General features: G+C 43.2%; 1 protein-coding gene and 1 pseudogene across 1 annotated transcript; one reads left to right on the top strand and one right to left on the bottom strand.

Annotated features, from left to right (window-relative positions):
- Positions 1-20,551: 20,551 nt before the first annotated feature.
- TNFSF11 (TNF superfamily member 11) lies at positions 20,552-58,738 on the bottom strand. The gene is made up of 5 exons (XM_083168937.1): positions 58,379-58,738; positions 38,300-38,452; positions 37,256-37,301; positions 37,084-37,176; positions 20,552-23,346 (listed from the first exon to the last, which is right to left on the bottom strand). The coding sequence occupies exons 1-5, from the start codon at positions 58,535-58,537 to the stop codon at positions 22,919-22,921; spliced, it is 879 nt and encodes a 292-aa protein (XP_083025063.1). The 5' UTR covers positions 58,538-58,738; the 3' UTR covers positions 20,552-22,918.
- A 4,910-nt stretch (positions 58,739-63,648) lies between these two features.
- On the top strand, positions 63,649-63,857 carry LOC146060844 (U2 spliceosomal RNA; annotated as a pseudogene).
- The last annotated feature ends 8,232 nt before the right edge of the window (positions 63,858-72,089 follow it).

Here is a 72,089-nt window from a genome sequence, read left to right as displayed (position 1 = left end):
CTTTCCTCTCAATGAGCATGTTGTATCCATCTATGTATCTATCTATCATGCAGTTTAGCTATTAAGCAGTGACATGCAGGTATATATGTATGGCAAAATGTGGCATGTTGTATTGGATGTAGCTTTCTAGTAGATTGGTAAGTGTTAAAGCAGGAGAATTTTATCAGTGACATATTCAGTAGTGTAAGCCACTGTGTGTGTGTGGGCCCATTTTTATTTTTACCATTACAAACAGTATTGGCTATGTAATTGTTTGTATGTATGAATTCTCATGCTGTAGGTACTTAGGATTGACTGTACAAGGTCAACCTGAATAGCATAATTAATGTTGTTCCCCCTTTAACATGCCCACAGATCACCAGAGGCAAGAAGGCGAGGGGTTAAGAGGGGCCCTACTCAGGCTGCGGCAGCACCTTCTGGAGATGGCCGCAGAGGTGCAGACTGTTTGTGACCTCCTGCTTTAAATTTTTTATTTGGTTCATATTTTGTTATTTATTGAAAGTTCGAAGTGGTCTGTGTGTTATTGTTTTATTTTACAGTATAAGTATAACTATAAGTATATAAGTATAAATAATGGTGTTTATTTATGTAAGGTGCAAAAGGTATATACATATGCATACATAACACATGGGCGTAAAGGGGCAAGAAAAAATGTTGTGAACTTAGCATGATGAAAGGGTTAATCTAAAGTGGTAGTAAAGTGTTTAATTAACAATTAGATAAATAATAGATGACCATTACAAACAATCCCTTTTTAATGAGGTTGCCTAATTGCATAAGCGGGTCATGGTACAGATTTGGGTCTTATGAGAATAGTGGTGATTTGTGCATAAATACACCGCATCGGTGCGTACGGCCAGGTTCCCGTACGTTCTGACGCGGTAAGACCTTGCTTACGCTGTAAGACCGTGCAGAATCTGTTCATGTCCACCGCACACGCAAGGTTTGTATGTCGTCCGTACACACGCCCTCTTCTTAAAGAGTGAGTCCGTCCGAATGCGGAGGCTCGGTGGGCGTTTCTACGGACGATGTGCGCACAGCGTGGCGTGCGGACCGCTATGTAAGAATTCGGGAAAGTACGCACCGACCAGAATAAGGGCCTATGTACTAAGCTTGAAAAGTGATAAAATGGTAAATTATGTCAATTTAGTCTGAATGAAACTCCCTCTATTTAGCTATTGTCGTTAATGCCCATTTTTACACGTTAAATTGTCTTTATCTCTATACCAGTCAATGTATTTTTCTGCTATTGTTACTATAAGCTTGATTAATTGTTGTACCACTTTTGTATTTTATTTTGACTGTTTATGTAATTTTGTAAATAAGACTGCAATTTTCTATTTTTTTCCCTGCAATCTGGATGTAACTCTCATTTCTTATAGTACCATGCCCCCCTTCCCTCTTTTATTTCTCTCCGGCCCCGTTCACTAAATTCTTTGTTTTACAATAAAAACTATTCATGAGAAAAGTGATAAAATGGAGAGTGATATAACATCAGCCAATCCCCTCCTACCTGCCATGTCACAGGCTGTGTTTGAAAAATGACAGGTAGGAGCTGATTGGTTGGTGGTTTATCCCTCTCCATTTCATCACTTTTCATGGCTTAGTACACCTCGAGGGACAGATGTACTAAAGAAAAAATGTGGTAAAACCCCTGTTTCTGAGTTTTTACCACAATTTCAAATGTAGTAAACCCCCTTCCGGTGGGGCTTTGCTGTGGAGGGTAATGGCAGCTCTAGCTGTTGTAACCCCAGAGAAGCCTATGGGCTCCTCTTCCACACGGATCCCTCCCAGCATGCCCAGCGGCCACCAGGATGCAACTCCAAACACATCTGAATTAGGCCCTGAGTGTGTGTCACTGTGGGCCAGAGGATTATTTTCCATAGGCACCTGCCTAGGGGCCAAATAAAGATATCCTGGCCATCCAAAACTTTCCCATTGCGGGACTACCACATGATGTCATAACTTCACATGGACCTGCCCACACACCCAAAAACCCATTGATGTTCTTTGATAGGATAAAAAAATATGAAGACACAAAATGGTTTCCTCCACTGTATGTGAGCAGTCCCTCTACTTTCAATGAGACACAGGTATTAAGCCTACAGTACTTCCAAAAGACCTAGAGCCTGATTCAGATTTGTATGCAATGACGATGTTCACGCAGCTGAGCATTTATCGGTAGACTGTACATGTACCAAGGTGCTCTATCTATGCTGCCTGCAATCAGCAGCAAAAATAGTAATATGGATTGTTGGAAGGAGGAGGGCCCCAAATGAGTATCTTGCCTAGGGCCCCAATGAGGTTTAAGCCTGCCTCTGCAGTGGGCCGGATGTATCAAGCATCGCATCCCACCACTCTATGCAAGCGCCTTAAGCTTTAAGAAAATCCCCAAAAACAGTCCTGCAATCTTTTTTTTTTTTTTTCAGTGAAAGGAGTTCTGGATGTACTCTACAACTTGGAGTCCTACCTGAATATGGATGGGCTATTGAGGAGAGGTAAAACAGGTTAAAAGACCCAGCTGGCCACCTCCTGCCTCCCGCAGTGGTGTTGTGGAGTACGATAAAAGTATTTTCACATGACTCATTTATTATATACGGTCCTTTTATTGATCTCAACAGAACATGCTGTTTTTATTGATTTAAATGGAAGCCTCCGAATGATTTTTTGAAAATTCTTTTGAACTTATGGTTATTGTAAAATTTTTAAATTGGAAAATTTTCAGTAAATAATGAATTTCTTTAAAACAAACTGTGGCCTTTTATATACATACCAGTCTTGCTCTTTAAAAAAAAAATGAGTGCAGTGTTTAATGTTGTTTTATATTTATTTATTTTATTTATTTATTAGCAGTTTCTTACATAGCACACACAGATTCCGCAGCGCTTAACTTAAGGCCCCCATACACTATCCGATTTTGTGACGATTTCATCCGATTACGGCACTTTGTGCCGATAATCGGGTGAAATCGGCCCAAAATCGCAGGTCCTGTGCGCATCGGACCGGATCAGGGAGGTCGAACGGTCAGTACATACGATCACGTCCGACCTCCCTGTATGCATATGCCTGCCCACCTGACAGGCATATGCATGCAGACACCGGGGGAGCAGTGGGGCGGGCAGCGGGTCCCTGAGCGCCGGGGAGTGCTGACCTGGCCGGGCATGCGCTGCGGGAGTCAGGAGGGGACGTGGTGCCGGGTGCGGCGAGTGCTGCTGGCTGACCTGGCCGGGCATGTGATAACAAATAGCAGCAGCAGGGACGGGACGCGCAGTGGCGGCTATTAGATTTTTAAAATACCTGTCAAATGACCGGCCGTTCTCTGATTGGCTGAGAGAGCTCTCAGCCAATCAGAGAACGGCCGGTCATTTGACAGAAATGCATCCAAATGCATTGAAATTAGTATCAAACATGTTCAATGGCCTTCAAAGGGGCGGCGGTACGCGTCCTACGACCTTTTAATACCCCCACTATCCAGGAGGCTGCTTATAAGAAAAGTGACTTTCGGAATGTGGCTACCCCCACACGAAAGACAGTAGTTTTAAAATGGATTTTCCTATGGGGCAGACATTTTCCGAAAGTCACTTTTTTTTATAAGCGCATCGGTCCTTACTACTGCCGGGATCTGCAACCGAACTCACGGCTGCACGGAGGGGAGGGGGGGACGGAGGGAGGCGGCGCTGAAGGCTGCACTGGCTTTGACCCTGTATTTGGAAAGTTTCCAAAAACGGGTCTGCCAGTGTCAAAAAATCGGCACTTAAACAGTAATATACCGTTTAAGAGGTGCGGTGTGAAAGGGGTTTTACCTGGCAGACCCGTTTTTGGAAACGTTTTCAAATACAGGGTCAAAGCCAGTTATGCGGTCTGAAAGCAGCATAACTGCATGGGTCAACCTGAATAAAATCGCTAGGCCAATTTTTTCTTAATATCCATTGATAGCGGAGAGGGCATTTTTAAAGGAGAATAAATGAATGAATTGATTAACAGAGCTATTTCTTTCTGCTGGTAATCAGATTTGATCTTTTATACTGTATTTTCAATGTAGATAATTACATAGGGTATATACAGTAATTCAGATACTGTATATATAGACATGTAGTAAAATGTAAGATGTAATGTATGTAATAAAGACGGACCATTACCTTCTATACAAGATGTGGGGTGGTTCTAAAGTCATAAGCAGCTGGACTCTGAAGCATGGTTTTCCTCTATCCACTTCCCATCTGAGCCACCACCCCATATGGGATACGAGAGTGCTTTTGTGGGGTATTGACTGAAATACAGGAATGGTATCTTTATTCGGATGTATATGGGACAATATTAATTTCGGACACGATTGTTGATGGTTGACATTGAACATTTCCCTTAATATCTGTATAATCATGTCAGATAGACAATAGGTTTCCCTGTAAACATGAAATCCAATGTCCCTGTTGTTATCTTTGTTATATTTGCATTGTCTGCTTTCCCACGCCTACATTTCAGCTTCTTACTAACTAACTACTATCCACACGACTTAAACTCTACAATATAATTGGCTAATGTATTGATTTATGTTTTTTTGTGGTTTCCTGTTAAGCTATGAACATGTTTTTGGCTAGAGGTCAACCACAATTGCTTGCACACCCACGTACCCAAACTACACGGAGCAGGATGCACACGTGATTACCCAAGATGTGAACTTAAAAATAGGAAATGTACCAACCTATAAGATGTTTCTCATATCTACAGTACCAAGAATTTACAAAGTTTTATTGCTTAAACGTATAACTAATAAAGAACCCAACAATACTCACTACTCATTATATCTGTGTTCAGCAGGAGTCTGTGGCTGCAGGAGAGGTGGAGACAGCCAAGATTGGCAACCATAGCCTCAGGGAGGGGAAAAAACAGGGATTACTGTCTGAGTATAACTATATAGCCATCATGGGATTAGCCAGGATGGCCTGCAAGAAAACACTGTACGAAGACAACCTGTGATTAATGTGTGTAATGTATAGCTACCTGAACATTAGGCATTCCTACAAAACTTTAATAGCTCTTGCCATTGTGAGTCCTGGCTGGGGAAGCAGATTGCTTCTGGGCAACCAGTATGTCTTTTCTGCCCATACAGTAAATGGGGCTGGCAGAGGTCATGCAGAGTCATCAAATCATAGCGGTTTAAATAAATCTTCTGTATGACTGTAAGATGTGTGGAGGCTGCACGGGTGCAGGGGGGGGGGGGGTGTCTGGCACTTACCTCACTCCACACACTCTCAACTTTAGGCTGTCAAAATGATGCAGATGGTCATGGAATGTATTGTAGCCAAATCATGCTATATACTTTATATCTAAGTAACATATTCAGAGTATGCCCATGCTGAAAAATGTTAATTAATGCACATATCTCCGTCATTGGTTATTACCAGGGGAGGTTCCAGAGAGGGGCTGCAGCCATAGGTGACGATTTATCGTTTTGCTGGTGGGGTGCTCAAGCCAAAACTATAGGGGAGTGGCTTCATGGGGAAGGGGCGTGGCCACAAAATAATACCAATTTATATTATGCAGCACAGTTGTCTCCAATATTCAAATTACGGCAGCAGCGTTCCCCTTTTACACATTTCAGCAGCAGAGTCCCCCTTTTTACACATTACAATCTGGCTGTATAATATATAAATTATTTTACCACATTTTGTGCCTCCACAATGCTTCCATCCAATATGTGACATGTGTAGTCAGCAGACAGCACATGCATGGATGGCAGCATTGTGGAGGCACATAAATAATTTATATATATACAGTCTGATTGCATAGAACAAAAATATCTTTATCAACAGTTATCTGTGCATCATTTCTCATCCTGAGGCCCAGAACAAGCAGTTTGCCGCACCCGCTCGCACCAAGCATCTGCACATTCCACATTGTATCCCTGTGCTAATGCGCAAGGGAGTGAACCAACCACAATAATCCCCAGTGTCTCATAACACGGCATTAGATGCACTTTAAAATATGCACCCACGACTTGAGAGGCAACACAGAGCCAATGGGTAAAATTACATTAGTGCTTTCAGGAGACATTCTCCAGACACTTCCAGTTGCTCCACAAGGCACAGAAGCAGATGAGATTAAACAACCTTATCTATTGCCATAGGTGAAAATAATAAGTCTTTCAGAAAACATGCAAGTTAGGCTGATTGGTGATATCAGCGCTGGTACATTTTTTTAATGTCTGTTACACTTAAGTGAGGTCGGACTGTGTACTCTCTCCCCTGGCAGCATACGGCATCTGGTGTTTGGCCGAAGGGTTCGGACAGCGGCAGCAGGGCTGTCTGCCGGGTGCCACCATCTTGGTGAAGTCCAACCAATAGACTTTCGCCTAGGGCAGCGGTCAACTGCCTATCAGCAAAGCCAGTTTAAAGCTGGGGCTCTGACTCTATACAGACACCAGTACAATGTTTATTTCCTCCTGGAAGTTTCAGCGCACTGAGGGGCGGATTTATTAAGCTCTGTGAAGTGATAAAGTGTCTGGTTTTTATCACCAGCCAATCAGCTCCTAACTGTGAAGTTACAGGCTTAGTTTAAAAAATGACAGGTAGGAGCTGATTGGCCAGTGATAAAACACCAGACACTTTATCACTTCACTGAGATTAATACATCTACCCTTGAGCTCCTACATGATCTCTTGAAACAGCTTTGCAGCCATTCTGGTTTCTTCAGCTTTGGTCCAGTTTCCAGGTAATTCTCTGGATCAATTCTATCTTCATTCTTCAGTTCTTCAGCCCCGGTCCAGTTTCCTGGTTATTCTCCTGATCAAGTGTTTCTTCATTCTTCAGTTTCGGTCCAGTGTCCTGGTACTCCTGCGGATCAAGTATGTTTTTTATTTTTCATTTATTCAGTTCCAGTCCAGTTTCCTGGTAATTCTCTGGATCTAGTATTTCTTCAATTACTCGTCTTCACTTTTCAGCTCTGAATGTTCTTTGCCTCCTGCTTTTGTCTAACAATGTGTAATCCATCTGCTTCAAGCTTCTCCTGTCACCAACGTCAGTCAGTAAGGATATCTAGGCAGGGGTCTGCGACCTGCACGGTAAGGCCACCAAAGGCCACACCTTCTTACGGTGGTTCTTGGTGAAGACAATTTGCTGTGTTAGACTCCGCGCCCCTGTATTGGGTCACACTCTCCTTCCCGAATTGTTTGGTGAATTATAGTATATGCTTAAGAGCTACATTCGACTTGCAAGACTTCAGTTACCATATACTGTACCCCCAGCTTCTCAAGACCTACAGCAGGATTCACAAAACCCCACAGGTCTAACACAGACATCATGTGGACAGGTTACCATTCCTGCAGACTTACTGTAGGAAAAGTTGTGAAAACAGAACAAAAACTGCAACTTTGTATCCAAACATAGGTCAACACTTCATAGATCACAAATGGCTATAGTATGTGAGCGTGCTATTCTTGCATCAAAGAATGATATACTGCAGTAAACAAAATCAGTGACATGATATTAAAGGAACGGCAAAGCTAATTTGTCAGTTATTGGTCACTGACCCTATCCAAACTGTACATTATTCAACTGAATTTCTGTACTGCCAGGAACCACCAGGGATGCCTCTACACAAAATATTTGTGCAAGCTGGTGCACCAATCATGTTGCATAGAACAAGTGGAACAAGACATTGTATAACAACTTTCATGTAATTGAAGCCACTATCATGACAGGAAGTGTTATAGGAGAGGATGTGTTCATTCCTTACATCCCTCTCATACCAACAGACATGCTATTTGAATTCAAATGAATTCCAATTAAACTCTGTTTTGCATTGACCATTAATAAGGCCTCAGGTCAATTTAGTAAGGTAGCAGATCGTGGGCCAGATGCCTCAAGCTTCGAAAAGGGATAAACAACCAGCCATTCAGCTACTGCCACCTTTCAAACCCAGCCTGTAACATGGCAGTCAGGAGCTGATTGGCTGGTTGTTTATGAATCTCCACTTTATCACGTTTTGAAACTTGGTGCATCTGGCACCTTGTAAATTCCTTGCTTTTCCCAAGTGCATGTGTGTATGTGGAATGTTCAAAAGTGGGGGCCTAAAAAGCCTTATCATTGTGGCTCCTAATAGGAAAAATAAACGGTACTTGTTTCCTAGTATGGCGCCCGTTGTGGGTAATTATGCGATGGACCCGACCGACGCGATTTTGAGCTATTTTTAGCCTTTTTCCGACAATTAAAAAATCGGGTCCATTGCATGCCATTATAATGGCATGCGATACGACTGACGCAATTTAACATTGAATGCATTGTACTCAATGTTAAATTCCTATGTAAAATCGGGTCCATTGTATGCCATTATAATGGTATACAATGCGACCAATGTGATGGACCCGATTTTACATAGGGAACAATGTTAAATGGGCCAATGTACCCGATGGGTAATTTGTATGTGAAATGCCCCCCCATTGTTAACACCACTCCACAATGAACGCCAACCCGAAGCGCGGTGAGCGTAGCGACGGTACGCGTCCTCTGACCTTTTCATACCCCCACTATCCACGTCGGCGTGGAGTTGACCTTATATAGTGTGGCGAGTGCAGCGAGCCACCGAGCCCGAAGCATGACGATCGCAGCGATGTGAAGTAATGTGCGTCCCCTCGCGGGGCTCGCTGCGCTCGCCATGCTTCGGGCTCGGTGGCACGCTGCGCTCGCCACACTACATAAAATTAACTCCATGCCGACGTGGATAATGGGGGTATGAAAAGGTCGGAGGACGCGTACCGCCGCCCCTCGCGGCCTCGCTGCGCTCGCCACGCTTCGGGTTGGCATTCATCGTGGGGTGGCGTTAACAATAGGGGGGGGGATTTGACCCATCAGGGTGGGTATACAATGAAAATTGGGGTCTGGGGGGGCATTAAACATTGGGTCTCAGGGACCATTTTACATTGGTTCCAATTTAAAAATCGCATCGATCGCGTCAATCGCATCGCATGCGATTTGGTTGCATGGCTAAAACCTTTTCATGATCAATGGAATAGGTTTATAGGAGAGGACAATAGGAGAGGACAATGTAAAAAAAATGAAGACTGCAGTTGTACTTCAAGGTCCATTCTTCATGCAGCACAATGCCAGGTATCACAGCTAGTATTTACCCTGTAGGTTTGGAGCAAAGAGTTGACAGAGTTAAGAAATAAATATAAACAGGTCATCATTTCCTACTAAACACTATTGTGCAAACACAGACATATTCCACCACACCAGCCAACTAGGTCAGTTCCAGTGTTTATTTCCCAATCAATGGGAGGCCAATATGTTCTTACTTCCAGGCAGCTATTTGCTTCTGCTGATGTGGGGTCAGACAGTTTACGCTAACAATAGATCTCATGTGCTTGTCCTATGTATAACAGCAATGTTAACAGGTTAAAGACACAGTTTTATCAGCATAACATTGCGTTGTGTCATAATGCACAATATCTCAAAATACATCCATACACAAGACTGGCAGCCGTTGCGGTCTGACCGATTATTATTCTCAGAGGTCAGCATGTTAGGAAATAATTCTGAGCACCACATAGTAAACACTGATCGGCATGGTGCAATTACAGTACAGGTGACTGGAGCCAGGCCAGCGTGTGACTGACTTGTGGCAAGGCAATCAAATCAAATGTGAACCAACAGACTTTGGCCCTTATTCTGGTTCACTCACAAAGGCAAAATCCTTCTCAAATAGACAAAACCATGTGCACTGCAGGTGGGGCAGATGTATCTTGTGCAGAGAGAGTTAGATTTGGGTGGGGTTTTACTTCAAAGTGAGATCTATATTGCAGTGTTAAAATAAAGCAATAAATATTCTCCCTTCACAGAAAGAAAAAACCCCACCCAAATCTAAATCTTTCTGCACATGTTACATCTGCCCCCCTGCAGTACACATGGTTTTGTCCATTTGAGAAGGAATTTGGCTTTGAGAGTGATCCAGAATAAACCCCTCAAGGTCATCAATTTATTCATACGTACCTATTTTTAGCATACTGTATCTAATAAAAGTTATGTTTTAAATTTTCTCATTATCATTATCAAAGTGTCCCCCAAAAAGCCTTGTTGTTCTTAGTTTTTCTTGGTCGCATCGTGACCTTCTCCATTTTAAATTTGCAGCGTTGCCTGTGTATAAAACGCTGACTACACCGAACCCCCCCCCCTACTCGAACAATTACCCCGCACGACTGCGAATGGATGTTTTGCATAAATATCCAATCTCAGCCGTGGGTGCGGGGGCTAAATCATGGGGCCTAATTTTTATGGGAATGCCCAGTGTTGTCATGGGAACACCCATGAAATGCTGGGCATTTCCATGGACGCAGCCAGTTGCCGCCACCCCACACCTGCACTGCTAGGTGCGAATGGGGCGGCGAACTAGCAGTTCGCCATGCCCGCTCGCACCCAGCATCTGCCCATGCACAGATGTGAAACATCGCTCCCCCATGCGAACGAGCGGGGGATCGATGGAACCAGAAAAAGGCCCTAAAGGTCCATACACACTAGGTGATTTTGAGCTCAAAGTAGCTCACTTTTCCCATTACCAGGGTCCTTGTATGTTTTCAACAACCCTGGGAAGGGGTGGGATGGGATTGGGGGAAATGAGTATTTGCCTGTTGGCTGTGATAACCTATCTGCTGTCATACAGTTCATGGATGAGAAATAATCCTCCATCTGCTTCTTTACTGCCTGTAAGGCCACAGGATTACCCAGCAGATGTCTCCACCACTCCATCATCTTATGGAGGTACAGTGTCATATATTAGTGGAGGTGGTGCAATGGGGTGGCATAAGCCATGTGCGGCTGTGGTCAGAGATTGGTGGTTACCTGTTGATGGTTAGAAACTATCAACCAACCATTGATAACATACCTCTGATTGGCAGCCTATACTAAGTGTTGGATGGCGTTGGCCTAATATACATAAGGTACATTGGCTGCATAGCAAAGATAATCAGGAAATACATGGGAGTCAATTTACTAAAGCTTTCACTGCGACCATATTCTCACCCCTTAGGCTGCATGTGAGAGGATGTGTTCTTATACACATCTCCTCGGCCAGCAGCGAGGGCGTTCAGCAGGCGGCGCTGACCAGTTAGGCTGCGAGTAACAGGTACTTAGCAAACAGGTCTGAGTCAGGCCTGAAGTGTACAGAGGAATTATGAATGGACCAGACAGATACATTTAAACATTTTCTATGGTAGCAATGGCTGATTTTATACTAGTAACTTCTGCTCAGTAACTTTGGTAAGTTAAGTTTGGTTGTGTTTAGGCGCTTTGCATGCCTAAACCCGACCTTAATTGGTGACAAATGCAGCAAGATAAAATTCACCATTTGAATATCGCCCAGTGGTCTCCATTCAGTTTAGACGATATAACATTTGAATTCCCCCTATAATGTAAGTTAAATGTAAAAAAATGCTAAATTGTATACTTGGTATTCAAACAGTCAATGTCTGGTTTTTCCTTTTATGGGTACTCTTTACCTAGCACGGCGCCCACGATTTTGATCGTGGTCATCGCAGGTAAAAAAATCGCGGCCATCGCGGGCATTGAATGCCCTAAAAAATAGGGTGCAATGCGACCGACGCGATGCCCGCGATTTCCCATAGGGAACAATGTTAAATTTCTCAATTGACCCGATTTTCCTGTTCAATGCCTCAATTAACCCGATTTTTCCATAGGAAACAATGTTAAATGGCCCACAGAGGCCAAATAGGCACCCTGAAGTGTGAAATGGCCCCCACAATTGTTAACGCCACCCCACAATCAACGTGAACCCGAAGCGTGGCGAGCGGCGGCGGTACGCGTCCTACGACCTTTTCATACCCCCACTATCCACGTCGGCGTGGAGTTGAGAATAGAATAGTGTGGCGAGCGCAGCGAGCCACCGAGCCCGAAGCGTGGCGAGCGCAGCGAGCCCTGCGAGGGGACGCAGATACCTTCACAGGTAAATGCGTCCCTTCGCGGGCTTCACAGGTATCCGCGTCCCCTCGATGGCCGCGATGGGCGCCCTTCTAGGTAAAGAGTACCTTTTAATGTTATACCTACAGGAAGGGAAAGTGTGGTAGGTAGATAGGGGGCGTGGCTGGATGGTAAAGTGGGAAGTCCCAGGGCATGGCTCAATGATTGCATCAAAACCAGGCACTGTATAGCAGGGGACAGGGCTACAATGACGCGATTCAGAGTACAAGTGGGTGGTCCCCTCGAACCACCCACTTGTACTCTGTTGTAGGTGGCCGGGGAAGAGTGGGGTGCAGGATCCTTGCCCACTTTTCCTTTCTGGGTTTCCAGGAGCATCACACAAATTTCGGGAGCCATCTCGTCTTTCTGGGCCAGAAGGCTAAACAAGTAGTAAGGGAACATGAACCCCAGGGAGCCTGAATAACCTAATGCAGTGGGGGGATGCATGCACCGCACAGGCACATGTCTATCTGGAAAGATGAGGAACAAATACAGTATAACAATAGCAGGTGGGGAAAAAAAAGTTTTTTTTTTATCTGTCATCAAATTCTTTAAATTATATATAAAATAATAAGCACATTTTTTTAAGTTAAACTAATTCTGTGACAGGTTTTTAATTCCCTGTGAGACATTACTAAGGGATGCGCAGTGCTTGATGTCCCAGCAGTAAATGCGGTTATGCGCCTCTTACACAAGCAGCTGTTCTAGCAATACATTCACATCTAGTTTTAAATCCATTACTGATTGTATTCTAAGGATGCATCGCATTACAAGACAATACCTGGCAAATGACTACAGATGGTTAATGCTTGCATAATGGACAGCATATATAGTCAATTACTTTAGATTGGTGACAAATCATCCTTAAGTATATTTTTTCAGATCATGGTTTGCCTGCTCACTGTGACCCATGGGAACGTGTGGGAGTCAGGACTGTGGTTCCTCGAGTGCATTCCCTTGTGCTGTAGCCAGAAACACCCAAACCTCCAGACAAAGCAAGAAACTGCGGTTGAAAGGTCTACATCAGCCAGAAATACAACTCAATCCAGATACACAACAAAACCATGTATCCCGGCCTGACCGACCCTGGTCACTCTGTCCAAGGACCGATGGAAAAAAGGACTCTGGGCCAGATGTATCAAACTTCAAAAGGTGATAAAGTGGAGAGTGATAAACAATTAGCTAATCAGCTCCAAACTGCCATTTTTCAATCCCAGTCTGTAACATGGCATTTAGGAGATGATTGGCTGGCTGTTTATCACTCTCCATTTTATAACTCTTTCAAGCTTGATACATCTGGCCCATTATATTTGCCTTCATAACATGAGAATGTCGCACTGGTATGGTATAGTTAGGAAATTTCCCAACAAATACCACTTGTGCACTAGTGATGAGTATTATCAGTGGCGTATCTATACTTTGAGCAGAGTATGCAGTGCATACAGGGCTTTGGGTCCAGGGGGTCCATACTACACATGCCGCACCCATGCATTATATGTATCTCTTCATGTCAGGGTTGGTGCTGAGCAAATCACCAGGAAGATAGCCCAATGGCCATTTTGCTGGAGATTTGAGCTGGGGCACTAGAAAAGGCACCAGGAACATGGGCACTGTGTTTTCAGAGACTTGCACATGTGCGGTAGACTCCACTTTACATAAACAATGGAGACAGACAGTGTTGGACTTGGGCCTGAAGGATCACCAGGCAAATACAGTGGTAGGTGCCCATGTGTAGGGGTGTGGCCAGGGTTGCCAGATCATGCCTTTAATAAGAATTACACAGTTTCTTGACTGCTCATCAGATGTAATGACAGTTGGTATTGTTGGGAGGTGTCAGTGGTCATAGCAACTGTCATTACATTATATGAGCAGTCAAGAACCTGTGAAATTCATATGTGCACTTATTAACCCATTGAGTGCCAGTGTTGCTGCGACAGATGTGTAAAATATCTGCTAACTATGTCAGGGCCGTAGTCGAGGAATATGAATCACTTAAGTTATTGCCGGCAAATGATCTGTAGTCACATAACTGAAGTTTAGGTAAATATTGCACCCCCCAAAAAAGGCTGGCATTTTTAGCAGATGTTTTGCACATCTCTCACAGCAACCTTGGCACTCAAAGTGTTAAAGGCAAGGGCGTAACTACCATAGGTGCAAGGGGTGCAGCTGCTATGGGGCCCAGAGGTGAAGGGGCCCATCTTTGCCATCTAAGTAATACGTTTTACATACATTTATCACCATCAGTTGCTAAATAGGGGGCAGTTTAAAAACTTTTGCTATGGGGCCTACCGATATCTAGTTAAGCCCCTAGTTAAAGGGATGATCTGGCAACCCTGGGTGTGGCCAGCTTATTTAGAGGTTTTGCTAACCATTAGAAGCATGGCCTGGGCCCCATTATACTGTAAATAATTATATTTAGTAACTACTGCATGATAATGTACTAGATTAATAACAGAAATGCGCTGTAGACCTGTGCAGTATAATGTCACATTTGTATGATTTGTATCAGTCTGGAACCTGATCCCTATTGGAGAAGGTGGTCCACCAGTGCTTTCCTCTGTAACCCGGTTAGCCAGTTCAGCCCTGGAGACAGAGGTACAGAGTGTGAGGAAACTATACCCAGGAGATTGGCTATGTCATTTAGGCGGCATGCTTATACTTTGGACGACCCATAATATCCCAATGGTTCCAGAATTGGAAAACAATTAAATTGTGGATCTCCAAACGCTGGGGAGCAGGCTCTCCATAGGGTTTTAGCATGACCTGGATCACCCATTTAAACTGCAGGGTACCCGGGTTCAACAGTGGTACAGTAGATACTGAACCAGGGTTATTTTCCAGCTGCCCTTTTACACTGCGCCACAAGTTAGGTTATTGCATCAGTGGAAAAGCGATATACAGATATGTTTGGCTTCATCTTAAGGCTGTCATTGGCTAGTTGAGGTACGTTTGCTGCAAATAGTGTGCCCGCAGCTGTGTACAGGCACGTACCTACACACCTGCTTCCATAGGAATGCATGGTTCGTGCACATGCTGCAACTAGTTGTATACAAAATGCTGCAATTTTTTTTGAGATGATAAGGGACACATATTAAAGTAGGAGTTGCAATACGGAGAACAAAGGACTAAGCAGGCATGAAATATGACTTTTAAGAGATGTTCCAGAAGCCAGTGAGTTTCAGAGATGATTCCGTGTTAACACTGATAGCTTTGGTGAGCATTCAGAATGCAGACAGCCAATGGGGTGCTTTTGTAAGCACAGAGGCTGGAAGGTAAGAGACAGAGGGCCTGATTCTGGTTGGCTCAGTAAGCTGCGAAGATCACAGCTTACCGAGTGCCAGAGAGGCCGCCCTGGCGAATAGCCGCCTTCCACCGCAGTTTCCTCTTGCAACCATGGGAGAGGATGTGCCTATGCAGAAGAAATCATTTGATGGTCACCAATTATCGAATGATTTCTCCGGCCTTCACAAATAAGACAGGGAAGGTGGTTGATGTCCTGTGACGTCAGCCCCCAGCCCCCAGTAGGCATCGCCTGCCCACGTACCCATGGGAATGCCCCACATTTTCATGGGGACACCTCTTATGGGCGATCTCTGTCCATGCCGCCAACCGCCCCCGAACCTCCCTCCCCGCTGCAAATTGCCCGGCAAGAGTGTAACTCACCACAGCCATTCGCTGTCAGGGTTTGTGCATGCGCAGAAATACACATACGCAGCAAACCCCGACCATCGGGGCAGCGGCTGAATTTGGATTACTGCATGAGATCGAGAGTCGGCCTCAGAGACCATATGCAAGATTGAAGTGTCAGTTCTATAAACAAGAAATTTGATAAATTAAGGATTAAAAAAACCTCCAGAAAAGATGATATAAAGGAGACTCTTTATTTCAATGGAGAGATGGTCTTGTATGTGAGGGTTTAACAGTAAAATAAATGTCGACATAGACTAAAAGGTCGTCATCTCAATGATTGACACATGAAAAGTTGGACATGCTATTTTACAATTTTTGGGGACTTTTTTTTATACTTTACGATCCTCGTGGGCTGATTGATAAAGGTAAAGTGTGCCGAGAGTACAGTTACCATTTCCATGTTGGCCTAGTTTTTCTAGTGTTGACCTGTTGTATATGTCCACCTTGTGCATGTTGATCACCTGATATCAAACTATTGACTGTCAACGTAGACACTGTTGACTCTTTATACCATAATCCTTTGAAAAACAGGTGTAGCTTTTGTAATTGTACTTGTTTTTTACTCAGGGCCTGATTCAGACTCGCTCGCTAGGCAGCGTATATTCCCTGCCTAGCAAGGTGGTAAATGCGAACAGCCCCCCGTCGACGAGGGCATTCGATGGATTTATACGCTTGCACATACATTTGCATGTGGACAATCAGGTGAAAAATCATTAGATGGTCGCCGGCCATTGATTGTTTTTTACACATTTGCAAATAAAAGTCAGTCTAGACTTGGATATGGCTGGATTCAGGGTGGGCGCTGACATCAGCCGCCCGTCCTTAGAAGGCTTTGACATGCCTGCTTTCGCATGGGAATGCCCAGCATTTTTCTCGACGCACCCACCATTTTTGGGGGCATGCCCATGAAGCACTGGGTGTTCCCATGCGGCAGCCCCCTGCTCGCCCCTCTCTGTGCAAACTGCTCAGCGACTGTAATACTCTCCGAAGGCGTTTGCACAGCGGGACTGCACATGTTTTTTTTTGACCATACACATGCGCAGACACTCAAAATTGGTCCGCAGACCGTATACGGACAAAACCGAGTGGAATTAGGACCTTATTCTAGTTCACTCTTTCTAACAAATTCCTTCTTAGATAGACAAAACCATGTGCACTGCAGGTGGGCCAGATGTTACTTGTGCAGAGAGAATTAGATTTGGGTGGGGTTTTTCTTCAAAGTGAGATCTATATTGCAGTGTAAAAATAAAGCAGTCAGTATTTTCCCTGCACAGAAACAAAATAACTCACCCAAGTCTAATTCTCTCTGCACATGTTACATCTGCCCCCCTGCAGTGCACATGGTTTTGTCCATCTAAGAAGGATTTTGTCAGACAGAGTGAACTAGAATAAGGCCCTTGGTGTCATCTTCCCTAGGTTCTATATTTGTTATTGTGTGACTAATGTATCCCATAACACAGCACAGTATTTATAGGCCGGCCTGTCCATTATCTTTGGGAAACATGAAGTTCACAATGACTGTGCGAAAACAGGCAAACCAGAGTTTTAGACAACAATAAACTTACATTGTTGAATTAATGCCAAATAACGTAAGCAAATATTAGCTTGCATTGTGTTGAATAATAATACTGGTGTTCACATGAATGTAATGCGAATCCAGCTATTGTACATTGCTTTCCAATCAAATGTCACTTGATTTCTCCAGTATAATGTAGTAAGTCATCAACTTAACTGACATGTTAATACATTTACTTCAAGTCAATGAATATTGTATTTTTCCTGCCTGTTACACCAGAGATAAGTTATGTTCCTGTGAAGATTTTAAATGCCACTTTAAGTGAATGTATAAGTGATGACTGTCCGCGACTTTATTCAAAAACCTCCCGTGCCTATTTTTAGGCAAAACACTGAATAGTAAAAATGATACAATCTTTTTCTATTAATCAAAATGAATAAAGTATAAAGAAGAATATCAGATTTTATACAAATATAGCCAATGCTTTTACAGAAAGAACCTCATCTTGAGGAGATCGATGCCCAGCGCTGCCCAAGGGGGAATATGTCAATTAACTGAATATCTACAGTACCTGTATACAGTATGTCAAGGCAAACGTATCACAGCATGTCCACTGCAACTAAATGCATTTACAATAGTAGTACTTTAGACATGGCAAGTGTGTATGCTTTCAGAGCCATATGCAAGATAGAACAGCAGAACCATCTTATTTTGTTGGGCACGATAACAGGCACACACTAGTGGCAGAGACAATATACAGCTCACTGAAGGAGTAACAACAACAAAGTCCACATCTTACAGTAACTAGAAAGTATGAAAAGCCTAGTATGTTTGAAAAGCCTTTACTACACACTTTGTACATATAAATGTATATTGCATAAACAAACAGATGTAAAGTACCTGGTGAGACCTTTCATATTCAGACACTCTTCCCTCTACGTCTTAAGGTACCTATACACAGTACATTTTGTACTGCATGCATTCTGTAGTTTAAATCGCACGCGATACACTAAAACAGCATGCAATTTGAACTAGATGCGATCTAGTACATAAAGTACTGCCTGCACATCACTTTTGTACTCTGCAATATGCAATGTGCAGGAGCACGCATCACATCGCTGACCACGGTCTATTTGTACTACATGCGATGCGTTGCAATCATCGTACTGTGTATGGGCACCTTTAATCCTACTGCTACCCAGATGACTTTTCAGCTTTCTGCTCTTTATTGGCCTCAACGAGGATGAAACTGGGAAGATCATTATTAATATCAGTATATGACATCTGATTCTGAACACCATTATGGCGCACTGGGCTAAAATCTACAATTATACAATGTATTACACCTCTATCACCTCCTTGCGCAGATGCCCTGACAGACTCAAAACACATATGGGAGGATCACCCTCCTCCAAAACTTATGATTTACAAACACAGGTATAGGTGGAATCTGCAAGGCGCTTGTGAATGGTAAATATATAAATAGGTAACTTCCCTTATATCAATTGATGAAGCGGATCAAGTCGTTTCTGGCTGTCTCACTTGGTCCCAATAGACATATTCATACAGGTGATCATGCAAAAAATGAAACATGTATTGTGCAATACTTCAGATTGCACAGTGATTTGGGGTACTCCCATCATTTGGGGATCCATTAAAAGATACCTTTACATGAAAAACCTGCTTATGCACGCTGTGAGTGAGGGTACGACATCTCTAACATAAAAGATACCTTTACGTATGTCCTCTCACATATGTGAGTCTTGGTACGACACCGTTCATTCTCTCTGATGGTGGAAGGACGCCTTTAAAAACACTTTTCTTGGAGTGATTCACCTTGGTGCGTCATTGAACTTGTGCTATATATGATTTGCTACAATACATGTTGTTTCATTTTTTGCATGTCCACCTGTATGAATATGTCTATTGGGACCAAGGGAGACAGCCAGAAACTACTTGATCCACTTTATCAATTGATATAAGGAAAGTTCTGTATTTATATATTTAACATTCACAAGCGCCTTGCAGATTCCACTTATACCTGTGTTTGGAAATTCTACAATTGCTTTCTCCTGGTGTGCAATTACAGAGGATACCCTATTTAACCCTTTTAGTGCCAATTGATTTTGTCAAATTTGGTGTGAAAAATGGCAAGCAAACATTTTTTTTTCATCATAATGACCTGTAATGTTTACCTTTTATAGCAAATATAATCTTTTTTTATACAACATTTTTTATTTGAATCCATATACCAAATGTGAGCAACACTGGCATTTTTAGCTGATATTTTGTGCATCTCTCACAGAGATGTTGGCACTCAAAGGGTTACGCTAGAGGAAAGATCCATGGAACATTCATAAGAGCTACTACATGTGGGAAAAATGTATGGAAATAATTAACATTTGTTGAGATCAGATAATTACCACCTGTGCATCTTATCAGAAATTTTGTTTCACTCTCCTTCAAGTGAAAACGGGCTGCCCACCCCGTGCGAGCGCCACGGCAATTATGCAAGTCGCCGAAGGCGCCCACACAGAAGCCCTGTACAAGCGCATATGTGAATATGCGCATGTGCAGGGCAGAAGCATCAGTCCCCGGTGTGACCAAGCCGGGGACCAAAGGAATTAGAAAGAGGGCCAATGTGTTTTTCTTTATGGCGACCAAATTGGATAGCCAAAAGAAAATTCTGGAAATACTGCATTGCAATGTAGTTGTAAATAATATTTTAGCACACGTGAAATTAATTATTAGGCGAACATGCAAACTTTGGGGGTCATTCTTAGTCACTCGGTCTCCGACATGTTTGCACTGGGAACTGATGTTTTTGCACATGTGCAGGGCTGCTGTGCATGCACCTTCGGCGACATACATAGTCGATGTGGGCTCGCATGGGGGGGGGCAGGGGGCGTTTCCTTAGCGTTTCCACAAATATGCTGCGCCCAGGAAAATGCTGGGTGTCCTCGTGTGAACGCAGGCTGCTGATGTCACAATACGTCAGCCGTCTACCCCATTCTTGGACACCACAAGTCTAGGTCAGTCCAGACTGACTTAGATTTGCGAGCAGGGGGAAAAATAAAGTCTAGATTTTGCCCCCATACGCTACCCTGCGAATGGCTGTTTATGCAAAACATCCATTTACAAAGCAGCGGGGATGTGCATTCGCTTGTCCATCTGGCGGCGTTAGAAGGCTCGTTAAGCAGCAAATTAATCAGAATCCCCCTTCTTTATCCTTAAAAGTTTTAATTATAAATCATAAAATGTATTCAAGACTTGAAATATTGTAAAGACATTATTTTTATTTAGCAGAAATATTTAATGTTTGGATCTGCTGTAAGTTAATATGTAATACTATATAAGGATGGAAACTCACATCAACAAAATATATATTAAATTTAATGGTCAACCATTGCTTTAGCTGTAAGCACCAACATGATATGTACAAAGTGCATAAGTTAAAAATGTACAGATAAAAAAACAGCACACTATACAGAGTAAAAATTAAATATTTTCTAAGGAAAAAATAACAATACACCAAAAACAATGCTGCCTGCAAATGTAAACTAATAATTAAACCAGAGGTCTCCAAACCCAGTTCTCAAGGAACCCTAACAATCCAGGTTTTAAGTATTTCATATATGAATAGAATTAACTTAAACAGTACCTCAGTCAATTTTTATACCATCTCGACTCAACCACTCTTAAAACCTGGATTGTTAAGGGGGTGCCGGACAGTTACCCAAGAGTCGAGATCCCGACAGTCATTACCCCGACATCAGGATCCTGACAGTCAAAACCCCGACCCTCTGGGTCCCGATGATCACCGGCTATTCTCCCTCGTGGGGGTCCAACGACCCTCATAGAGGGAAAATAGAATATGAATAGAATATGCCCGTCGGGCTAATGACTGTCGGGATCCCGACTGTTGGGACCATATACCACACCCTGTTAAGGTGCCTTTAGGACAGAGTCTGGAAACCACGGAATTAAGCGGTAGGTACTGTACTGTAATATCTCAATTTAAAAAAACTATGATGCAGAAACCTATTTAATATGTTTTGAACTAAATACTGTCATTATTAAATTGCATTTGTTGTCAATAGTTATAAAGACCCTTGGGGGGAGGGGGGGCATAATAGGATGAGAGATTCAGAAAGTGAGAGATTTGTTAAGAAATCTTCAGTTTTTATAAAACGGCAATCATTTACACTGCAAAACCAGTTTGATTTTGAAGTGTAAATGATTGGCGCTTTAAAAAACTCGCGATTTCTTACCAAATCTCTCACCTTCTAAATCTCTCATGTTATTACATTTCACCCTTGATATCTTATTGCAATATCATTTCTTCTAGCATATAGATTATTAAAGATGCAAGTATGAGTGCTCCACCTAATGTATTTATGCACCAGAGTGTAAAAGAAATAAATGGTCTCACAAATGGGAAGAAAATATATACAATCTTACAATACTTTTACATTTTTAAAATTCACAGATGAATGAGTAAAATGCCAGCATTTTACTCTCATGTTAGATGGACCTCTCAATTATTACATAGAGATAATGATGGGTATTTTATAGATTATAAATTTGTTCTACATAGAATGAAGGATTCTAAAAATCTCAGAACAAAAAAAAAAACTGAATGAAAATTTCAGGTATATATAGAAAAATAAAATCCCCCAAATTGTGACCCTCAATCAGGTGTAAGGTGCAGTGTTAAACATGAGTGTGTTACTCATAAAATAAATCTTTTTTATGTGATTTGAAAATACAAGTTCAAAAACAGAGTTTATCTACAAGCTTCATCCACACACTCACAGTCACTGCATAGTCACATTGTTTGAAAATGTCTTGCAACATATCTACCACTTGCACATTTTCTACAAAGAATTAAGGAGGAGAATTAGTCTTCCTGTCAAAACTTTCATACGTAATTGAAAAGTTTATCTAGCAAATGTAATAATAGCATAGCTGAAATAGTTCGGGGAAAATGTCACCGCACACAACAAAGGGTACTGTACCTATTATTAAATACTGGAATTAAATGTTAAACATGCTCTGTAAAGGACTTCTGATACTTATTAGAAAACACAGCATTTCCCGATGTTCCCTGTGTAGATGATATCTGACAACTTCTTATTCTCTATGCTCAGCAGATGTTGGAGATGGAGGTGGGTCCATGAATTGAGCAAGACGTAGGTCATCACAAATAACATTGGCGAGATCCCGGGCTGCCTAATTCTATTGTGTTTACTCTCCCAAACTTTGGGTGTCTCTTGGACATTCCACGAGGATAGGTGGACAGATTCAGTGAGATTTGATAAAACATACAGTGTATATAGCAGGCAGCTGTGAAACTTAACAAAAGCATAATTTACCTTCTGAACTCAGCAATACAAATAAAAACCTTACAATGTTTCATATGCATTCCTTGTATAGTAATAAAAAAATAAAAAAGTCTCATGCCAGCATGAATACACTGAATGTCAGTATACTAAGGAAGAATACCCAGAATTCAGTTCTTCGAAACAAACGTTTTTAAAAAAAGTCAAAAGTTATTCACTGCCCTAGTAAAAATAAAAATGGTTCCCTACTTAAATGTGCAGGACCCATTTTACAGCACTTGTAAAAGATAATGGTTTCCTGGATTTTCTGATTAAAATATTCAATACATTGTAGCCCTAAACTTTGAAAAAAGCTAAATGTTTGAATTTTGTATCTAGAAAGAAAGAATAATGAATATACAATATTATAGGTGTATAGAAAGAATCTTAAATGCCCCAAAGTAGGTTGCTTCTTGAGCAGGGTCCAATAAGGCTGCATGTGTAGCTCTAATAAATATTTCCTCTCCGGCTCTCAGTTTGAAAACACCTCCTTGGTAGACAGAATGAAAGTTGATCGTTGCATCATTTGACCAGATTTCCGCTCTTCCTCCCTTCATTAAGGTTTCAGGAGGTCTCCCGCTTTTGTTTGTTTTAAAGACATAAACCATTAGCTGTAAGAAGCCTGAGGGAAGATCCCGTGCTTCTTTGTGGCGTCTAAAGCAAGCGTTAGCATAGACAAAATAAAATCCATCTTGTTGGACTTTCAATGTTCCATTGTTGTAGCTCATGTTTTGTTCGTTTGCCCATCCTAGCTTGTTATTCCAAGACTTCAGGTGCCCGATGGATTGGCCAGCTTAAAATAAAAATAATAAAAAGTCAGCAAAACTATTATACTGTATCAATAACCAAAGTAGTCTCACAATACGGGGACATTCTCTTATGAACTCGGTAATGCCACATGATATAAACAGGCTAAAATGTGACGCATCTAAATGAGGAATATTTATAAATCGAGTACATTCGGTCACACAGAGGGCTCTGTATTGTATTTTTCTACACAATTAGAATTTACAATAAGTTAAATGGCTAACCCTTTCATATTGATCAAAACCAGGCTTAGCAGGGACATTTCCATCAGATATTAGTATGCTCCCCACATTCTAACACCCACGTGTAACACCCACCGTCGTACTGCTCCTATGAGACCAGGACATTTAACATTTTATAGATTTATCAAAATAATATGTTCTACCAAACTTCCTCCATCTGCTGGTTACCTGTAAATGTGTTCTTACCATGTGCTTTTTTTTCTTTCTTTCAGTGTACTTCAGCCCCACCCTGTGCTATTACAGTAATTTGTGTCTCCACTAATTGCAAACCATGCCACCGGTGACCTACACAATTTGCCTTAGTTGGCTCCTTCGCATGCAGGATGTACTGCATGTGGATATTTAAGTACAGGGTATATCATACTACTACTTGTGGATGGGATTAAAACTACAGAGACATGATGGTTATGTTGGGACCCTAGTCATGTTTGGCCGGGGGAAACTTATATGATATAATTTACTCTATCCATAGACAGAAATTGCCGTCCTTGGTCCTGGCACTGGATGCCGAGAAAGCTTTTGACCGCATTTCGTCGCCCTTTGCTTTTTTAAATAACTGTTTATTAAATGATTGCAAGAATAGTACAAATTTTCATTAGTCATTGAAACATGAGTGTGCTTAGCAGTCAGAAAGAGATCAATGTAAAATAGAATTGAACAGTCTCATGACAGCAGGTAAATTGTCCATGACCTCTTCTTGTTTTTATATTACAGAACAAAATAAAGAGAGAGAGAAGAAAATATGAAAAAATGGCAGAGAAAATAAAGAGAGGGAAGGGTGAAGAGAAGAGGAAAAGGGGGGAATGGACAGAGGGGGTTGGGGGGGGGGGGTGTTAAATGTATATATGGGGCCAAATGTAATAGGGTGAGAGTTTTCCCATTTTTTTTTTAAAGCGGCAAACATTTACACTGCAAGACCAGGTTGATTTTGCCATCTAATTGATTGCTGTTTTAAAAAAAATGGGAAAATTCTCACAAAATCTCTCACTTTCTGAAATTCTCTCCATATTACATTTGGCCCATGGTTTCTCTACTAAACCTGGCCCAACATTTCCAATGGTACGGGAAGGATTTCATTGAGCGGAAGGCGATCCAAGACACCCCAAGAATATAATAAACACATATTTAAATATAAGTTTATGATGTGGATGTGATCTTATTGTATTCAGAAGTTAAGTAATTTGACGTGCCATGTACCATTGTGTGTGTTCAAAGACTTTCCAGATAGATTCCTGAGTATGGTCAGAAATGTAAGCTTCCCATTTTTTTGAGAAGTTTATGACCCCAGACTCTACATTATACACAGCTATGCGTCTCTCGTGATATAATACGTCTTGGATTGCTAGTTTCCACTCCTCCAGTGTTGGGGTTGACCTTACAATCCAGTATTTAAGAATTAAATGTTTAGCAACTGTCACCATAACAGTAAGGAGCGCTCTCCAGGAATCGGTCAAAGAATCCTGACCCCAGTCTGTGAAATATGCAAAAATCAAAGGTGCAGGGTTTTGGTCAGCCCAAGATGGAAGGTGGTATTGAGGTAAGTTATTATTTTATTCCAGAATCTGCTGATTTTACTACAATGCCACAGGTTATGGGATAGTGAAGCGTTGGATTGACCACATTTAATGCAGTCACCTGTTTATGCGAGGTTAAAGTGACGCCTCTGAGCTGGGGATATGTAGGTGTTTAAATTCTGATATTTATTTCCTGAAGTCGGGCTGATTTGAGGCAGGGAAGAATTTTGCTAAGGGGGGCTAATAAATTATTGAATTCTGGTATTTCAATTCTCCACCTCTCCACAATTCCATCCCAGTTGGATGGGGTATCCTCTAATAGGTGTTCATATAGATAACGAATCCTAAATTTTTGTGTGGAGCAGAGGGAAAGTAGAGATTTGGCATTTGTGAGAATAGGGAAGATTTGTCCAAGGATTGAATGTAGTGTCGGGACTGCAAATACATGTAAAAGTGAGAGTGGGGAAGATTATATTTTTCTTGGAGGATAGAGAATGGTAAGACCTGGGTCGAACACGTTTTTGATAGAGAGAATACTCACAAATCTTGAATTGTCTAATGAGGGTGTGAAGGAGGGGTTACCCCATAATGGAATATACCCAGAGCATAACGGGTTACGTTTCAGAGATTTATTTGTATATAGCCATGCATTGCACGTATCCCAAAATATGACATTTGAAGAGAATCTCTGTGGAAGTTCAGACTTTGGGGTATGCAACAGTGGCACAGGAGCATATGGGTGGAAGAGAGCCACCTCCAAGTCTGTTAGAATAGCAGTTTGTTCCCAAAGGCCAATCTGTCGCATAACAGAATAGGGCTGATTTGGCAAAAATCCTAATGTTAGGCATACCTAGTGAGCGCCTCTCACGTATCTCCAGTAATCGCCAGATCCCCTGCCCTGGTGGACGCCGGCGGAGAGGGGATCAGGTGGGCATCGGCGGAGAGGCGCTCCAACTGTCTGAGACACAGGTGCATCTTAGATGCTTCTGCGTCTCACCAATTATTGCGGCAGGGTACGGCAACCCTGCCAGTGTCCACTTCAGGGAGACGAGGTTAGGGGGTTCGGTAGCACGTGCATCTTGTGCACAAAGGGGGTTATGCGGGTGCAAGTGTGTCTTATGCACAATAAAGGAGACATTTGCCAGTGCTCCATGTTACATACTGGCGCAAACATCTTCTTTTCAAACCCCCACTATGCACGCTAGCCCAAAGCATGGCGAGCGCAGTTGATTTTGTAAATTGTGGCGAGCGCAGCGAGCCACCGAGCCCGAAGCGTGGCGAGGGGATGCGTAATACATGTAATTTGCCTCCCCTCGCGGGGCTCACTGCACTCCCAGGGGTACGTGGAATACATGTAAAGTAATTTGCGTCCATCCGCGGGGCTCGCTACACTCGCCATGCTTTGGGCTTGGCGGCTCGCTGCACTCGCCACACTTTATAAAATCAACTCCACGCTGACCTGGATAGTGGGGGTATGAACAGGTCGGGGGGACGCGTAACGCATCCCCTCGCAGGGCTCGCTGCGCTCGGCGCGCTTCGGGCTTGCGTGGATAGTGGGGGTCTTTCAGGAACACATTCACACCTGCCATATCATACATCTGAGACAGTAATGAAGACATGTGTTAACTGGTAACTGGATTTTAGTTAATAATAAAGAAGAAAAAAGCAACTTAACAAAAGTACAATAATATGAAAACACTATGCTGAATCTGACAGAGATACTGACTACGCTGGCCGCGGAAACACTATGCTACTTCTGGCAGGGACGCTGACTACGTTACGCAGCCGCAGGAGCACTACGCAAATTCTGACTAACTACGCTGGCCGCGCAAACACTACGCTGATTCTGACAGGGACGCTACGCTAACTACGTAATGGGCGCCGTGCTATTACACAAGTACCGATAATTTAAGATCCTTCCAGTGGTTTAATTGTGTGCGCATTTTGGTTATAATTGGAGTGTAATTAAATTAATAAAGTGAGGAAAGATTCGAGGGGCTAAGGACACCTAAATATTTAAGTTTGTGTGGCGCTAGTGTGAAAAGGGAGGCTATATGTGGGTACGAATTAAGATATGATGGGGCATTTAAGGGGAGCAGTTCAGATTTGTCTATGTTAATCTTGTAACCGGAGAAGGAATCGAACATTGAAGTAAGTCTTAATATTTCTGGTATGGAAAGAAGGGGGTTGGAGATGAATAACAACATATCGTCGGCAAATAATGATAATTTGCATTCACAGTTGCCAACTTTGATGCCACTGAACTCTTTGCCGTAATGCAACTGCTAAAGGTTCTAAGGCCGCAGCATATAGTAGAGGAGAAAGTGGGCATCCCTGCCTTGTTCCTTTCTGAACACAGAAAGTGGGGGAGAGATATTTATTAGTTAAAATTTGGGATGTGGGAGATTCATAAAGATATCGTAAAATTAAGATATATTGGTCAGGGAATCCAAAGCGTTTTAGAGTCTCCATCAGGTGATCCCAGGACACCATATCAAATGCTTTTTCAGCATCTAGTGAAAGAAGATAACTGGGATCACCCGATGGAGAGTCAGAGAGGAACTGAAGAACCGTGAGGACCTTTCTGATGTTGGATCCTGAGCTACGGCCCCAGATGAATCCAGTCTGGTCCTGATGAACAAGGGATGGTAGAATGGCCTTGAGTCTCTCTGCAAGCAAATTAGTGAATATTTTATAATCTACGTGTAATAAACAAATGGGTCTATACGAAGAAGGGAGGAGGGGGTCTCTACTAGGCTTCACTAGGACTTTTATAATATCTGAATTAAAATGTAAAGGGAGGCGATGTCCATCCATAAATGAGTTAAAAAGGTAGGTTAAGGGATCTACAATGTGAGGATTAAGAAGTTTATAAAATTCACTTCCGAAGCCTTCAGGGCCTGGGGCTTTAAGTGCTTTAAGTGATGTAATAGCTTTCTGTACTTCAAGGGTGGTGAATTTACCTAAAAGGTGATTTATATGTGCGGGAGTAATCGTGGGGAGTTGAATATCTCTCCGGAAAGAATTCTTTTCGTGTATATCAATGGGTCCCTGTGAGTATAAATTACGGTAATAGTGGTAAAATATGTCAGCTATTTCATTTCCCTGATAATGAGGTTTGCCATGTGAATCCCATAGGGCTGCGATATTGAAATGTGTTTGTTCTCCCTTCAGCATGTTAGACAATAATCTGCCTTGTTTATCACCGAACTGGAAGAACTTTGCGCTACAGAAGCTGTTAGCTCCATCGGAGAAAGCCGGTCTTTATTCTGGATATAAAATGAATACAACTAAAACCAAGTACTTGATTTTTATATCCCAAGCTCTTCAAAACTCACTTTAGAAGCAGACTTCCCCTTCCAATGACATACACGTAAAATCAAATACTTAGGAATCTAACACATGCCATCACCAAATATTTCAAGCTAATTTGCCTAAAGTACTGGATTGAGCGAAATCTGACTTACACTCCTGGTCGAGTTACTTATCTCCTGGATTGGCAGGGTAAACTTGGTAAAGATGAATGTATCTTTCAAACCCTTCCTATATTTATCTCTCCTTATGTATTTATATTTTTAAAACATCACACGGTTTATCTGACAATTTGTAGCAGAGCCTTAGGCATTGATTTTCAACAATACTATTTAGCTGCCCAATTGACCCAATGTGTGCAGTGGTATAATCCGGAGGCAAAGAGGGTCTGGACTATTATTGAGGCTGCTGAGTTGGTCCTCTTCACGATTTCATCTTCACTTTGGTTAGCAAGAGCTCACCACCCCAAAGCAGTAAGTATTGTTTCACGTTCCCTGACCATTAGGGACTATGCTACAGATGGAGCGCAGCTCATGCTTGCAGGGACTGGTGATTCTATCACCAGCCCCTGCCAGCTGTCGGTAGGGGGCTTGCGTGCACGAGGCATTCACACCCCATTATGACGGAGCTCCCCGCCGCCTCCCAGATCCCCATCGCCGGTCCCCACCGTCGCCCCGAACCCCACCCTAACCCTGCCGTCAACCTGGGCACCTGAATATTATTTTTTCGCCCCTGTATTTTTGTAACAGGACTGGTCTAAGAGCCTGGCGCTAGTTTCTTGAATACAGGAGGACCCTATTTCATTTGTCCCTGTTATTTGAGAAACCAGCACTGGTTCAAAGAGCCTGGCGCCAGTTATCAGTTATTCTCATGGGGGGAGACCCCATGCCTTTTTTAAAAATGTATTTATTTATTCATTCTATTATTTACACAGAGAAGGCTGCATGGATCTGACTGACCCGTGTAGGCTTCAGCAAAATATTGATGGAAAATTAGGAGTATTTTCTGCTGATGTAGCCGAATTCAACAGTACAAATGATAGTAAATTTGCCAAGTGATAGAAACTCTAAGGCCATATACAGCCGAGTTCTATCGATTTTGTATTCATTCATACAGGCGAATTTAGCTAAAGTTGCCATTCGTAAAAACAGCAAATCAGCCAAATTTGTCAGTTTATAAATTAGCCGGGCACCGGGCCCCGGACGTATTTTAGATCGAGGAGGAAAGAAGGGGGAGAAGAAACAAAAAAAAGTGTAGGAAAGGAGAAAATAAGACATTTAAACACTACATTTGCCCAAAGAAGCATATAAAATGTTAAACATGGTCCAGATCTGATGAACTGGCCTACCTTACTGGCAAATTAGGATATCTGGACTCAAGCCTATGGACCCATATATGATAACATTTTGATTCTGCCATATGTTGAGGGCTTTAAAAGGAATTGTTTACCTTGTGCCAATATACACATTCTTCATACCTACTGTATTCCTATCATGGACTATACAGAATATTCAAATATGCTCATCTGTGTAAAAAAAGAAGTGCATCTTTACTTCTATCCTTTTAAAAATCTTTTTGATCACTCAATTTTTATTTCCACATTTAATCATTATTACAGTCAACATTTAATTTTAGAATATAAAAATAAAGAAGGTCCTTTTCATTTATCATTGTGGTATCCACAGTACCACTACTGGATAGAGATGGGCACTTACGAGAGTGGGGATCAAATGAGCGTTCAGCCAAAAGATCCGCTTGTTTTGGGTGTCTCACTGGCTCACTTTGAAAAAAAAGTGGACTAAGTGTAGTATATGTTCATTTTATTTACATTTCAATTGATTCTAGTAATGTGAAGCGAATATCATACATTAATCTCACAGGTGGTTATTTCCACGTATTTTTCTATTTATCCTGCTGAACACCGATAAGATCCCATATGCCGCCGGACCCACTTGTCCGATAAAGCTGCTAAATTTATTATTTCCACAGCGTCAGGCCTGTTGGCATGTATTCAATGCTCCTATGTCGCCGTAAATAACGGTGAGTGTGCATGTTTTTTGGAGAGTAGTGAACTTTTCTCTCATATTTTGTGCTTCCCTGTATTCAACTCTGTTGCTTCTCCAAAAATATTTTGCGAAGCTAACTCAGTTCACCCTGCACTTCACCCCATGTCTGTTCAATGGTGATTTTAGTGTCTCTCTCAAAAAGTGTATTCAATGCAAAAATTGTGAGTCCTGCTGGTTTCTTTTTTTAGAGATGTTCTCCATTTTTCCCTCTGCATCTTTTTTAGGTAACTTTGTTAAGTTGTTATTTTTTTTGTTTTTTTATGGCTTAGAAAATTTAAAAAAAATGTACTCTAATGTATTTATTGCAAGTGCCATAATGCTGTACTTCTATATTAATTTATTTGGAATTTAATAAGTTATTTTAATGGTAACCAATAAAAAATCATTTTGGAATGCTCCTATTAATTTCCCATGCTTCCTCTCTTCTTCCTCACCTAACCCCCAAACAGGCTTTTAAACACGCTAACAATTATAAAATAAATTAAATAAAAACACAGGGCAAAGAAACAATGCCAAAATAACAACACAAGGATAAAGGCCAAACTGAACAAAATACACCCGTCTGCACAAACCCAATTAACCCCTTCCCGACATTGCCTTTTATGGTAATTTTTTTTTTTTTCCTCCTTGCGTTCAAATAAGCGTAACTTTTTTAATTTTCCGGCTATATAGACACAGGAGGGCTTTTTTTTTGCGGGACAAGTTGTACTTTTTAATGGTACCATTTACTATACCGTATAATATTCTGGGGAATCAGGAAATAATTCAATGTGGGGTAAAAAGAAAAAAAAACGCAATTCCACAATTTTGCGCTGGTTACGGTTTTTTTGGAGTTCATAGTTCGTTTAAAATGATGGGTTATCTTTATTCTATGGGTCGTTACGATTCCGGTGATACCAAACTTATATAGTTTTCGTTACATTTTACCACTAAAAAAAAAAATAGAAAATGTTACGGTTTTTCGAATTTGCGTCGCGTCGCCATGTTCTGCGGCTTATAACTTTTTTATTTTTCCACCTACGGACCTGGGTGAGGGCTCATTTTTTGCGGGCTGAAGTGTACTTTTTAATTAATACCATTATGGGATATGGGCGACTTTCTGATCTCTTTTAGCTATTTTTTTTGGGGTAGGCGATGCGACCAAAAAACGTAGTTTTGGCGTTGGGGATTATTTTCCGTTTACGCCTTTAACCGTGCGGGATAACTAATGTTATATTTTAATAGATCGGACTTTTAGGAACGCGGCGATACCAAATATGTTTATTTTTTTTATTTTTTATTTATTTTTATTTGGGAAATGGGGAAAGGGGGGTGATTTGAACTTTTAATATTTTTTTATTTTTTTTTTATTTTTAAACTTTATTTATTTTTTATTTTTTTACTTTTACTACAAGGCCCCCTAGTGTACTTGACCACTAGGGGGCGCGATCGCCTGTACTAGGTTCAGCCATAGAGCTCTATGGCTGAACGTAGTGATTTTATGCACTTCCTATTACATCCTGCCTCAGGCAGGATATGATAGGTATGCAGACACGGCCAGCACAGGGGTCTACATTAGACGCCTGGCTACCATGGCAACCGATCGGCACCCTCCGATCTCGCTGCGGGGGGCCCCGATCGGCGCCGGAGGGGGGCGCCCCCCCTCCGATCAGCTATTTAAGCACTGCGGTCGCTTTGCCCGCGGTGCTTAAAGGGTTAAACGGCCACGATCGGCGAACTCGCCGCTCGTGGCCGTGAGAGCAGGGACCTGGCTGTAATATACAGCCATTACCTGCTCTCTTTCAAGCCAGCTCACTCCGTGAGCTGGCTTGATTCCCCCGCAACCGACATATGACGTAAATGTACGTCATATGTCGGGAAGGGGTTAAAATAGTCACACAGCCATTTGTTGTAAAATAAATACTGAACAAAACATTAACCTTTCTAAAACTTTGTAAAAAAATATAAGTCCACAAATGCGAGGAACACGCTGCTGAGATGAACAACCTGCTCAGGAATATCCCAGTCTGACCAGCTCACGTGGAGAGCAGGAGAAAACAGATCTCTTCAGTTACAGCACTCCCATTTGAACTCGCATAATTATGCTAAGTTTGCAAAAGGGGCCAGTGAGCTGGCCACACGTTGAATACTGAGGAAGTCAGAAATGAGGAGATAAGAAAAAGTGCAGAGCACTTCAGCGAGATCACAGGGACACAGAACAGTGAGCGGTGAGACAGACTCTCAAAAAACATTGAATACTCCTCAATGTGTTAAACACCACACACACACACACACACACACACACACACACACAAGTGTGTAAATTAAACCAGACTGTTTGATACCTGACAATGATGTAGCACACGGCTGTTAGTGGTCACTGGTGTAATAGAGGTGTGATACACCAGGAAGTAAAGCAAGTGGGAGACACAGACAGATGGAGCCCAGCTCACTGGGGGCCAGATGCACTAAGCTTTAAAAGTAATTAAATGGAGAGTGATAAACTACCAGCCAATCAGCTCCTACCTGACTTTCCACAGATTGTTTTGAAAAATGTCAGGCAGGAGCTGATTGGCTGGTGGTTTATCATTCTCCATTTTATCACTTTTGGAACTTATTGCATTTGGCCCATGATCTTTACTTCATGAATCTGGTGCTGTAAAATTAAAGATAAAAGTAATACACAGCCCAGCAACACAGATCTAATAAATGAACAAACCATGTGCACTGCATAGTCTGTGTGTCTGTGAGTGAGAATGTGTGGTCATGCTGCACACCTTTCTGTGATACTATGCTGCTTCTGATACAGGGTACACTCTGTGAGCAGCATCAAATCTTCTGCTGGGACCTGTGGTGCTTACAGACAGTTATGCAGCAGCCCTGCCCCTGTTGTTATACAGCACTCAGCAGCTTCACCTCCAATGCAATACTCATGAGTTAGTACATCTCAGCTGCCACAGGTGGCAGTGCTGAGCTCAGACATGGTGCGGAATGGACTCTGCGGAGCTGGATGAACTACAGCAGCGGTTCCCAACCTTTTTTCTCTTCCGTACCCCTTGATTAGGCTTTTCATTTATAAGTAACCCTCCTCTCAATTTGAAATTTCCACAGTACTTCTGAGTGGAAGTGAGCAGTATGCGTGGAGGTAGCCGTGGATTAGTATATGGTCAGGAATCATACCGTCTTTGTCTGGCCGCTGGCTGTGTATTGTCTCCAGAGTTCCCGCTAACGCCTGTAGGATTAATGCTTCTTCCACCCATGTCAGTGCGGGGCAGATGTTCACTGGTAGCTCTCATTGAATTGCTGGTTGGGCAAAAGCACGAGTAGACGCTGATGACGCTGCAGATGGAACTGGAAAGGACACAACATGGCTTGTTTCCATGTCAATGGTAGACTTCTTTTGCCATTGGGAGACTTTTTCTTCTTCCGCCATTACCAATATTATTTCCAAGTAGTACCCCAGGTTGGGAACCACTGAACTACAGCCCTGAGTCAGTCAGTACAGTTCCTCTAAGCTACCATGTGTGGCATTGTTGTGCTCAGGCAAATGGATTGTATGAAAACGAAACTGAAACTAAAAGAATGACATTTCACCTTTTAGGGAGCAATGGGCTCACTGTCTCGTTCAAGTAAGCCATTCAAAAGAACCGTCTCACTCACGACTGACCCCTCTCTACTACTGGATAACATATTTTCATTTGTTTGTAAAAATACAAACAATACAGAACTTTTAAGTAACTCAGGAAACCATGTCAAAGAATACTTCTGCTCAGTGATTATTCAAGTGGGTGACCGGTAAATATTTATTTAGGACAGGAGACTGGAATCCAGAAAAAAAATCATATATTTAAAGAAAATAAAAATATCCCAGAATTATTTGGCAAGACATCGTATGGTTTGGTTAAAATCATGTAATAATTTTAGCCAAGTTCTGGTCAAGTATTACTCTGTGAACTCACAGACCTTATATCTGGGTGGTCAAACATGATTGCACAAGTGACATAAATGCCAGATTTTTGGAGAATATATTGGAAATAACTTGAGGGGAACATTTGTGAAAATACATCTGTATTGTACAGTGACTTTTGTGAAAGTCTTGTTTTTACTACTTTGATGAATGATAAGCCTAGACGGTTGTCCAGAATGTAAATATATGTGCTACTTTTTTCAGTGTTCATTTTCTTATTCTATTTTGGTAAACATATTACAGCCATAATAATTACCCAGCCCTGTTCTAGAAGGTGCTAGAGTCTAGACGAATGATAAGTAGAATTTGACGAATTGCTATGGGCGACATCTCTACTTCTAAAATCCCATCATTTATTAAATATACCCCTTGGTCTTCTTCAGTTATCTAGAACAGTGGTTCCCAACCCTGGTCCTCAAGTACCCCCAACAGTGCACGTTTTCCAGGTCACTCAACAGGTGCATTCATTATTCAGGCACATTTGAAAAGATCCACAGGTGGAGCTAATTATAGCACTTGTGATTCTGTGTGGAGACCTGCAAAACATGCACTGTTGGGGGTACTTGAGGACCAGGGTTGGGAACCACAGATCTAGAATATTAATTGTGTATAAAGAAAAGTTCATTAGGTACAAATGATAATGCTGTACAACTTGTGCAACATGCAATACATATACAGTACTCTTCTCCAGGAAAGATAACTCATATACTGAATATTGGAACCTAGACTTTAATACTTGCCAAATCTCTCAAAAACATTTCACCTTTCCGTTAGTCCATACACTCATTGCCATTTTGAATATAGATAATTTGAAACAAATAGTTTCTCTGTAGCTCTAGAAGGAATTTACCCAGACCAATGGTCCTAGATATTCCAATTTACTTTTGCCAGCTCTCCTTTGCTCCTGGTGGTGGAAACACAATCTAAAAATTCTATCTAGATGGTACTGCTTCCCCGACTATTTACACGAGATGTTTCCTAATATACTGCTGACCTGTTGGAGATGTGGACAAGCAATGATGACCCCCTCAATATATGGTGGCAACGCCCAGTCCTAGCTGTTTTTTGGCAACAGGTCCACACAATCACCTGTCATCCTATTGGTTACCCACTCCCGAGACCCCTGAATTCTGGCTTTTTACTCTAGCAGATATCCCCTTTTCCCAATATAAAAAGTCTCTACTGGTGGTCCACTTTACAACCCCCATCTCAAAACGGTGATTTACCAGTGAATAAAGCAGATGGCATGATTTACTGCAAATCACATTAGCGTGAAATTAAGCAGGATCTGGGAGGCTAGTCAATTCTCTCAGAAGTATAGGTGAAATTTTTGAATTTCCTGGTTATTCAAAGACAATAGGCAAGTATGACTTTGTGTCAACAGGGAAGGAACACAATCTGAATCTCACTGTGATAGGAGGTCCAATCAGTGTCAGACCAACAGGGCACCCAGGGCGGTTGCCCAAGGGCTATCAAACATGGTGTTTAACAAATCTGTTGTGCTGAGAATATTTATGCCAACTTTTCAATAACATCATCGGTATATCATATTGACCCTTTTATTGGTAGGGCCTTCTATCTGACTATCAAAACATATAAACTGCTATTAGTGTGGGCAAGAACAACCGAGGCAGATGCAATTCATTCGTTATTTCAAAGGGCACAATTCGCCAAGTAGTATTTCTCATTCCAAGCCCGATTCTGAGGCGAGAATGAAGCGAAAATGAGCAAGTAACTGCAATATGGAAAAACTATGTTGCACAGCAGTTGGGGAGGGGAAAATGTGCAGAGAAATTAGGGAGGAACTAAATTACCTGTGTTAATAAGGATGTTTAGCTCATTGGCTAACGGCATGCACAAAACAAATGTATATACAGTGTAAAATATGAAACTTTAATGCTTCTTTCTTCATAATTTATGTTTTAAGGAATCTGTTTCTTAACTTATTTCCAGGAATATAAATTCACATAAGGTATAATATCAGCCCTGCAGTAAAGTAGCCCCTCTGTATTGAGCATGCGTTCTGTACTAGATTGAATTGCGTCTACTTCAAATCACATGCGATGCGCTACAACAGCATGCGATTTGAATTAGAAACTATGCAATCTAGCACAGAAAGTATGGCCTGCACATACTTTTTTTACTTGCTTTTTGGGAAAAATGTAATAAATGTACAATATAATATTTAATATTAAAGTAACAATACTATAAAATAATTTACAGATAATACAATAAGGGAAATAATAAGGACCATTCATATCAAATAATGAAGAGGACACCAATAATATTGCATATTTATCATTGCTAATTAACATGGCTTTATTGCCCCCAATAAATTGATGAAAAAATCTATTTAACTATTATATTCCTTTCAGTGATTTCTCTTGAATAAATTTGCACCTCCAGATCATCCTTGACTGTACATCCATAGTATTTGATTCAACTTCTGCACTTTTTTAACCTACTAGTTCCAAAAATTGGTGCTCAACATTATTTCATTCCATGACAATTAAGGCCCTTATAATGATGAAGGTTGTTAATAAATACCTCCAAAGAGTAGAAATGCTAGAAACATTTTTATTCAACTGAATTGAGTTAAAACAAATAAGAGCGAATTTTTAATTTCAAAAGTAATCCACTCACCTTCTGTATTATTGCCTAAGGTAAGATGTGCAATCGGCCATGTTGATGATTGTTGATGATTGTTGTTTCTTGGTACTGATGACTCCATTATACCTGCAAATAAAAATAAATTAAATAATGCAAAATTTATACAGAAGAAATAAATGTTATAATGAATTATCATTGAACTTACTAGTTTCTGTATGGGATTCTTTCCCTGACATTGAACGTTGTACTTCCTAAAGGTTAAAGAATAAAATGTTAAGCAAACAAACAATACTCAAATTGTAGTGAAGCTGAACAATCTTAAGAAAAATGTCATCTATAACAAGTGATAGGACAGTGAGGCTCATACAGCAAGCTTTGTGTTGCATCTGTGCTTGCTGCAATATGGCAGAAGATAAGAGATTGGTGACATCCATGTGAGTGTTTGAGTCCAAACTAGTATCTGTTTGTTAGATGGAATGCAGGTGGAACATAAACTGTGCTAAAAGTAATCCCCAATGTACAGCTCTTGCACAGACTGACCAAAACAGGCTAATGCAGGTATTAATTACCGGCGGAAAATTACAGCAGGTGAAAAATAGAGAAAACCTTGGACTTTAACACCCAGGTCTATTCAATTAGACTCCCATGAATCTTGGTAATTCCTGATAAAAAAGCGTTAACACACAGGATCCATGAAAAGTTTAGATTCCTGTGTTAAAGGGGTTGTGGCACCGGTTATCCTGTTGGTTATCAGGGATTTTCTTTTACCCACCTGTAGCAGGTGGAAAATAATCCCTTATAACTCCTGGATTCAGAGCTAATTGAATGACCCGGGGGATCAATTAGCCCACAGTAATTTAACACGGTTAATTCAATTCCACCCTAAAATGTGAAATAGACCACAGGCAGCCAAAAAAACCTTACATGCTGCATTCATAGATTCTGACCCATTTTTGTTCTACTACCGTCGTGCACAGTCTGTTAGTTTTACTATACAGATCAATGATACCTATATTTAGAACAGTTATAGCTGGGTTTGCTTTTATGTCTGAGTATTTAATTGTAGTCAATTATTTAAATAGGAAAATATTTCAATGTTTTATTATTAAGATGGATAATGGAGCAAAAATAGTAAGTGAAATGAATATGAAGGAAACAAATTGCATAAGCTTTCACACAGGAAGTGGCTTCTTCAAAAGAGCTTTAACATTTGGTTAAAAACATCATGAACTCTGTCAAGTGAAGATACCTTTTGAACGGCTGCATTGAACGCCAGCTTCATTTCTTCACATAGATCTAATTTCCCTTCATCATCTGAAAAGGCATTCTTACTGTGCGGTGCGTCGCTCATCTTCCGAATGGCTCTCCAGCACTCCACCTCATTCATCCAGCTTTGTTGCAACTTTAAATAAATAATGTATATATATATTTAGTGTACAGGTTGAGTATCCCCTATCCGTGCATCCCGTATCTGAATTATTCCAAATACCGTGGTTTTTTGGAACAATTCAAATTTATTTTTTTCCCTAACCCTTTTTTTAGACTTACCAAGTCCCCCGGCTTCCATGGCAAGCCTTCAGCATCCTCTCCAGCGTCTCCAGGAGTGCTTTGCGTGAGTGCGCGCGCCAGTGATGTCACGGCACGCCTGGGAACTCGCGCAAAGCACTCCTGGGACCGCTGGAGACGGTGCTGAAGGCCTGCTGTGGACTCCGGGGGACAACCGGGCACCACCAGGGGACAGGTATGTATGCCTAAAAAAAATTTATTCCAAAAACCGGAAAATTCCCTTATCCGGATTGTCCATGGTCCCGAGCATTTCGGATAAGGGATACTCAACCTGTATTAACAGAGATGCAAAAGTGTTAAAGCAAAAATCTTGTATTTACTACACTAGAAAGAAAATAAACTCTGGTAGGACCACCTTAAACCCAAAACACCATTGTACTGTACATGGTGCATAATTTAGGATTGTAAGTGGGGCAGATGTAGAATGTGCAGAGAAACTTAGGGGTAAATTTACTAAGATGGGAGTTCTGTTGCAGAAGCAACCAAGCAGATTCCATCTTATTTATTATTTATTTATTAACAGTTTCTCTCACATCAGTCCCTGCCCCAGTGGAGCTTACCATCTATATTCTCTACCATATGTGTCACGCACACACAGACATCCTAGGGTTAATTTTGTTGGGAGCCAATTAACCTACCAGTATATTTTTGGAATGGGGTAGGAAACCGGAGAATAAAAAAAAGAAGTAGAATCTGATCCCATCTTCAATAGAACTCCAATTAGTCAATGTGTCCCTTAGATTTGGTTGGGGTGTGTTAAAACTGAAATCTAAATTGCATAGTAAAAATAAGTCGGTCTAACAATTGTGGGCTACATGCAAAAGCATCCAGTATTTACACTGCACAGAAAAATATAAATGTATTTGCTTCCCTTGCATGGCAACATGGTTTGCTGCAGACACAAAGGGCTTAATTCATGTACTACTGCCTTTTCCAGTCAGCATGGCCATAGGACTACCCTAGCAGAAGGTCGATGTTCTCTTTTACTTTATATACTGTAGGCAGTGACTGTGCAATTGAGAATGAGATGGCTCTGATGGGTGTCTCTTTTCATTCCTGTGTGACAGCTTCACTTGATAACATTAGCAGTTTCCTAGCCTAGAAAATCACATTTGCATTTGCATACAAACATGAATTAGGCCCCAAGGTACTTGATACAGATTCAGTATGATGATGTTCTATAGTTTTCTTTCTATTGTAGAAAAAAAAAAAAAGGAGGACGATGTGAAGAATGATGCCACATTTCCACTCGGAATGCATTTCGAGTGCATCTGTGAGTGGATAGATTAGATAGATGTGTGTGTGTTTACAATATAGATTACTTGAGGTCAGTTCCCTTCATTCCAGGAACCCTGTGTGAAACCTCAATTATAACCACCAGGGCTTGCCTTTGCCACTGATTTCTGTTGACTGGTCTGATATAACTCTTATTTGAATTTTTGTGCCCATACATGAGAAATCATCCCAAATCGAATGTGTTTGACTACCCCTCTAACCCGATTACAGTGTCGCATGCATCGGATCGGAAAAGGGAGGTCAGCCAGGCTGCACATTAAATTTATTGGATCGGAAAAATCAGTGGCACATCGCGGGTGCTTTTTAGAACCCTCAATGTTACGGTTCTGTAGGTGGTCAGAAGACCTGCTCCCTGACTCTGTTGCCCCAGCCTGACGTCCACGAGATACGTGCGGAGCTAGTCTTCTCCTGTACCCGTCTCGGCTGAAGGGCGAATTATGTCCGCCCCACTCCGCTACAGGCAGGTTTTATGTTCAGGACAACGTATCTGTGGAGGCAGACCAGCAGCAAAAGGACCTCTAACTAAACCTGACGTGCAGGACTGAGACCCCTACAGGGATGGCAACAATGCCCAAATGGTATAATATAATAAATACAAATGCAATGGCAACAATGCTCAACGATGGAATATAATGAATACAATACTGCAAAGCACAAGGGTAACTGGCAGGGTGCACCCCTGACTTATCTGCAACGAATGCTGACAACAGGTTCAGGCTAGGACACTGCAGGCTGGATGAAGCAGGTACTGCGGACTGAGGTGACCAAGGACCAGGTACACGCAAGACTGAGGCACAAACAAAGCTGGCACACAGGACGCTGGATACAAGGTGCTGGGACCGGGAACACTCTGGAAAGAGGGCTGGCAGCAGGTTCTGGCCAGGACACTGCAGGTACTGAGGCACAAACAAAGCTGGCACACAGGACGCTGTACACAAGGTGCTGGGACCGGTAAGACTCTGGAGCACAACATAGAGGGAATACACGGCAGGATACACAAAGCTATCAGTAAGCTATAACCGGCAAAGACTGCATGCTGAGAACCTCACTAAATCACCTTGCATGCAGCCACACCCAAGCAGCAGGGAATGCAAGAACTGAGGAAGCTGGCTCCACAAAACCCGGAGTACAGATCCAGGGAAACATACAAACTGCAAACAGAATATGAAAAACTGCACATTACACCGATCTGCTGGAGGCGGATCGTAACACTCGATGTGTTGGGTCCGATCCAAGGTGTGTGCCAGCGGTGAATCACACCTGGCACACACTTATGTGCAATGGTGGATCCGTGCAGCAGGGGGAAGGCAGCGGGGTTGGCAACGGGGTCAGAGCGCCTGCCGGGAGTTACAGTAGTAGCGTCATTTGCCAGGAGGCGGGGTGGGAAGCATTTTGAAAAGACTGGCTGAATTCTCTCAGCCAATCAGATGGGAGGCCGATGATAGCCAGCCGGCCAGTCTTTTCAAAATATTTTTTTCAAATTCACCAGCCGTTTCCCGCCCTGGCTCCCAGCAAATGCCGCTACTAGCTCCCAGCTGCCGCTTCGACTCCGCTGCCTGCCCCCCGCTGCTGCCAGTTTTCAAGGAGTTTTTTTTCACATGCAACAAATCACATGCGATTGCATGTAAAAATGGCACATCAAGTGCCAAATCATTAGTGAGCCCTCTCGGGGAGCTCAAGGGGCAAACTGGTCTGACTTGTCCTAAGGACAAGTGAGACTAACGTATGGGGGACTTTAAAGTATTAGAAGTTCAGTGTCAGATTTATAGTACAAAGCATCATTTTCCTCCTCATGTTAGTAGTTGGTTAATAGAAAAAAATATTCTTAAATAACTGTCGTTATATCATGGTGACTAGGGTGGCCAATCTCGGGATCGGGATTGGCGAGATCCAGGGATTTGGCCCCCAAAACGCCAGTATTTCAATCCCGGGATTGGAGTTTCCAATCCCGGGATTTCGGGATTAGACTCGCTCAGACGCTGCTCGGTTTCTCCCATACCCGGAAATGTAGCACTGCACGCAGCGTGGCGAGGTCACGCTGCGCCGTGCACAGCCCGTCCATCCGCCCTGCCTCCCGGACAGCGGCCCTCCCATCGCTCATCGCTGGAGGTCGCCAGTGCCACTACCGCCCTGTGGAGCTCAGACACAGGTTACAAGCCCGGGTCATGAGTCCTAGGAATGCCAATCCCAGGATTGAGCATTTTTCAATCCCGGAATTGAAAAAATGCCTCGGGATTGGCATCCCTTATGGTGACACATCTGTTTTATGGAGATAGGGTTTCCCCTTACATAACAAAGGCAACTGCTGTGCTATTTGCTGTTATTCTCTATATCAGCCTACTTAACAAGAGTGCCAGTGGCAGATGCACCATCACAGCCCTTCTCAGAATGGCTATAGCAGTAAATATTTGCTGAAAAAGTTGCATTTTTGTCACATTTATTTTCAATAAAGCATTTTTTTCCAAACAGGAATTTATAAAAATAATTAATATAAAATCATCAACAAAAGTCCCATAGTTTTTACATATAGTTTCTAACTTTTTTTTAACATATTAAATGTTAAATTAAGATAAGTTGGGCTACTAGGTATATGCCATATCTTGCAAGCTTCGAAGTAGTAAGAACATCCCATCCTTGCCACTGCCAGACCAGCGAAGATTTTGAACCGGTGTCACAACTTTTCACACTAAACCTGGGTCGCCCAGTATACACAGAGCGACCCAGGTTTAACATGGGTTGCTCGATCTGGGCTATTAACTTTGATGCTTTCACACTGCACCTACACCCAGGATGACCCAGTAATACCCTGGGTTATAAGTGCGATGTGAAAGGGATAAGATGCTTTGGAATGGTTTTCTAAAGGCCCATACACACTAGGTGATTTTGAGCTATAAGCAGCTCACTTTTGATGTTTGAGCTACTGTACTTTCAGCTTAAAGACTGCTAGTGTGTATGGCCAGTCGGTGATGCCTGCTCCCACATCACCGCCGGCCACCGCTGGTCTTCGAGCTGTTTTACAGTCTCCTACTATGGAAAGTGGTTCACCCCCCTGTGAAAACCTCTAGGGGGTGAAAACAAATCTCTGGACCGGGTGACCTCAGTGTGTGTATGCACTGAGCGATTCTCTTGCCAGACATTTTCAGATCATTGCTCCAATACACACTGGGCACTAGGTCAACATTCCAGTCAAAACCATGAACAACTCATGTTGACCTTTTGACTTTCGACCTTCCCATTGTGCTTGGAACTTTAATACAGTATTATTTCTTTATTTCTTTATTTACAGTTTCTTATATAGCGCAGCAGATTCCGTTGTGCTTTAACAGTAACATGCACTATATAAAGAATTAAGCAGGAGCTGTATATTCCATTCCACGACCCCCGAAAACGAACGGTGAGAGCCAGCATACCTCGTGGTCTTTGTCGTTTGCAGATTACATCCTTTCATAGCTCGCAACTGATCTCTGAGGATGCATTAAGGATGATGTGCCTGTGTGTACTGTATACTGTGTTTAAGGATTGTCCTCTTGCATATATTAGTTTATTACACTATCCACAAAGTCACAGTAAAACAGAGGCCAAGTATTTCAGGAGAAGCGATTTAGGATTTCAGGCAAAAGAACCATCATTTCATAGTATTTAAACGTTTCTCTACCACTTCCTGTTCTTCAACCCATAGGAAATGAGCCAAAAGATGCAAAGCTCAGAAGCCGCCATGGGAACCTGGGTTTGCCTGTGAAATCTTCCACACAACATAATATCCTGTGAGAGCTGATCTCATCACATTTTCTGTTTAGTGGCACTGCTGGTGATACAAGTGACTGGTGCCAAGCCTCACTCGGCACCTCTTTAGAATTAATCCTTGACTCCATATTATAATACTAAACCTAGTACGCAATAAGCAAAGTTGTATGCAACTGTATGCAGACCTGATCTCAAATTTGTTCTCAAAATGGGCAAAACCATGTGAACTGCAGTTGAGGCATGTGCAGAGAGACTAGGGTGCAGTGAGACTTGGGTGGGGTGTGTGAAACTGAAAACTAAATTGCAGTGTAAAAATAAATCCCAGGATATACCATAGAAATTACTCACCCAAATCTAAAGGTCCCCATACACAGGTCTGACTTGTCCGAAGCACAAGTAGGACCCCCAGCAGCTCCCCGGGATTTATCGCATGTGAAAGAACTCCCGGTGAGCTGCCAAGGTGATTCGGATGTGATACATCACAATGGCCCTTATTCTGGTTGGTGCGGCCGGAGCCGCACACGGTGCTCCGGCCGCACAAACCAATCCCCGCCCACGAGACGGATCGCCACGGCCGTCCGTACACGGACGGCTGGCGATCCGCATAAAAATGGTGGGGCGTACGCCTCCACCATGGTGGGAGCTGCCCCCTGCATTCGATGGTCGTCGACCATCGAAGGCAGGGCCGCACGCCACAGCAGCTCCCGCAAGCTGAGACCACACGGACAATCGTCCGTGTGATAGCTTGTATGGGGGCTGAGAGCTGACATCCGGCGACGTCAGCTTTCCGCCCCCATCAGTGGCGTCATACCCTGATTAGCATGCATACGCCCCGCGTTTGCATGGGAACGCCCATGAAACGCGGGGCGTATACATAGGGAAATGAGGGTATGAAGCCCCTCACGCCCCTATACGCCCCCTTTGCGGCGGACGAAATACGTCTGCGGCGAATGGGGCTGCACATGCGCAGATTGACCTCTGCGCATGTGCAGACTAAAAACATCGGCGGTACGGCCGCACGCGGGCCGTACCGTCCGATTCAGAATAAGGGCCAATGTGCCATTGATAACCCGATTCTGATACAGATGGAGCCAGGGGCGCGCACGCACGAGAGCTGGCTCTGCCGTCCACCGCCTCCCCAGGTGCCCCTCGCCGCCCCTGTCCCCCATATCCCTGCCCGTCTCCCTGTAGTGGAGACAGCAGCAATCTGCCTCCAAATAATGTTACAGTACATACATCTAAAAAACATATCCCAAATAAAACCATATCTTACACAAGGCACTGGGAAAAATTCTAGTCCATACACTCATTATTTCCTGCGTTGATTGTCTCTTTAAGGTGCCCACACACTGATAGATATGTTGTCCAATCCAAACTCTATCCAATTTCCCCAGAAATCCTCTGAACACCTCTGATCATGCCACACACAGAACGATTGAGTAAATGATTAGAGGAATGTTCTGGATTTCAAGAGAAACAGGATAGATATTGGATTGGAATACAATATCTATCCATGTGACCCATAAAAAGGTGACCTGTGGCCAGGGGTAGGTGGTGTGAGTGCAGGAGATGCCGCTGCTGGGAGCCGGAGAGAGTGGCTGTGGTAGTGGTGGGCAGGCGGGAGATTTCAAAACTCCCATTCAAATAAATGGGTGGCTCCTGATTCTTTTAATGGGAATTTTAAAATCTCCAGCTTGCCCGCCGCTAGCACAGGGGGGAAGAGGGGGAGAGGTGACTGCCAGGGTAGCCGGGTCATAGCTACATTGTTCATCATGCATACACATGGAACGATGTGACCAAATCCTGCACAATGGGTTGTTCATCTCTACGCCTGTTCATCAGCAGTCTCGATGAATGACCTGCAGGCACCTCCATTTGATCATGATCATGCCCACACATACTTAGTTCTTAATAAATAACCTCCCCTCTACTCAGTCCACACATAACTACATATTTTCTCTACCTTCACTTTTACATCATCCTGATCTAATATTGCTCTGTGATTGTATCATGCAGCTCATCAATAAGGCCATACTTCCTACTTTTGAAAACTAGTTTCAAGGAGATTATAGTTAGTAGTAGAATTTTGCATAGCGCTCCATTGAGGGGGCATGTCATGCTCCACCCAATGGGCGTGTCTAGTTCCATATATGGAGAGATTGTGAAAAGAGATTGTGAACGTGGCACCTAGAGGCGTGGGTGTGTACCGCTACACCTGAGAAGAATCTTTCAAAATGACTTATATCGAAATGTAGATGAGCCCCAAAGCAGTCAGTAAAAGCTACTATATTTGGTAAAGGCCCATACACACTGGGCGACTTTGAGCTGAAAGTCGCTCAAAACAGCAGGTTTGAGCGGCTTTCAGCTCAAAGCTGCCCAGTGTGTTCCAGCAACATCGCCTGCTATGCAACGCCGTCACCGCCCCCCCCCCCCCTCCGTCGGCGCCTGGCAGGGGGAAAGCCGCTCAGTGTGTATGCACTGAGCGGCTTTCCCCGCAGCAATGAATGCGATCATCGCTGTCCATACACGCTGGGCATAGTCGCCCAGTGTGTATGGACCTTTAACCCCTTCAGTGGTGGGGGGTTTTTTTGGGAGCGCTCCCCACTGGGCAAGTTTTTTATGGGGAGCGCTCCCTTTAAAAAAAAAACACCACTACCCCCCGGGGTCCGGGCAGCGCCGCTGAACTGTCAATCAGCGGCTGCCCGGACCTGCACCCCCCGCGCCGCATCGCTGTCCCCGGCAGCCGGCTTGTCATAAGCCGGCGCCGGGGACTTCTATTGAACCCCCGTAGGGGAGGAGGAGGGAGGGGGAGGAGACGCCGCAGAGGGGAGGGAGCCGGGCAGCGTGACGCTGCCTGAGATCAGAGTGAACTCAGCAGCGCTGCCCGGCTCCAAACAGTGGCAATCCCGAGAATTTTCCGGGCTTGCCAGACTGGGCACTGAGGCACAGCCCGGAAAATTCTCGGGATTGCCACTGAAGAGGTTAAGTGCTGGGAAATGGCACTGATGATTCAATGTAAATGTATCTATCTCTCATTCCTTTTTTCCCCAAAAAATGTAACAGTGTAATGTGGGCTAGGTGACATGTGCGAGATTGGTAGACTAATGAGGGAGAGAGGGAGATTGCTGCTATTTCAGGGAGTCTCCTGCAGAATGCAGGAAGGTAGGCAACTATGCATAAGGCTGAACCAATATGTCTAATACCCCTTTCGGGGATCCACACAGGCGGCGGGTGCAGATGACAGGTCAGACGGCGGGTGCAGATGACGCAGCTCTCAGGCGGCAGTGAGGGCGCTTGAGAGCTGCATCATCTTCATCCACCGCTGTCCTGTCATTTGCGCCTGCCGCCTGTGTGGATCCCCGGCCTGACAGCACACCGAGGACCGGCAACGTGGGTAAGTACCCCCTAGCCCTTTCATTTGGCTGGTGTGAAAGGGGTATAAGGTAGCACCTATACTTGTATATGACTATTTCCCTATAGATTGTATGCTTGCAAGCAGGACCCCCTTATCTCTATGGTGGGTACTCAATTGGTGGAGATTTATCACCTATGTCTGTTATTACTTGTCTTGTTTTATTTTTTTTTGTTCCTAGTTGTAAAGTGTAACAGAATATGCAGATGCTTTAGAAGTAACGAATAATACCAATAACAAGCCCACCAGAGGGGGAATTTTGACTCCCCTGCTTCGGTAGACAATATGTTAACCCTTGGAGCGCAAATGTTGCTGTGAGAGATGTGCAAAATATCTGCTTAAAATGCCAGGGTTCGAAGCTGAGGGATATGAATCACTTTAGTTATTGCGGGCAAATGATCCCAAGTCATATACAGTAATTGAAATTTAGTTAAATATTGTGCCCCCAAAAAGACTGGCATTTTTAGTGGATATTTTGCACATCTCTCACAGCAACATTGGCACTCGAAGTGTTAATTCCCGGGTAAAGATAAATACAGGTATAATACATCTACCCATATATGCAACAGAGAGCAGTCCACATGAGTAGGGAGGCCAATCCCGGGCCATTTTTTCAATCCCAGGATTCGGGATTGAAAAACTGTCAATCCCAGGATTCCCGGGATAAGCCTCTTGATATGCCCAATAATTGATAAATTACCTTTAATCATAGAGGAAATGCAGGGCAGGCTGGCGGCATGCGGCTTTTAAGGCGAGCCGGGGAGGAGGCGGGTGACAATGTCTCCGGGCAGTCGCGGTGGAGGAGGCGAGGTGACTCGGCGAGCCGGGGAGGAGGCGGGTAACTTGGTGTCCGGGCGAATGCGGTGGCATGTGAATCAGTGTGTGGCTGCGCAGCGTGATGTAATCTCTCACATCACGCTGCGCAGCCACACAACCTTGTTGCCAGGCAGCGCAGCGTGATGTTAGAGGTCACGCTGCGCAACCACAGTGTTCAAACACCACCGCGTCTGCCCGGAGTTCAAGTTAACCGCCTCCTTCCCGGCCCGCTCAGCGGTACACATAAGAAGGGGATCAAATGCGCATGCGCATTTGGATCCCGTAATCACGGGATTGGAGCCGCCAATCCCGGGATTCAAATCCCGGCCAAATATGCCCTAAATCCCGGGATCCCGCCGATCCCGGGATTGGCATCCCTACACATGAGTGTTTTTTTACTTCAGTCCTCAACAACCATGAGGTCATGTCTTGCGGATTCCTTTAATCATGCACAAGTGAGTTAATCTTTTTTATTCGTAATTATCCAAACTACTTTTGCAGGCAGAAATCCTCAAAACAGGACCTTTGGGGAAAACGTGGGGGTTGAGGTTGAGAACCACTGGTCTGTGAGGTTCCCTGAGTATACTTGAAAAACCTTTGTACAGTACCATGGATGTAGAAGGTGTATGTATAGTACATCCGAAATGAGAAATAATGCGGTGGCGATCCATTGTGCGTACAACAGATTAAACAATGGTCTGCTCATCACGCATTTGGCCAACTCTGTCTTAATCAGTCAGACCTCTGCAAGACAGTCCTTATTTCTGCTTGATCACTACATTTCTATGCAACAACTACTGGGGCCTACACATGGGGCGATTTCAGGGCATTCTCTAAGCGAAAATGCCACTACATCGCTCTGTGTGTAGGGGCCATAGTGATGCACGGCCCTGCACGTTGCTATCGCCTGGTGCCTTATATCCAGCATGCTATATAAATGTAGTAATATTGCCAAACAGGGACTGTGTTCTCCCTGGGGAACACTGGCCATGACTGATAGCTCAGCACACCTTGCTGACACATCGCTATGTGCTAAGCGATCTTGCTAAGTGTTCTGAGTAGGGTTGCCACCTCAGGCATCTTCGATTCCTGGAGATTCATCCCACTCACCTTCATGCGCGCCGAAAAGTAGGTGTGGCTTTGTAAAACATGGCCTCTTTGGAAAAGTGGGTGTGGCCTCTAATACAGACATGTATTGAAGTCCCTATAGTTACATTTAATAACACATTTCCCATACTGACAACTCCTACACAGAGATACCTCATACATCCTCCCCTCACCCTGACACCAGTGACAAGAACTTCAAAGCAACCTCCCCCACCCTCCCCCCAACAACTTCACAGCAACTTCCCCTACCACAGCAACCTCCCCAACCCCCATGACCGATTGCTCAGCACACCTTGCTGACACATCGCTGTGTGCTAAGCGATCTTGCTAAGTGTTCCAACTTCTGAGTGATCTAGTATCGCTCAGAATGCTCAGCAAATCTCCCTGTGTGTAGGTCCCTTTAGATCTGTAGATCCAAACTAATAGAAATTACCGCTGCAACTCATTACAGGTAATCTGTTATCATGATGTTTTACATACTGATATGCAATATCTTGTATCTCAAAACTAATGATTTCTGTAAAGCATCATTTACACTAGAAGACGATACTGCAAGATAAGTGTAATTGCTAGGCAGGAATAATAAATCTTGAAAGCCTGAGATTAACAGTGTGTCTCTGCTCCACACATCCTGTGACTGATTTTTGTGGTTAAAGCATAAACAAGTAGAGTAGTGGGTTGCAAAGTTTTATAAACTTTCACTCAGCTTCCATTTATTTGTGGTTGTCTAAAATGTTGTTCTGTTCTTGTGAGAAGAATGTTTTAAAGTAGAAGCAAGCAAAGTATTTTAGCATGTTGTAGAGTAAGGTGGAGCAGGGGCATCACTAAGTGGATGTGGGGATGTGGACTTTACCCGACAACACCATCCGAAGGGGCAACACCAAAATAGTGTAAGCTGGGAGCTGCATGACAAAATAACTTAGTCACTGCCCATGTGCTCTGCTGCAGTCACGGACCGCACGCCGCAATAGATGATACACACACACACACACACACCACATGCCCAGCTCTCCTTGGCTCCTCCCCTACTTCTGTTCTGTATGTGGTAAGCCTTGCCTATAGGTTAAACATAACTACGGGGGAACGTTGGAACATAAATGTAGTATTAAGGTGGCCATACACACGCAGATTTGTCTTCAGATCTGGCTGGTTGGAACAAAAACATGGTTATGCTTTTGTTTCAACCAGCCAAATCTGAAGATAAATCTTACTAGTGTATGGGCACCTTAAGTGTAACAGTAAAGGACATTGGTTGCGAGTAGACCTCCTCTATGATCTGAAAAGAGAGGAGGAAAAGAGGTCATGGGGTCAACTAGGGGTGACCCCATGAGATACTGCATAGGTAACACCCAGGGGTTAAAGTGAGGGGGAAAAGGGTGGAACTGAGTCCACATTGGCCCTGCACAGTAATTCTCACAGAAAAGTATTCTAGTTTGCAGGGGGATGCCAAAAACGCTAACACTGGCCCTGTATCTGCCTAATGGGGAGAGGGGAGGGCTGTAATTAGGTGGCATAGAGACATGAGTTCCCCCACCTCTGCATGACCACTTTAAGCCCTGGTAACACCAACCAGTGCATACCTTCCAATGTCCTGTGCACAGAGTCATAGCACAGAACAGGATGCATGGTCTGAGTTACTGGAGGATAACAAGGAGTGGAGAAGCTGACGTGGGCGTGTCACAGTAAAGGCAGCTGTCCAAAGACGTACAGCTGCTCACACAGTACACTATACTCGGAGTAACTGCTCCTGCTGCAAGTGTTGATGGTGCAGCCAAAAGTGGCTTCTAAATATGCAAATCAGATGGGAAATTAGAATAAAGACACTGAAGTGACTGCAGCAAAAAGATGTCCACCCATGAATCAGGGCCCTGGCTGCAAGGGGTCTAATTTAAACTCGCATTGGCATTAAATCTGTATCACCACTTACTTACACTTGTGAACTTGTACCAGTGGCGGATACGGGCTAGTGCCCCCGTCACAATCTAATGACTGCCCCAGTGCGAGTAAAAAAAGCTCCCGGCTATAAGCAATAACGACAGTGCTGGTATGTGATAGTTAAGATATATATGTGTGCTTAATTACGCTACCACCCTTCTTCTATCTCTGGGGATAGCCGAACACACTCCACGAGGTCAATTGGTGCCAATCCTGTTTTATAATGCATGGTTTCTCAAAGACCTAGCCGCAAGTATATTTAAAAATTATCAACATATAAAGACATAAAAAACAACAAGAGGAGAGAAAACAAAAACAAAACAAAAAACACCCCCCCCCCACCACGCTGGGTTGACCACCCTCACTGACTTTAACATAAGGACTACTCTCCTCAATAGTTATCTCCTTAAGTTTGTCCACTTATTCCATATTTTATAAAAATTAGCGTCTGTTCCTCTGGCCAGATACACATATCTTTTGTGTGCTCATTCATTTCTTTTTTTTCATTATTATTATTTTTTATTATAGTTTTTTGTTAATTATATAAGTTAACAACTAAAAGATGGATAAACACTAGTACTACAAAGAGCACAGGTATAATAACTGATTCACAGGCACACACAAAAGTAATAGGAAGGAAGTAATAAGCATAAATTAATATGAATGATCACGGTTTAGAAGGTATGATCGCCACAGACGCACAAATAATATTAAGTAAGGCTAAGAGCACGGAAATAACTTAAAGAAACTCAGAAAAAGAAGAGATATGTAATACAGAAGGTTAAGTGGAAATGGTGGAGCTCACACGACGATAAGACACCAGTTATAGTAAAATTATCTTAGTACTGCTACGAAACAGTTGGCATTATGGACACAAACCGCAAATAATTTTTTGTATGTATTGGAAAATGTAAAATAAAGTTAAACTAAAAAAATAAAATAAAAAAAAAAGCTGCCCACCTCTTGGGTACTAATAGGGGTGTAGCTTGCACGGATAGCATATTTGCGAGACCTTGGGGCCTAATAATAATAGATCTTATATTAAGTGTAATCTGGTTGGGATCGTAAGGTGCCCATACACGAAGCAATGAACTTCATACTTTTTGTACTAGATTGCATTGTATCTAGTACAAAAAGCATAGAAGGTGCTACAGCAGCGTTCTTTTTGTACTAGATATGATGCGATCTATTACAAGTACAGGCTGCACAGATGTGATGTGCATGGGAGCGCGCACTGCATTGCAGCTGAACCTCACACCTTGTATTGACACCTTTACAGCCTAGGTTTGCCTTGCAATATGGGATTGTAATGGCGGGATGTATCTCTGTGCACACTCTCAAAGGAGCCTGTCCCTGCAGTCAGCCCTGCAGGGTGCCAGGGGGTCTGCATATGTGTGGTCAGCTTTGACCCCTGGCTGACCCCACTGTACAGCTGCCTGTGGTGCGGGGAGTAGCCCATAGGCTACCTAGGCCATTCTAAGATGGCGGTAGCTGCAGGGACCAATATTGGTAAATCTGGCAGCATCGCATCCCCTATAGAAACCTATGGAGGATGCGGCTGTGTGTAGCACAGGAGTGATCGCAGTGATCCCTTCGACTTACATTCTTAATATTTGGTTGTTTTCAGGATATTAGGGGCAAATATTGAATGATATTTACCTATCTACACTAACTACCACCCGTCCCCTATCATGGTGCCCCAACCTCCCCCCGTTCGTCAGTTTCTTCTGGATCCGCCTCTGGGGACAAGCAACGCATTTCACAGGCTTCCCCACCCCGATACCTGATATAGGTAACGACATGTGAAGATGGCATTACCTAGGCCCAGTGACGCATTTCATAGGGCCCCCATTGCCTGGTGTAGGTAACAACATGTGAAGATGGTGGATAACACCAGGAAGCTTTGCAATGTTTGCTACGTTTCACAAACACCACAGTATCCATAGCAGGCTATGGGGATGCTGCAGACTAGATATACAGGGAATGCAAGAGACCTTTTTATTTCAACATTATTTACAATAAAAAGTCATTGATAACTATAAACAGATGCTTCAGTAAGCAGCAGCAGGAGATTACAGGGTGGGTGCATTATATTATGTAAGGGCTGGGCTGCACAGCTATACAACTCTAGTTCTCACTTCTCTTTAGGATGGCAACAAATCAGTCACATGAGGACAGGGCCAGACCCAGGGGGCTATTTATAGACAGTATTAAGTAATTTTTGCAGAATTATGATAAAGTACTGTAAGTCATTTTGCTATTTATTAATACTATAATACAGATACTGTATATGTGATATGTAGGTACTTGTTTCCTAGCGATTTTTATCTCAAGCATTTGGACCTAAAAAATCGCGTTGATCCCATTGCATGCAACCAAATCGCATGCGATGCGATCGACGCGATTTTTACATTGGAATCAATGTAAAATGATCCCTGATACCCAATTTTACAATGGGCCCAATGTATAAAGCCCCCGAAACCCCAATTTTAATTGCATACCCCCCTCATGGGTGAAATGGCCCCCCATTGTTAACGCCACCCCACGATGAACACCAACCCCGAAGCGTGGCGAGCACAGTGAGCCCGCGAGGGGCGGCGGTACGCATCCTCAGACCTTTTCATACCCCCACTATCCACGTCGGCATGGAGTTGATTTTATAAAGTGTGGCGAGCGCAGCGAGGTAACTTCACAGGTATACGCGTCCCCTCGCGGGGCTCGCTGCGCTCGCCACACTTTATAAAATCAACTCCACGCCGACGTAGATAGTGGGGGTATGAAAAGGTCCGAGGTCGCGTACCGTCGCCGCTCGCCACGCTTTGGGTTGGTGGCAATAGTGGGGTGGCGTTAACAATGGGGGGACACTTCACATACTTAAAACCCATGACGGTGCATATACAATCAAAAATTGGGCCCATTGGCCCATTTCCCATTGTTACCATTATAATGGCATGCGATGGACGCGATCAACACGATTTTCTCCTTGCCGGCAATTAAAACACTTAATTGACAGAAAATAGCGTACATCGCATCGATTGCATACCTTAAGTTACCTTGACTTAAGGTATGCGATCTACCACGACGGGCGCCGTGCTAGGAAACAAGTACCGATATGTGTATTGTTATTATTATTATTATTGTATTCAGAAGTGTTTTGCAGTGCTGTACAAAGGGACAGTACAGGGAGACAAACTTAACATTACAATAAAAAAATAGAGTACAGGTAAAATGAATGCCACAATTCAATACAATTCAATATACCAGGGGTTCCCAAACTTTTTCGAATCATGGCGCCCTCGAGCACCCCTAGGCCAGAGAAATTCAGAAAAAAAATATTAAATTAAGTGCATTGTGTTTATATGTCACAGTTATCTGGGGAGGGACAGGATTTGCTTCTGTTTGTCCACATATATTATGATTGGCAGCCACAAGCACTGGTTTTGCCTGGACTACATTGATCATAAATAATATGAATTGATCCTGGTCCACCAACCCAAGGCACCCCTGCAAGTGTCCTGAGGCACCCCAAAACAAGGCAGAGTCTGCTTTTGTACAGCCGCATTACTGGCAGTTACTGTATATAGCTGTACTGTGTGAATGTTAAGAAGACAACTTTTAGGAAGAGATATGGAGATAATATTTAGGCACAGTTTTATCAAACCCTTTATAGAAAAAAAATCAATAAACCTTCTGTATAGAAATAATATAAGTAAAAGAAATAAGTAGACAGACAGACAGATGTGTGCTAAGCAATTTTGGTACTTGTTTCCTAGCACGGCGCACATCTCGTTGATTGTATGACTTAAGTTTAAGGCACTTAAGGCATCCAATCAACGCGATTGACCCGATTTTCTGTCAATCACCAGCTAATTTGCCGGTGAAAGACAATATTGGGTTGATCGCGTCCATCGCGGACCCAAATAAGGGGCCGCAATGCGACCGACGTGATCAACACGATTTTCCCATAGGGAACAATGTTAAATTATTTTTAATGTGAAAATCGGGTTAATCGTGTCAGTCGCGGGCCATTATAATGGCCTGCGATGCGATCAACGCGATCAACCCGATTTTACATAGGTGACAATTTGAAATGGGCCAATATGGCCAATTTCACATTGAATATGGTTTAAAAAGTCGCCACACTTTATAAAATCAACTCCACGCCGACGTGGATAGTAGGGGTATGAAAAGGTCGGAGGACGCGTACCGCCGCCCCTTGCGGGCTCGCTGCACTCGCCACGCTTCGGGTTGGCATCAATAGTGGGGTGGCGTTAACAATTGGGGGGCATTTCAAACATGAGGGGGGGTTTGGTATTAAAATGAGGGGTTTGGGGCTTTTTATATTGAAATCAATGTAAAATCGGGTCTCAGGGACCATTTTACATTGATTCCAATGTAAAAATCGGCACGATTTTTCCGACCCGATGGATACAATCAAAATCGGTGACGCCGTGCTAGGAAACAAGTACCGCAATTTTGCTAAGCTATTTAGGGTAGGCGATATCTCTGTGTCCAGATCTCCCATGGAGAGCACATACACATGCAGAGATTTGTGCTAAGCAAAAAAAAGGCCGGGTAGTGGTTCAGAATAAGAGATTGCGATAAGTATCTCTCATTCTGTACACACAGAGAGGTTTACAGCTAAGCAATCTGACTAGATTTTCACTGCATGCACTGATTTAGCAAGAGATAATTAATCTCTCTAGGTATACACACTGAGAGATATGTGCTTACTTTCTAAGCAATCTAGTCAGAAAGGCACTTTGGGGGTGTTGTTTAGATTTTGGTACAGCCAGCGCTGGCACACATTTCTTTTTCTCCACTTTGGGGGTGCTAGCTGAACATATATGTTATGTGTTCACATAACATTATATGGTTGTAAATTCATCTAAATAATTGTGGTTGTAACATGGCAAAACAAAAGTTGTACTATTCCTTATTTATATATGCATGAAATGTAGTAACACATTACTCAATGTTATCTTAGTCATTGCTAACATACTAATGGTAGATTACAAGTGACATAACCATAAAAGTATCTATCAAGTGGAAACCCACGCAAAGCTTATTTTGTGAAGGGAATTACAATGCTATTTACTTAAAAACCCAATAACCTTGCTAATTTTTCTGAAACATAATAGTAATTTATGGTTAGGGTTAAATATACATATTTTTTCTTGCTAAATAAGCAAGACCCAAAGAAATATACGCAGAGACTGTACATTTACAGCCACTTTTGAGACCTATACAGTTATTTAATGAAAAACAATTGTTCTAAAAAGAAGAATAGGAAATGAGGTTGTTCTGTGAAAACCGCAGAAAGAAGAAGTGTGGATTCATCAGAAAGATACTGTCGGTCTCCTTCAGAGAAAGCGGATTTTAGACAAACTTGTACTGTCACCAAGCAAGGCAGGGCTCATTACAGTGCCACAGATCCTGTGCCCCCCAACAGAGGACGATCTGCTCCAGATTACCCATTGACAGCACTAATATAATCAATGTAACAGAACCTAGCATGCATAAGACTGATAAGCAGATGACATACTAGATACGCCTCTCTACACGTTTCCAGAATATGTGCAGCCAGTGCAGTCTCTGGCAATGCTATGAAGGACGCCAAAACACAGCATCCCAATGCGGTTACTCAATGTAGGGACAGAATGGGCCCACATAGTGCAGCAAACTCTTGGAGGCTGCAGGACTTAGGGCTCTTGTCCAAGTTCATTCCAGTTGAAAACCAATGTCTGTTTTATGCTGAACCTAATAAGGCTTTGTGTTTTTTTACACACTATGCTGCAGTGCCTGTTCAACTTGTTGTACCATGCTGCTGTGTCTGGTGCTGTACTATGCTGCTATGCCCCTGGTGCTGTAATATGCTGTTGTGTCTGGTGCTGTACTATACTGCTATGCCCCTGGGGGATGCAGTTTAAATCCCGGCGGTCGGGATCCCGGCGTTCAGAATCCCGACCGCCGAAATACCGACACTTTCTCCCTCCGTGGGTGTCCACGTCACCCATGGAGGGAGAATAAATTAGCGTGCCGAGCGTAGCGAGGCATCGGGCCCGCAAGGGGGGGCGATCCATGTGTCCCCCCCTTGTCGGGATTTCGGCGTCGGGATTTTGAACGCCGGGATCCCGACCGCCGGGATTTCATACTGAATCCGCCCCTGGTGCTGTAATATGCTGTTGTGTCTGGTGATTTACTATGCTGCTGTACTATGGTGCTTACCTATGCCCCTGGTGTTGTAATATACTGATGTGCCCCTGGTGCTGTACTATGCTGCTGTGAACCTGGTGTTGAACTATGCTGCTAACGGAACCTATGCCCCTGGTGTTGTACTATGCTGCTGTGTCTGGTGTTGTACTATGCTGCTGTGTCTGGTGTTGTACTATGCTGCTGTGCCCCTGGTGCTGTACTATGCTGATGTTCCCCTGATGTTGTACTATGCTGCTAACCTATGCCCCTGGTGTTGTACTATGCTGCTGTGCTCCTGGTGCTGTACTATGCTGCTGTGTCTGGTGTTGTACTATGCTGCTGTGCCCATGGTGCTGTACTATGCTGATGTGCATCTGGTGCTGTACTATGCTGCTAACCTATGCCCCTGGTGTTGTAATATGCTGATGTGCCCCTGGTGATGTAATATACTGATGTGCCCATTGTGCTGTACTATGCTGCTGTGCCCCTGGTGTTGTACTATGCTGATGTGCCCCTGGTGTTGTACTATGCTGCAAACCTATGCCCCTGGTACTGTACTATGCTGCTATGCCCCTGGTGTTGTACTATGCCTCTGGTGTTGTACTATGCTGCTGTGCCCCTGGTGTTGTACTATGCTAATGCTGCTATGCCTCTGGTGTTGTACTATGCTGCTATGCCCCTGGTGTTGTACTATGCTAATGCTGCTATGCCTCTGGTGTTGTACTATGCTGCTGTGCCCCTGGTGCTGTACTATGCTGCTGTGCCCCTGGTGTTGTACTATGCTAATGCTGCTATGCCTCTGGTGTTGTACCATGCTTCTATGCCCCTGGTGCTGTACTATGCTGCTGTGCCCCTGGTGCTATACTATGCTGCTGTGCCCCTGGTGCTGTACTATGCTGCTATGCCCCTGGTGCTGTACTATGCTGCTATGCCCCTGGTGCTGTAACTATGCTGCTGTGCCTGTGGTGTTGTACTATGCTGATATGCCCCTTGTGTTGTACTTTGCTGAAGTGCCTGTACAGTGCTGTGCCTGGTGTTATAGCTTGTTGCATGTTAAAGTTGTAACAGGACTAATAAGGGGAGAGGAGTAAAGTGAAAAACATATGATCCAATAATAATTTGGAGTTTAAGTAAAGACAACAGAAAAGTCTTGAGAAAGTAATAGTGTGGAGAGCATACGTGCCCAGCCCTGCTTTATACGCGCTGCAGCATCAGGCACTGAGCCATGTAGCATGCTGCCCGCTGTGCCCGCCTCACCTGTGACTTCACGTAGAGGAATAGTCCCAGTGTGCAGCCCACCTGCAGCAGAGCCAGCAGCACCAAGGCAATGAGAAAGGGAAATGTGCGCGGCCGGTCCGGGATCTCCGGGGCACCCTCAAGCTCCGCTGCCCCCCGCAGGTACCTGCCGGGGCTCATCCCCGCTTCGCTCTCCGGAGGAGCCGCAGCACACACTCCGCAGGGAGCCCAGCAGCTGCCGCCGGACACAGATAAAGAGCACCTGGCAGGGGAGGCACCTGTGCCGCAGCCAATCACCGTGCGGCCCGGGCTCTGCGACCATTGCCCCTTCCCTGCACTGAGAGATGCTGCGGGCAGAGACTGACAGGAATGTGTCCTATTGCTGTGTGTGACGTGTATTTGGTGGGATTTCCACTCAAGTCTCACGCCCCAGGGTCAGCCCACCTGCCAATACAGCCACACGAACTAGCCCATTCCTCCTCTGTCATTACACTTATTATGCTGGAGCCCTCCTCCTCTTCCTCCTCCTTAATGTGAGTGAAATAGTTATACAGAACAAGGACACTCTCTGGAAGATGTATACAACTTTAGAGAGATATGGTGAGTTTGCCCTTAGCATCAACCTGCTTCTGTCATTTTATTGACTGTGCTAGTTAAATGATAGTTAGGTAGGTTACCTAGAAGGTAATTGGTTGCTATTAGAAACTTCCACATTTTCTGAAATGTTTGATACATTTCCAGTTTAAGTCCATTCAAAGTAAATTGCTGCAAACATAGGGAAGGGATGTATGCTGAAGGGCCCCATCTTCCCTGTGTAAGTTACATGTGTTATATACATTTGTCAATATTGGTATATAGGGGCCCTAACAAACATTTGCTATGGGGCCTACAAACATCTAGTTACGCCTCTGCTACAGGCAGTCCCATGGGAACGTGTTCCCTCCCTCCAGGACTGCCAGTCTGGACTGCGATTACATACCCTCCAACTGTACACATTTAGCAGGCACAGTACCGTTTTTTAATGGTCTGTAGCAGCTAAATCTCCCGGTACCAATTTAGTAAAAAAGAATTTTGTAAAGATCATCCAATTTTTCCTAAATTATTTAGCGCTGCTTTTTCCTTCCTTTTTTTCAATTTCCCGGTACCAAATTACTGGTTTTTAGCTCTCTTTCCCCGTCTGCAGAACCCTGACTAGCTGAGCCACTGTCAATCACATCTTCAAGGTCGCTGATTGGCTGAGCCGGGTCCTACCAGTTACCAGGGGCATCATCAACCCCACAGCGGAAGATGTAGAGTTGGCTCAGGCTGCGCTTGCAGTCCCTCCCTGCAGGTGGCTGTTGGTGTGATAGCAGCAGCAGCCAGAGAGTTCCCTAGCTGGTAACCGATGCTTCCTATACAGCACCATGGAGAAGCGGGAGAGGGGAGCAGCATCTGGCAGGTACTGGACGGATGATGAGATCTGCGCCCTGATCAGCATGTGATCAAAGAGGATCATTAGAAATCAGCAAAACTGTCCATTGAAAGGATAGGAAAGGGGGGATGGCTACGCCCCCTTTACCTGTGGCCATTCCCCTTTCTGAAGTTGTACCGATTTCTGCCTTTCAAATGTTGGAGGGTATGCGATTAAAGGTTCCCATACACTGCCATCCCAGGTGGCAGGATCACATGCATGCAATATATATTACATGTGATCTCAGCCAAGCCTGCTTGACTTAAAACCAGTTCAAGAGATTGCTTGTGCAGCCAGTACGACTCACAGGCTCTGGTGCAATGTACACGGGACCATGCATTGCATCGGACCTACTGTCATTTTGCAGCGATCAATCGCAGGAAAAGAGACCATATTGCAGGTGAATTGCATAGTGCATGGAGGTCTTTACAGAGAGCTGGCTTACTTAACAGGAAGCCACTCCCTGCCTTATCAGCCCAAGCTGGCTTCTATGAGCTGCAGCCAGGGCCGGCACCACCACTAGGCAGCATTAGGCATTTGCCTAGGGCGCTGGCCACTGGAGGGCGGTAATGAGCAGCAGAAGAAGACGCAGCACCAGTAGCAAAGCTCCCGCCGAGGAGAGCTTGAAGAAAGGAGCTGGGAGCAGGTGAGTGAGACGATCTGCACTATATAGTCAAGGCAGCCAAGACTTTCTTCCGTGCAATACAGGAGCGCGCAGCGGGATCGCAAGGGTTACAACCGTTGCGATCTGCGTGCGATACTGATGCGATTCTGACTATATAGTCGGAATCGCAGGATGATTGTACCCGTGTGTGCACACCATAAGGCCTTATTTGATTTATTTATTTTTAGAGCTGTGCGATGGGATGTGCGCAGGAGCGCGCATCTCATTGCACACAGCAATTGTACCATGTATGGGCACCTTAAGGACTGTTGCACAGATGCTTTACTGTAGCAGTCATACAGCACCAAGCACGGTCCTTATATATTCCTTGGTACTGTATAAACCTGGCTATGGTAAATGTTGCTGGAGATTTGATTTACTGTACTTTACATTATGATTCAGGGGAGCAGGAGATACAGTACAGTAAGAACTTTAAATGGGAGACTGTTGCAGGATCCTGGAGGATAGGCAACTACTTTACAAACAAAGAAAATATGTGTGAAGAGAAATTACCCTCCATTATATGCAGTAAGCACTGTACAATTGGTCAAATTTCTAAAAATAAAATTATTGCGTAAAATATTTAAAAACAATTACACACATCATATAATATTGTCTAAAATACACAGTTTTAGAATGACAAATGCAAGCACAATTGTCAGACACAAATTGTGTCCGTTGGCCTTGTTTTGTGTTTTGCGTGGTGGCTGTGGCGTCTGTCATGACCCACACATGACAGACAGCCCACTGCATACTGAGTATACTGTACAGTACTGCATTGTCCCCCCATCCCCCTTTCTTCCCCACCACCAATTTTTAGCTCGTATTCAATTAAAAAATGGTGGCGAAGCTAGACCTGGCACTCACAATATCTCTTCTTCCCGGCATCCTTGCCTCTGTGACTTCGGCAATCCCAGCAGCCACCTCTGCTCCCACAGTTCCCTAACTCCAGCAGCACCAGGAAGCGCTCCCATCCCAACCCACTCTATTATGTCTGTGATTCACCCATCTGGGTCCTAGGGCTCCAGCCTAATGAGCCCTGATAATGGCTAAGAAGATTATGTACACTGGGATGTAATGCAGCAAATGTGTATTGTAAATAACACAAGATCTGTATGGCTCATACATAATCATTATTTATTTGTATAGCGCCACATCAGACATGAGTAGTACAGAATAGTACATGTATGGATGTAATTACAGAATAGTACATGTATGGATGTAATTAATAGACAAACTGCACGGCATACATATAATTAAGCATTAACCATAACAAGGGACATTCACATAGATAGAGAACATACATGAGACTGAAGGGAGATTGGACCCTCCCCATGTGAGAGAGGAGCTTGCCCATGGGTAAAGAAAATGCAGGTGGAAGTTAGATGGTTACATTTTGGGCCTGGATCAGAAGATGGGACATCTGTTTCAGTAAAGCTTTTAAAATTGTTATGATCCAGGGTGTGAACCCTACAGTCGTGACCGCTGTTTAGAATGGCCACTTCCAAACCCTACTCTACCTCTATTGCGTCTCCCCAGGGGCAGCCAGATCCTGCGGAGCTGGGCTTCATTTATAATAGCCACATCTGAGTGGGCGATTTAGGTCCGCTCTCACTCCGGTGCCACCAGGTCTTACGTGGTACAAGGATCTGGAATTCCCTGGTGGTAGGCAAGAGGAGAACTAACTAAAGGGCTACTAACAATGAGAAGGAAACTAAATAAAAAGCGACCTAGTCGCAAACAAAATATACAGCCACCTTGTCGCAAACAAGAAAATATACAGCGACCGCATCGCAAACAACAGAATATACAGAGACCTCATCGCAAACAGAATAAATAGCGATCTCGTCACCAACACAAGATTGTGCAATGCACAATCTCAGGGGATATAAACCCCGCAGTAGACAAGATAAATAAACCACACCAAAACATGAATATCACACAGCACAATAAAACAACGACAACCGGAAGAAAACGGGTAACTCACGGACTGCTGAACTATTCGGTGGATAACGTCCCCAATGTATGGAAGGAAGCAGCGGATCAGCAAGGTGGCGAGGAAAAGACCAGCAGACAGGAGAACAAGTGGCACCAGTAGCTAGAAACAGCCACTATCAACGGCGTCTGCTGACTGGCCCAACAGACCAGCCTCCATTTCCCTAATAGAGCAGCTGCTGCTGGGCACGCTAGTCGCGGCATTCTTTTTGCCCAGCAAAAGCCAGAACACTAGCCCTACCGTCTTCCGGTAGCTAAGCAACTGTCCGGAAGGAAGACAGGTAACGGAAGTAATGCACCGTGCTGGTTGCCTAGAAACCACCGGGAACCTGTGTGCCACCCTGCTGCCAGCAACAGCGCCCGCGTGAACCCGATGCCGCCTGCTTGATCCCAGGGAACCACCACCTGCTTGATCCCGGGGAACCACCACTGACCGCAGGTACGACCCATACCTGCGGTCAGTGGTGGTTCCCCGGGATCAAGCAGGCGGCATCGGGTTCACGCAGGTGCTGTTGCTGGCAGTAGGGTGGCGCACAGGTTCCCGGTGGTTTCTAGGCAACCAGCACGGTGCATTACTTCCGTTACCTGTCTTCCTTCCGGACAGTTGCTTAGGCAACCAGCACGGTGCGTTACTTCTGTTGCCTGTATCGTTGCCTAGATCCTAACAAAAATAATTGATAGAAAGAATCAAATTAGTTTCTGTGGGTAACACCACCACTTCTTTTTATTTTTAAAAGCATTAGTAAATATGCCCAAAGAAGAGTGGAGTATAGGGGTTATACATAGTTTATTGCTATTGTTTGAATTTGCAATTCTATCGATTACCGAATGACTGTTCATGCGTACAGATAGTAGCACGTATATGCGTGAGGCCAAATAACGATAAAAATATAAAAAATATGTAATAGCAATCTCTACTCAATTTAATGGACAGGAAGTCAACCGTTTGGGGGTGGAAACCTGCCAGTTTCTGGTAGAGTCCAAAAGAAATGTAAGCATGTGACCTTGATCAGCTTGTATCTGTCGTAGAGTTGATAGCTGTAGTTCCACACAAAAAGAAAAAAGAAAGATGCGCTATTAATACTTAAGAACTGTTACATAAATAAGAAGCATTTATTTATGTAACACTAACACTTTAACCTCTCAGTACTGTAGTTTGAATTCTTTAGAAACATAAAATGTATCGCTTCTCGGGCTTTTGGCTAAGATCAAGTGTAGTATCTGTTCTTGTAAGTTTAATATCTGATACACCCCCTATCTGGGGGACATATATTAAATGGATTTTTAGAACAGGGAGATGGAAGAAGAGCAAAACCAGAGAAAGTAATGTCCATTTGTTTAGGTGCCCCAAAAGATATTGAAATTTTACTTTATTTAAGAACTGAGAAAATATTAAAAAACAAACATACAAACAGTGGCAAGGATCAGACAATACTAGTGTTTAAAATAAGGGTGGCAGGCAGGTAGCACACTGAAAATTACTAGGTATTCAAATATAGGTGTGTCTCATTACCACACAGCGTGATAAGTGGTACAAAAGTGTAGATATTATAGTAAATTAAGTATCAGTGAGGTAGGTCATATTAATCACAGTAACCCCTCTCAAGTTAGTGCTTCTGTGTGTGTACAGTAGGCTGACCAAAATCACCTCTCTAATAAATACAAATATATGTTGGTATCAAAGAGGCCACCAGTGTGTGTCTTTAATACACTGTGGTGGCTATCTCCCCAGGTGTCCCACCGCAATCCTGCTTGTGGGCGACTGCAGAAAGGGGTGCCAACTGGATTTCCCTTTGTCCGTTGGTCGCACAACCCCACTCTGTTATTAATTGTTGATTTTAAGAACCTATATGGGGTCCACAACCTAAAATAATAATCCTGTGCAACTGACATCTTCCCTCCTTCCTTCAGATGGAAGAAGAGCTTGCTCTGTCCACTCCATGCATTGACCTAGTATTGCAGTGCTTCCAGGACCCGTGCACCCAAAAAAAAAAAGAAACACAGAATTTGACGGTAGATAAGAATCATGCGGCCCATCTCGTCTGCCCCTTTTTTTAACCATATTGTTACCATTAAACTATTTAACCCTTTGGGCGGTTGGCTTGTGCTGACTTGGAGAGTCCTGTGCCCTTAGTGTTAGTTACCCACCAGATAAGGTAATTTGGTTGTAATTTGGCTCATATATTTTGAACAAAAAATGATGCTAAACTCCTCAATTTTGCTCTAGGTAAAGGCCCACAAACACTTGGCGATATTGAGCTGAAAGCAGCTCAGTTTTCTCGTTTGAACTGCTTCAAGCTCAAATGGGCCCAGTGTTTACGGGGCAGCGAGGAGAGGTAAACTGGCAGCTGCAGCTCATCTGCTACTAATAGCAGCAGATGGGGTGGATGGCTTTCCATAGCATCCTGCTATGGGAAGTCAGTCATACACCGATGGGAAAATTGAACAGTGTGTATAAACCTTCAGATTTCAGAGCTTACTATAATTATTCTGATTATCAGTGCTGTTTGAAATTCTCCCAGACCTTGAGACAGTGAAAAGGGCTAGGGTTGTATCCATTGCCTGAATAGTCTCACTATTGGGCAAGAGCATGGGACTGTCCTGCCCCCCATAAGAGCTTCTTCAGGCGACTCATTGTCAATGATGATGGATGTTCTGACACCATTGGTCAGTGTCAGGTGAGGTGGGGATGTTGTGCTCATTCAGAATACCATCAGATTGCACAACACAGTTGTTGGGTCTGTTGGAAGATCCCTTCACAGTCAACAACCTGAAGTTCGGCAGAGCATTTTGTACATTGTTCATGACTAGTAGTCTAAAGTGGGCTCTCAACTAACATAAAAGTACCAAATATACAGGTAAAACAAATTAGACGAGGAAATAATGTACTCAAAAATTTTAAATAAAAATTGTTTTTAAAAGAAAAAGTCTCCTATGTCCTTAATGTATCACACCTAAAAGGCTTAAAGAAAGTTCCAGTGACTTGTCGATCTAGTACAGTATGTCTATTCATGTCTATTTGGAAATACTAGCCCAGTGTTTACATGTATTAACTATTAATGTCTTAATTTTGTGGGAAAAAATATTTTCACCAATGTATCATACAAATTTCCTTTGTTTATTGCAAACCTCCAACATGAACCACAATGAACCACAATGGCCTTTGTTACCAAAGGTCAGACAAAAGTTTCATCACTTTGATAAGGTCTCATATAAAAAAAAATAGGTCAAGTAAACAAAGACTAGGCCAGCTGTAATTATGGACGTTCTATGTAAAAAAAATTGCGGCTGAACCTCTTAGTGTGACATAAAAGCGAGATAGAGAAATAATCTGTCCCTTTCCAAAACCTAATTAGGACAATTAAATGCATACAGCTTTCACCACACAACTTTAAGGATAGATAATAATTCTTGTTTAAAAGTAATTTGCTGATACATGCACTGAAACTATCATTAAAAGAAGACATACTTTTTCAGCCCATGATATATTTTTACAGATGATGCTAAAATATGTAGAAGTATGTAGCCGAATCCAATCCACTTTAAGCAATGGGGATGTGTAATATACAATCATAATGCTTCCATCACTCCAACTTTGGGGGAAATTGACTAAGCTTGGCCGTAACGGGCAAGCTGCTATATGAATGTATACAAACAGGATCGGATGCCATCGGCCATGCTTTCTGTCTGAGATCTCTACAAATTTACATACTGTAGCTGCAGAGTTCTCAGGATTCGATGGTGAAGTAATATGTATTTGGCAGCCAAATACGGCCGACCCTGAAGCATTGCATGGATCAGTCGGATCAGAGTGATGCTTCTCTGTGTAAAATAAAGAAAACATTAACAACTGTATAAAAAAATATCATGCTATCCTTACACAAGCATAACCAGCCTCGGTTTCTTTGGGCCGGTCCTGGTTCCAGAAATACAGGGGAAAAAGTGAGTGTGGTTCCCTTGTATTTAAAAAATCAGCACCGGCTCTTGGTCAAGTCCTAGTTCCAAAAATACGAGAGGCCGAAAGGAGTAGGGGTCCCCCTGTATTTTTGTAACCAACACTGGGCTCCACCAGCCAGCAGGGCAATGCCATAGCCAGAGGACACTTATTACACAAGGTCCCGTGGCGATGAAATTACACTGTGAGTGGTCAGCCCTGGCTTGGGACCCTGGAAGAGTAGGGACTCCCCTATAAAGGGGCTGGGGCCCAAGGCTGAAGCCCTGGGCTATCCCCGGTACCCCTGGGCAGTGGGTGCAGGATTGATAGCTTTTGAGTGTAAAATTAGAAATAAAATAAAAAGATAATATTTGGTTCTACTGTGAAACAATACTTCCCAGCAAGCCTCCCCAGCCTGAAGGTACTATGAAAAAATGTGTTTTTCTATTTTGTATTCTTTTCAAAAAGTGTATTTTCGGTACTTGTTTCCTAGCACGGCGCCAATCGGGTTGCAAAAATCGGGTCAATCGCATCACATGCAACCAAATTGCATGCGATGCGATTGACCCTACCGACCCGATTTTTTACATTGGAACCAATGTTAAATGGTCCCTGAGACCCGATTTTACATTGGCCCCAATGTTAAATTCCCCCCAGACCCCATTTTTCATTGTATGCCCCCCCATTGTTAACGCCACGTCACGATCAACGTGAACCTCCGACCTTTTCATACCCCCACTATCCACGTCGGCGTGGAGTTGATTTTATATAGTGTGTTGAGCGCAGCGAGCCACCGAGCCCGAAGCGTGGCGAGCGCAGCGAGCCCCGCACGGGGACGCGCATTACTTCAGACGTATTACGCGTCCCCTCGCAGGGCTCGCTGCGCTCGCCACGCTTCGGGCTTGGTGGCTTGCTGCGCTCGCCACACTATATGAAATCAAGTCCACGATTTCATCTTGTCCAGCAAAATGCCAGGGCTCAATTACTGAACCCAACTCAAAGGACAGCGCCAGGAATGGCAACATTGCTGAGTAAGAGAGATGTTCAATAAACCTATAGTTGTTGGAAATGTCTTTAGGAAAAACTCCCATCAGAGAAAAAAAACAGATCTGGAAAGGGAGGAGAAAAGAAAGACCCAGCCATTCACTATTCATGTAAACATCTTTCCTGACTCTCTCCATTAAGATCAGTGGCAGGCTAAAAGCAGAGCAGATTGTGAGAATTGTCCAATATAAGCCCAAGGAAAATCACTTAATGATCTTTGTATAAGTGCAGCCAAGGCCTCCCAAGGTGGTGATACACATGCTTTTACTTTTAGTGGAAACTGGCCGCGCAGGAGTTATTGTAAAATGCGAGGAAATGTCACCAGCTGGGGAAGGATGGTGGGCATGCCTAGAATGATGAGCAGAAGAACCCCCTAGAGACCAAGGGGGCTGGTTACCTTCATCCAAACCTCTAAGTCTTTACATACCAGAGCCATTTTATGAAAATTGTGAAAGTCCACTGTGCGAACGGCCATGGTGATTTACAATGTTGACGGGCTGTTCACATGGGGCAGTGTGGGCGTGGGGCGGCAGGCCCGGGTGTCACCCATGGGAACGCCCAATGTTTCATGGACGTCCACATGAAAATGCTGGGCATTCCCATGGGCATTCAGGGGGGAGGAGGTGTCGGGGGCGGGTGGCTGATGTTACATGACGTCATCCACCAGCCCCGTCTTTGGCGGAATGGCCGCAAATATAAGTCAATCTCCACGGCGAACATCAAAATCATTCGGCAAACATCGAATGATTTCTCCGTCAGCGGGACAAGCGAGGGGATGCATCTTCATGACACATCCCCTCGCATGGTTGTGAGGGGATATCGTGGCAGTGGGGGGGGGGGGGGGGGGCAATTTGGCGGGTGGCAGGGCAGGCCCTCTGGAGCTCAGTAAGCTGCGAGCTTCGCAGCTTACCAAGTCAACCAGAATCATGGCCTTTATGTATTTAGCACCTTCTAGAAGATAGTAGAAGATAGTAAAATCCAAGTTGTTGCCCATAGCAACATCCGATCTTCAATAGAACTCGCAACTTAGTAAATAAACCCCTCAGTGCTTTGGTTTCACTTTTATTTACTTTTTAATGACACGAGTGAGTTTTGGAGAAATGTGTTTTCCCTGCCTTGTATAGAGATATTTTACTTGAGTAAGAAGCCAAGTGGGGTTCATTAGGCATAGAGGCATGTGGGGATTTCCCCCGTTTCAGGTAAATAAACACTACTATATAACATATGGTTAGTGGATCCAGGCCATTACCTCACTGGTTTCAGAAGCTCATCTGTGCGTAAGCAGTGTGGTTTGGAATTGTTAATTGTTAGTGGAAGTGGTAAGACGGAGCCTACTTTCTGTTTTTGAGAATATAAGTTTTAATTTTTATAGTTCAGAGCAAGTTTATGAACCTATCCTGTGACCTAAATGAAATTTGATCATATTCTGAAACCATATAATGAATTTAAAAGTATAAAATTAAACAAAATTTCTTGCATATACTGATTTAGTATATAAGGTGTAATGGAAAAACATGTAATTCTTTAGATTCAATATCTGAGAAGTTGTCTTTACCAGATTTATTCCCCAGCAAACATTTCTTTCTTATGTTCATGAATTCACCATTAAAAAAGCACTGAGGTCATGGTTTCGATTCCCACCATTTGTATATTCCCCCCATGCTTGCATGGATTTCCTCCCACCAAAATCCAAAAATATACTGGTTGGTTAACTGGCTCCCCTAAAAAATGTAACCTTGTCTGAGTGTGCGTGTACATGTGGTAGGGAATGGGCCTTATTCGAGTTCAATCTTTCTGACAAAATCCTTCTTAGATGGACAAAACCATGTGCACTGCAGGGGGGCAGATGTAACTTGTGCAGATCTAATTAGATTTGGGTGGGGTTTTACTTTAAAGTGAGATCTATATTGCAGTGTAAAAATAAAGCAGGTAGTATTTACCCTGCACTGAAACAAAATAACTCACCAAATCTATTTCTATCTGCACATGTTACATCTGCCCCCCTGCAGTGCACATGGTTTTGTCCATCTAAGAAGGATTTTGTCAGAAAGAGTGAACTCGAATAAGGCCCTATGATTGTAAGCTCCACTGGGGCAGTGAATGTTCAAATATTCTCTGTAAAGTGCTGCAGAATATGTATGCACTATATAAAAAGCTGCTAATAATAATAACAATAATAATAGAATCACCCTCAAGATACAAAGCCATAGTTATATCATTCCTAAGGGAAAGTTGTATCATAGAACCAGTTCTATCATAGAATGACCAAATACATTTATTACAACTGTGCCTTTCTTTAGGATAGATGACAATGAGAAACATGAATCAAAATGGAAAATACTTGTTAGACTTGCATAATATAATTTGCAAAATTGTTATATATACATAGTACTGGGAGATTGTATACATAAATACATTACAAAAAACAAACAATGATATAATGTTGTGCTGCATGAACAGTAGATTACATATTATATTACTTGGCAAGCTATGCCATGGAGAATCATCAATAGTTTCACCTGCCTATGATGATCATCACTGCTCTTCACTGATTGGTCCATGTGCCAAATAGAACCTGGGGGAGGGGCTTCATGGATGCAAGGGAGGTGACTAGGTTCTGTCTCCTGGCGCTAACTAAAGAAATAAAAACAAGGAACGGGGATTGGAAAATGGGTACTCTTAACTTTTTATGTTTTCTTGATAAACTTTCATCTCAGAAGGTTTAGAAGTTTCACGGGCACACACTAGTCATTTCCTTCCAACTGTGATCCACATGTTTAAATATAGTATGTGAATGTATCTTTAGTGGGTGCTTTTAGGATCCCAATTTAACATACAGTATTTTTGTTTTATTATGGATTGATGATAATAAATTCATATTTATATTTTTAGAAAAACATTGTATTTTTATTAATACACTTTAATATACATAAAAGAACCTACTCTTTCAAGAAAAAGTCATTGTGTTACCAATATTTGGGCATTTATTGCACAATTCATCAATTATCTTATATATATGTCTAGTGTCCGTGTGTAACCGAAACACCACCATCTGCTGAAACTATATAGAAACATAACATTTGGCCCATCTAGTCTGCCCCTTTTTTAAACATGTTACCTCAAACCATATTTGATCCTTCTTTCTTTGTAAGGATATCAATATGCCTATCCCAGGCATGTTTAAATTGTACTACTGTATTTGCCTCTACCACCTCTGATGGGAGGCTATTCCACTTATTCACTACCCTTTATGTGAAGTAATAAATAAATAGTGACACCTAGTTCCCTCTTTCCATTATATAGTGCCAGTTATACTATATTTATTCTTTGGATTTTTTTGAGACCCAAGTGCACGATTTTGCATTTTTGTGATTAAACTGTAGTTGCCATGCTCTTGACCATTCCTCTAATCTACCTACAGATGTGTCCACTGACATCGTTACTGTGTACTTTGTAGCGCGTGTCATGCAACTCGCGCTAGGTTCTTGCGTTACACTGTAAGTCCCATTATGAATGTAACATCACGTTATAATTGTAACGTGCAATACAACTTTCTGTCCAACAGATTCCTAAACTGTAAAGAGCATGCCTCTAAAAGCTGTGGGACCCTTCCATGATTTTGTCTTTACTCTGTGTACTAAGTTTGGGAATATATTTGCAGAATCAGCTTTATTATGTATAAAAGTATTCCTAGTAAACATGTAATCCACTGTACCACTCGCTCCCTACTGTACAGTATCTCATAAATATGACTTCCACATGGTCTCCACTGCTGTGCTGCCATTCATGTTATACTGTATACTGTAGGACATAGCATTAAGGATTAGAATTAAATACAATGGGGGAAATTTACTAAGAATACAAATACTCAGTCGTATTCGTATTCTTAATACAACTGCCATCGGTCGTATTTTTTCAGAAATACGATTCGTAAATAAGGCAGATTTACTAATCTGCTGTATTTACAGATTTGTATTTGGGCATTGGCATAGGCAGTCGTATTCCTTTGGATTTGTATACATATTTAGCAGCTGTATATATGACCGCTAAACACAAATAGTTAGATCCGTGCAGGCTGCCGTGTAAAATTTTTTTTTTTTTAAATAAGTAATTAAAAAAAACAATACACAATTATTTATTCTATTTTTTACAACACCATCAGCCCGGTGCCCACTTCCCAGGGGCATCGAGGACAGACCCTGGCTTCAGGCTTCTGGGGAAGTGGGGGTCCCCCCCTACAAAATTTACCTTACCAGGCTGAAGCCTGGGGCTGTCTCCGGTGCCCATGGGCAGTGGGCACCAGGCTGATGGTGTTGTAAACAATAGAATAAACTATTGTGTATTGCTGTAGAACTATGAGTCCCAACAAGCCTGCACCGCATGCAGGGACTTGGAAAACCACAAGTCCCAGCATGTGGGGCATTAAAGGGCCCACTGGAACTTGTAGTTCCACAACAGTACAAATAGTGATATAACAACACAGTGACATAATGAAAGTAAAACCTTATTACATACAGAGCCCATACATACATATACTTACCTACCTTGACATGTAGGTAGGTATCTGTCCATCCACCAGTCCTGTAGTAAACCATATGGGGTACCTGTGGAAGGAAACCATACTCACCAGGGTCCTTCAGTGTAG

The sequence above is a fragment of the Crinia signifera genome, chromosome 2 (assembly GCF_055691185.1).
Source record: "Crinia signifera chromosome 2, ASM5569118v1, whole genome shotgun sequence".
Lineage (NCBI taxonomy): Eukaryota > Metazoa > Chordata > Amphibia > Anura > Myobatrachidae > Crinia > Crinia signifera.
This window is presented reverse-complemented; position numbering and strand designations above follow the sequence as displayed.

Excerpts from the sequence above, each read along its gene's own strand:
- TNFSF11 (XM_083168937.1), bottom strand. The coding sequence starts at position 58,537 with ATGAGCCCCGGCAGGTACCTGCGGGGGGCAGCGGAGCTTGAGGGTGCC. Across the intron at positions 38,453-58,378 it reads TCCTCTACGTGAAGTCACAG|TTGCAACAAAGCTGGATGAA; the intron begins GTGAGGCGGGCA and ends ATTTATTTAAAG. Across the intron at positions 37,302-38,299 it reads TCAATGCAGCCGTTCAAAAG|GAAGTACAACGTTCAATGTC; the intron begins GTATCTTCACTT and ends TTTAACCTTTAG.